We start from the raw sequence: 71628 nt of genomic DNA on the forward strand, positions 1-71628 counted from the left end.
ATAATACAGGCAGTATAGAGCCACAGGGCCTATAATACAGACAGTATAGAGCCACAGGGCCGAGCGGGGGGAGGAAGGGATGCCAGGGGCCACTCAAAGTAAAAGCTGTCATTTTCAAAGTAAAAACTGTCATTTTCAAAGTTAAAGCTGTCCTTTTCTACCAAGGCATATGGGATTGTTGACATTCTTCTAAAAAAAAGTATCAGAGAAAGAGTATGAGTTTTTGAATTATGCATAGTCTTTTAAAGTACTTGTACGCATATTTATCTATTTGTTATTTATTTATCACGTTTAAAAAACAATAATTTTTAATAACTTACTGTAAATAGCAATTTATTCAGTAACATCATAACACCCCCCATATCTAACTTGAAGAAGTTCCCTGCCAGGCAAACAGCCATCAGCTTTTGGTAGCCAAAATATGATAACTTGATGAAAATGTTTGATTCACTTTTTTCTTAGTTGAGTAGGTACTCTTCATCTTCAGTCAGTCATTTTCATTTGCGCTGTTTAGCTCAGCACTGAAAGAACCAACTAACCTATGAGTCAATGGGATTATGGTTACTGTTTGGCATTACATTGGCTGCACATGAGCATTAGACAATACTTAAACCCTTCCCCCCAAACAAAGTCGTTATAAAATGGCCTGTCTTTTGCAATTCAGTATGTTTATTAATGTGTCTAAATTAATTCTTTAGGGAGAGATCATGCCATTTCCCCCTAATTGTTCAAACACGATGTCATGCCTCAGTATTACTTTGTTTCAGTTTCATATGACCTACAGCTATGACTCGATGGCTAGCAGACTACTACTGCCAAAGAAATATAATACCGTTGCAACATCTCTGCCAGATCATAGGCACTTTGTTTGGTTGCTTATGATAATGAAGGTATGATCTAAAACAGCAACCACCAATGGAATGTCTTAGTTGTTGGTCCTTGAAGAATTTTAGCCAATTGTAATCACAAGATGAGGAAAGAGATCTTGTTATTACATTCAGAATTGTTTGTCAGTAGGATGGAACGCTACAAAAGAGACAGCGTTGCAGCGTTGGCTTCCCTTAAACCTATTAAGCATTGCAACTTAGCAGGCAGATGGGAGCAAAAAGACAACTGGAAAGGATCATGCTTTTAATGGTAGCATTGCCAGTGTAAACCCTGGCTACCCATGAGGTAATATCCCCCCTGTCACTATCATTCCATCACTAAACTAGGAACCTGATAGTGGTCACTTTTGAAGTATAATTTACTCATGGAGCAAGCTTTAAGGTGTAGTTGATTTATTGTTTTTCATACAAGAATACCCATCCCCAAGGCAAATAATGAAAAGGTAAAGGAATAGGGGAAAACCATTCAGGAAAAGTAAAATGCAGTGAGAGGAAATAATTTGATTGGAATAACCCAAAAGTACAGACCTTACAGTAAGCGTTGCATACACGCCATTCCCAAAGATTATCTCTTAAGGGGAATTTAACATTACTAAGGAGTTAAAAAACAGCAGTAAAAAAAAGTTCAGAAATATGGAATATGAACATCAAATAATACAGGTCATTAGCCAGAAGTCTGAAAGAATGACTGAAGGCGCTATGAAAGACAAGCCTTGAACGAAAAACACGAGAATTGGCAATTCATTATTTGATATTGTATTAAAAGAAAAAAAAAACTCATGACAAAATGGAAGCAACATAAAAACTATTTCTGTACACTAACTCATCTTCGCAGGAGTTCACAAAAGTTGCTGTCCGTATTTAAAAGTGATGATGCAAATGCAAGATGCAAATGCTGAAATGATTCAGCGGTGTTCAGATACATATCAAGAGCAGAGTGCCTGTCAAGGCTATTTAGAGGTATGTATGCAGTGCACCAAAACATTTACTAAATGAAGCCGATTTTAGATTGTACATTTGACCAAGAAAAACAATGACTGATTCAAGGAGAAAGCAGAAATAGAGATTTCATTTTAATACAATAGTTACATTATATCATTTAATTTGTACTGTTGTTTTTTTCTTTTAAATTACATATCAAAATGTCCACCTGAATAACTTATGGGTTCCTTGCTGTCTGTACATTAGATTCAGTATATATAAAAACAGCCAAATACTGCTCAGTCGGCTCTAAAAGGAGGGAGTTGGGGTCAGAATCTTTTCATCTGCCTGCGCTCCTGCCGTCTCTGCTTCTTCTCATTGACTTCCTCTGGGGCTGAGGGAGCGTCGGTCGAGAACCAGGGACCCAGGATGTTAACCCACAGTAGGTGTAGCGCCCGGGCTGGTGCCTGCAACAAACCAACCGTCAGACAAACACATATAAACACACACAAACAAACATTTTCACACACAAATATACACATATATATATATATTGAATGTTTCAAGTTGTTTGAAAATCTGCTTCAAAGGAATCCTAGCCTGTAAAATAACCTTACCAGCAGCCACAGATACCAGAAGTAGGACGAGATGGTGCTAAGAACTTGTACAATGGCCGTGAGGAGAACGACATCCTTCAAGTGCCTGAAACAAAACAAACAACTAAGTAACAAATGACAAAACGAGTGAACTGAAAGGAAACTTGTTGAGCAGAGGTCCTAACATCTATCTCCTCACGACCACATGCCACTCAAACATCTGTGAAAATGTGTCAGGGAGCACTCACTCAGCCATGCCCTGTTCCATATTTAAATCTATTCCTCCGTCCAACAGACTTCCATCCTCCCCAAATACTGGCTTGGCCATGGCCGACATGGATCGGTAGCTCCCGATATACACGGCCAGCGCAAATGCCAGCAGCAGCTAGAGGGAACGAGCCCCAATGTATTTGGAAGAACGTATAGTTAGTTTTGTAAAATGAAAAGAAAAAAAAACGTAATTAAAATACATTGACACTAGAGGGAAGGCATAAAATTTACTTGAGGGTTGCACTCACCCATGTCCAAAACGTGGATGAGCTGTAGAACACCACAATGTTTATAGCAGCATAAATTGCCTGAAAGAGAGAGCGAGTGTGAGAGAGAATAAACAGCAGTGTATTTTAAGATTTTTTCATAACACATAAATCATAAAGATAACCAAAGATCACTTAATTACAGAGGATTTCTAATTCATGTTTTTTTTCTCTAACTGGGCGAAGAAATGTTGGCCTACTATCTGAATAAAATCACTGACAAACTACATTATGTAATACATTTGAGATATTATCAAAACACAATGTGGGATGCTTACATTTGCTCCAAGAATGACTCTTGTATAAAACTTGAGAGTCGACTCGTTCTCCTCATAGATCTGCTTTTTGCCTTTCGTGCCAACTTTACCTTTGGGCTGAAGAATAAAAAGCGTTATTAAATATTGATGACTGATCTTTCAAGGTACAACTAATCCAATTTTGAGTCTATGCAGAACCAATTGATTTTATTCTCTCCAAATCAGCTGTGCTGTAGCATCAGCAGCTATACCGTATCTAGCAGATAGGAGTCAAATTCGAGACTCGATGCACTCGATTGTTTTTGGAAGAATACACGTTTTTGCAGAATACAGGTTTTAACTAGGGCAATTTCAATGTAAATCCAATATATAAAAAAGGTACAAGAACAACAAAGCATCCAAACAATCTTTACGTGAAGACATTTCCTCACGATTCCTTCCAGACAAATTACGTTTCTTCTGGAAGAGGGTTATTTAATAACTAACGTTACATATAAATATTATGGATCGGGATCAACAGCTAGTTGAACAGTAAGAGTTTCTCAATGAGATAACACATTTTTCAGCGACATTTAAATAATCAGTCAATCGCACACATGCATTATGGACACTATCAATGTAAAATTATAAGCCAAAAATCGGGGCTATTATTCACATAAAGTGGTGACTAGTCAATGTTGAGTTTACTTACTGCCATTTGGTCTACGCCAGAGTGCTGTCGCTTGCTTCAAGACAGCGTAGTAAGTACTTTTTAACATCGACCTATATCGGGTCAACCTTTTCTATCGTTTCATTTAGAATTCAAAAAAGTTTGTATCTGTTGTAAATTCTAGTAACACATCAGCATTAGCCTTCCATGCACTACATCCGGCGCAGGAATTTCTCGTCAGCAACACGTCATCCTCTTCATTCTCGTCATTCTAAACAAGACAGCAATATGATTGTATATAAAAATTTAAATACAATATAAAGAATGCCTGATGCACCCATTTTTTTATTCAATAGATAAATAAAACAGATAAACATTGATGGGCAGTGGCTCATAAACAAATACGCTTACAGACTCCTACGAAAACCTGCAGAAGTGTTTGTGTGTGTGTGTGTGTGTGTGTGTGTGTGTGTGTGTGTGTGTGTGTGTGTGTGTGTGTGCGTGCGTGTGTGTGTGTGTGTGTGTGCGTGTGTGTGCGCGCGCGCGCGCGCGCGCATGCCTACCTGCGGTCGTGCTCACCATGGAAGGTGCTTACAGGCAAAATGGAAACATGCACTTTTCAAAAGACAAGAGTGCAGGCTGCAGTCTTACTGACATCTAGTGGCTGGAAGTTGAGAAGCAACGTGCCCATGGATGAATACAATGATGAATGAGTTCACCTCTTTACTTTTCCCCTGCCTCCCTTCTTTTGTTGTTGTATCTTTAAATGAAACGTAGTTAAGCCAAAGTAACAGCATAGTGGTTATTGTTGAATCCAACCAATCTACTTTTCAATTTTATGATTGAGATCAGAGTAAATAGGCCTAATAAAGAAGTTGCAGCAGCTAACGTCCCTGTTTAATAATGATTACTGCAGGCACAATTTGGAATGTTTGCATCTGTAAATATCTTGCTCTCATATTGAAATCTCCGTCTTGAGTTTTAATAATAACCATTACAAGAAACTTTTGTCCTTAGAGATCGTAAATGCAATCTAGTAGGTATTTAAAGAGACAAACCTTGAAAATAACAACCTTGATCACTATATTGAAAAGCAATGGCCTAATTTTAACATAACTTCAGTTGCTCCGTTTCGGCCTTAATATTGGCTGGTGAAATGCAATTTTGTATTGGTGGATTTAATTAGTTTTGTATGTTTGTAATGTGTTATACAGTTGTTAAAGTTTACATTAATACAAAAGGGTATCGCTTCTACCCTGTTGTTTCCGTTTTATGTAATCATAACAACCTATTCTCGTTATATCCCCCCCCCCCCCCCCCCCCCCCCCGCACTTGCGTCTGGCACTGCTTTGGAACAGGAATTTGCAATTGTGGATACTAGCATGAGCTTCCTAGCTCTTTTTAGCTTCATATGATCTATAGAATAGCTAAATATTATCTGCAAAATTCCTCTGTCTTCAAAAACTAACTTGTGCTTAGCTCTTATTGAATGTTGACATGTACCACCATCTTTGTATTTCTCTATTGGGGAAAAAATGTTTCCCTTTGGTAGTCTTGTTATTGTAAACAGTTTCCATTTATTCCCTTTATACATTCAAGAGGGGAGATACATCTTGGAGTGTAAACTTAAATGAGTAAAATAGTGTTTTGAATAATTTCTATCTTTGAGGAATTAATTACCTCACATATAACGACTCTTTAATACAATTGAAGACAGCTGTACAAGCAAAATGTGAGCAATACAGTTAAATGTTTTCATACAGAGTACACCCTAAACAACTGAATTCAGTTTCAGCACAGACTTAACATTAAAATGAGATCCCATACCAAATTTCAATAGGAAATTATGCCTATTTGACCGAGATTATTGCAATGTTAAAATATATAATTCTGCAAATGTCAACATTTTTCAATTAATTATAGGTTATCGCACCATTTATTGAAAGAAGAAATTAATACCTTTGACATGAAAAAAATAATCGAAGTAAAAGCATAAGGCAGCAATGGATAAAAAAAAATACAGTCTTCTAAGGATCTTTTCAGCAACGTCATAGATTCAATGGGATGTTCTCATCATGTTTTAGAATTTTGAAAACCATTTATGAAAATATCCAATCAGTCAGTGTCTACATGAAGAATTGTCCCAGTAGGTTGGCTATACCAAGCAGGATCAGAAGACTATGAAAAATGGCTGAGGGCCATTTAAGCTCCCCTTGCCTCTTGAGCGATATCATGTGCACTAAAGCAGGCAAGACAAAGACCAAGGCCAGGCCACATGTTGCTCCAGAGTACCTGCACGTGGAAACAGAAAAAAAAACAATCAGAGGCAGCCGATTGACCATTTTCACAGAAGTGTCATTGTAGAACGAACATCTTGTTGCTCATGACACTAATCATGGGTCTGCTACTCTTATGTATCAGGGCACAGGTAATATACTTATAACTGGTGAAGATAATCCCTGGTCATTGACCACTGCTGGTGCTTTGAAACACATACTGGTAAATGTAACCCTGATCTGTGAAAAGGACCATGGTCATGGTGTGCCATCTTCACTTATAAAGTCTACATCCTTTGCCTGGTAAATAAAAGTAGCAAACCCATAATTAGTGTTATGAGCAACACCTGTTTGGTTTCCTCGATTAAAAACTTGGTGGAAAGGGTCTGTTACTACGTAATGCAAACTGCATAATGTCAGTGAACAAAGAGAAATAGAAAAGCAACCTTATGATGGATCCGATGTCAGGATAAAACTTGGCCATGAGGACACCCGCAGCAACAATGAAGATATTCAACGTGATGACGTGGAAGAAACTGAGGAGACAATCACAATAAAAAAAAAAAAAACAGCCCAGATCAAAGTCCATGCTGTGATTTTAAAGAGTTGAATTTTGTCTAATTTAATATAAATCAAAAACTAACTTTGGTCATGCAGTTACCTGGGGTAGGAGTTGTTAAATAGATATCCCATTATCTGGACCCGGGCTAGATAGCCGAGCAATGGATAAACTGAGGTCATCTGGAATAACAAGAATGCTCGAGCAATAAACACCAAGACGTCACTGCTAGGGAAGTTGTCCAGGAAGTTCTACAAAGAGTAAAAAAACAGAAAAATAAATAGGTTATTTATTACACATCCCACGACGATACGTTAAGGAAAGGTCAATAAAAACGTATCCTACTGACAATGATGATAATATATAATTAAAATGTACAGAAAACATTTCGCCCACAGTTGTGAGGGCAAACATGCCTTTTTTAATGAGAGGTCAGAGTGGCATGACGGTTCGAGCTGACAGGAAGGTGACAGTATGTCGCCCTACAGGGCTGTGGCGTGGCCCTTGAGACGCCTCACTTTGGTTTGGGTCAAGTGAATTATCACACTTAACACTCGACTATTGAATAAAAAATAATAATGGCAAATTATTTTCCACAGCTGTTAAATTGTTAGATGCATGTTTATTATATCTTTAATGAAGAGGCCTTAGGGAGTTCGGTGCAGGTGCTACTACGCAAGTGGAGGAAGAAAATTTGAAAGGGAAGAGTAGAATTCTTACTGGTTCAATGCAGTCTTTGGAGAACGGAGGTGATGGAAAAGATGCAAAGATCAACACTCCCACATAAAGATAGGTCAGTCCAACTAAGAGATAGGCCACAGACAGATCCCGGATCTGCAAGCACAATAAAAAGTACAGTTTAATTACCTTTAAATGTTTTTTAGACTAGCTAACTTTTCTACGTCTTTTCATATTTAATTTAACCGAATCTACAGTTCATATTTTTCAAATTTCAACAAGGGATACAGAGAGAGCTCTGTATAAAAGAAAATAACTCACATTGTTTTCTTGATGTCTATTGTTCTTCATCAGGGTAATGATACAATTGTGGATGAAAAAGGCCAACGTAAGAACACCGGTCAGCTGAGGGAACAGCGTCCTGAACTCTTGGAAATTAAAAATTGATACTATTAACGTTATACATAAAATGATGTGATGGAATCAAATGCATTAAACAATGTATTTAAGAAAAATGTAAAAAAGGTAGAAAATGTATGCCACTGCATTTAAAGGGATACACCAAGATATATGTAAATTGGAGTTTGACTTGAGAAATTTGGAATAAAACAACTCATCTGAATCTGGGTAAGATAGTAAAACGTAAATGTACACATTTCTCAGCGTATCCATCTAAATGTGGTGGTCATCACTTAATAACAGAAACCAAACGTGGGGCATTTTATGTTGGTCCAATTTTTCCGTTTTAGCTACATCACAAAGCAATAATTTCAAAAAACACAACTTTACCTGCAACAAAGAAGTCATTTGAGTGAAACCAGTGGAATTCCAAGTGGAAGCCCAGCTGAATGGCCTTAAGCGTGACCAGAAAGATCAGGTACATTACTGATATAGTACCTAAACAAATTAGATATTGCATTATGGTTCAGATTTGCATTTCATTTTTAAAATACATTGTATATCAAGCAAAATGTTAGATTTGTTACATCTCACCTTAAGGCCTTTTCTACTGTGAAATGCAAATCAAATCTATATGGAACATTAAATTTGTTTTCTCAATGATCTCGTAACATTGTCTTTGGCGGCACCTATGGGTAAAAAAAAACGGAACGCTACACCACAAGACAGTAGCCTTGCACTGCCCACCTACCTACTTCCGCTCAATTTTCATTTCACTTCACTACTAGGTCTGGGTCTGCTTAATGTAAATGCGTTCCATGTAAACCAGATTCCTGGCGGTCCAATCAGCGAACAGAGGGAGTGGCTGAGAACGATGACGTCTAGGTCGCGCGCCAGTTTCAGTTGTAGTCAGAGGAAGACAATGGAGAAGGATACGAGAGATGCTATTCGGTCTGTTATGGGATCGCTGCCGAAAATCGATCAATTAAAGCCGGAGCAAGAACAAGCTTTGCAGAGTTTTGTTGGTGGCAATGATGTTGTGGCGCTTCTCCCCACCGGGTTCGGGAAAAGTTAGATTTTCCAGCTGGCTCCGTTAGTGGTGAAGGAGCCGGTCCCGTCGCATGACATAAGTCACGAACAAACGCTATGCGATTGGTTATGGCAGATCCAGAGTGGCACTGGGCAGATCCAATCATTTTAAAACTTCTACAGACACCCGCCTCCAAGTGAGTGAACGTTTGTCAATTGAGCAGTTCCAGACCTTCTGTACAAATGAAATGAAGTACGATGGTCTGGTAGGACCAGGCTAACAAGACAGTGGGAGAGCACTAACTATGCCGCTTGAAGATTTGAATGCATGATGGAAAAGTTGCCACAGACACCCAGTTCTTAAAATTCAATATACTGCAAATGCAAGAGCTTTCATCAGTTGGCTCAATCAAAATTGTGTTACTTTCATTGATTTAATTAAAATCTTTGGAGATTTAGAAAATATTTCTAATAGTATGTTTATTAGACAAAATACATCCATTAACCAATTTTTCTTTCTTCTTTCTTTCTTTTTACATGTTTATCAGTTTATCTGTCAAATCAAGAAAAATATACTACCGTACTGATCGTATTCTTTTTTGTGTGCCGTACATTAGTCCTAACATAATGCAAGAGAAAAGGTGTGGTTTATAAAAACTTACCCAAAAATGTGAACCTTGCGAAGAAGGAGGCTGAGCGAAAGTTCAGCAGAGGCAGCAACAAGATGATGAGGTAAAAGGGTATTGTGTTGGTCTTGCTCCACCAAAAATGAAAAAGGGCATCTGAGGTATTGTTAGAAGTGATGCTAATATCCATGGAGCTATTGTGGAGTTGGTATGGACAGATCACTGTTGACATAAAGGGAAACAAATAAATAAATAAACTAAAACATTCTTTGTGAAAAAAATATTTTCAATAGCTCATCAAATTGAATACATTAGCCATCTCAATTATTTGATAAATTAAAAATAAATAGCTATGGTCAAGAACATCACGGAATAATAACCATCATATCTCTGCATGAAAGCAAAAAAATATGTCAAGTACCAATACCATAAGTGATCAAACATTTTGTCCGGAACATCTATAAAGTCTCATCATTAAATTGTTTTCTTGATGAAAGCAAAACATTTGGGACAGTCACAGTATGTGAGATATTTTTCTTTTGATTTGGATTCCATCTGTCCGTTTGGGGCTGCGTCGTTTTTGTTATCGTTTCCATGATGCCAACCAGAGGAGCTGGTATTCTTACAACGATGTGCTGTAGCACAACACTAGGCTAGGCGCTCGGGACCACTCTTCACACTGCCAGCAGACGTATTCTCTGACGGACCTTTGGATAGCCGGCCAATAGCTTCTTGCCACTAATCTCTGTAGGGTCTTCTCGTTTGCAAGGTGAGCCCCATCAGATGGGTGTGAGCCTTATTTAATACCTTGGGAACAGTTTCTGGGAATCAGCAGCTGGTTAACACATTCCCCTACTGTTAGCCAGAACAATATAAGACAGCAATTAGGTAGGTATCTCCCTTCAGAAACCACACCCAGGCTCCTCTGAGCTGTCACATCACAATGGGCACAGAATCACATGAGCTATGAGACAGATTTATCATCGATAAATTCTTTCTTTAGCACACTTGGTCCTCTATAGTTCATGTTCCCTTTGAAGGGAAATATTGAAAAAATAAAATAATGATTATAATAATAAATACAAATAATATATATATATATATATATATACATTTTAGTATAATTTGTATTGAAATATAACGACCACATTTTGACAGACAAAGCTCAAACTAACAGTACGACTGCAGAACACAAACAATTATTTTCCTGCATTGTTCGAACAGCTGGCCAAAGATTTGACTCACTATTTTTTTTTTTACAAATATACCACTCAACAGGTTTGAAACTGTAGTGTAGATATACTTAACTTCTGTAAAATATCAATTAACTAAAAAAGATTGTTATTTTTTTAATGTTATACTATTTTGAGTGAAAGGTTACTCAGTCCCATAACAATTTTTTTTTTTACAGAAACGGGATGATGCAACAATTGTTTAGCTGTAGTTACATTATTGTGTTGTGATTACAGAGTTGCATTTTGATCTCTTTCTTGGATATATGTGTGGCAAAAGCCCTACTCATACACATGTTTGGGTTTCAAACTGGATACCCTAGAAGTGGAAGTTGAACGCTCTGAGCCTATACTTCTATGGTATATGAAAGATGACTTTGTTCTTACCCGAGGTATTGCTTCCGAAGTCAGGATCAGATATGTTATGCTCATAGTCTGAAAGTCAATCGTCAACAAAAAGAAAAATATCAAGAGCTTTGTTGCAGCCCACATTATTTACGGCATCATTACAAATATGCACCATGGCATGAACTTACTGTATATGAATTTGCCAGTGTTGTAGAGGAAGTTGGACATAAGGACCCAGTAGACCACCATTGCCCCTAACAGTGACACCAGTGAGAAAACCAGGCTGGACAGCTGTCCACATTTACCAAAGTAATACCTGCACACGTCAGGGAATTCCCAATCAGATGTGTCAATGTAGGCTTGGAAAATCGACAAAAATAGAAAGACAAAAGAAAAGTTAGGTTTCAGTATATCCCTTGGACACAATTCAAATTTGATGCAGCATTCATTAAGTATCATTGAATACGTGTAGGAATTAAACATATTTCAACCCATGTTTTCGTCTTCCCCTTAAAGTCCCATATAAAATGTTTAGCTTTGTACAATCACGTGAAGGGTATTAATAAGAAGTAACGACTGTTTGATGAACGATTTTATCTATACGATATACTGTATATCTCTCTCTCTCACAACCTAACTCAACTTACGTATTGACTTGGGGGATTTCAGGACTCTGTAGCAGCAGTAGAGGGTCAGAAGCCCCATAGCGCTCAGAATAAGAACTCCTAGAGTGAAGCCAGCCTGAAAAACACTTAATTCTTTAATTTTTTATATTTTTTCTGCAGGATAAACAAAAAAACATACAGAGGTAAGCAACAGTGTAGTAATGTGTAGTTTTTACCTGTTTTATACCCCAAGGTATACTCAGTATAGACGTGCCCATCATTGTATTCCATATTGCAAATCTTTGAAGAAAAAAATCAAGCACCATGAATAATTAAACGATAAGGTCAATGAGTCTAAATGTCTCCCTTTCCATGATTTCTTACATTGTGACAATACTTGGGTTTTTAGAGGCGCCGTCCCCTCCTTTCACTTTGAATGCGGTCCCTAAAGGGCTGTAAATGTAAATCTCTTCCGGTTGAGGTATAACATGGTCAGGGGGGCTCTAATAGAAGGATCATAAAAGTACAGTTTTATTTTAATTTGATTAAAATCTGATTTCACATCACTTATCAATGAAAAAGGAAATAAAGAAGACAGTCCTTTGTGAGCATGGAGCTACCACACAGAACTGCTCACTTCAAGGAAGCCATACTTTTCATGTTCAAGTTCAAGCTTATTTTATAACCTTAAAAAAACAACTATGTATTACCAAAATACTGTACGGATGTGTCCAATACATGTTCAATCAGAAGCAAAGGGAAGGATCAATGAACAAATGATTATTTATCTTTAAAGACAGGTAAACTCACAAGATAACCTTAACTGATATCATCGTACCATCTAAAAATAGTAACATATAGGTTGTTTTAATGGAAAAATACCCATCAAAACAAAGTGACATTTAAAAAAATTATATAAAATGCATGAGTAAGCAGGGAAGGAGGGTTTTTGATTGGGAGATTTAAATACCAGTAGTCTATCTGACGACCCTGTCAATCGACTGTAGTAGTGCAGTCTGCTGTTCAGAATGGAGGCTTCAGATGAAACCCGCTCCCGTAGGTCATCTTTTACTATGTTCTTGGGCTCAACATGAAAAGGTCTTGAGGAAGAAAGAATACATTTTTAGATTATTATTTCTCCAATTAATTTTTTGTTAAAATATATACTAGATGCTGGTTATAGATGGTGATGTAACTTGTGTGGCGCGATACATATTATACACTTTTAAAACCATACTTATGAATATTCAATTTCTGCCAGTGGCCATTAAATTCTACACATTTCTCCTTTAACGCAACCCATTCCTCTCAATCTATTTAAAAACACATTTGTGGAAGCACTGGATGAGGATGACATTATGAGGATCAGCGATGTTGAGCAGGCTTTGGATAGCTCTGTTGTTTCTGTATTGCTGAGCTTCCCTTATTTAATAATCAAACCCATTTAGCAGCATCAGGTAACAAGAATTAGTGCACAGCGGAAAAACGCAATTACACGATCATCTTTTTCTGCTACTGCCACCACATCTTTATTATGACAAGAATATTAAGTGGTGCATGATGTAAACCTGCCTTTTAGCTTTGCAGTCCAAAAAGTCGGTGGAGTCCCTCCGGTCTGAGCTCTCAGAATTTTGATCTGAGCTTACAAGTGGTTTCCAGGCCTCGTCCATGATGCTTGGTTAGTGTCTTGAAATCATTACCCAAATGAGGCTTTGATCGTATAGGTCTAAGCAAATGAAACAGTAAAGAAAATATATTTGGAGGCTTAAAAGGTCAGTACACACATGAAACATGTTAGCTTTATCTTTTGTTAGCATTATTTTCATTAAATGTATTTACCATAGTTTAAAGGCACCCAGTGCAACTTTCGAGGCTTAAAAATAAACATTCAATTTCTAGTCTTTTTTTACACGTAGTAAGTTTCAATAACTCCATACCATTACATACCGACATTTAAGCAGCAAAGATGAGACGTCGTTGTGTGGTGAGAACTGATCGAAAATCGATAACAACAACAATGCCGCCATTTTCTTTATTTTTTGTAACCTACAATAAATAAAGCAGGCTTCCAGTCAATGGAAAAATGGCTTCTCCCCACCGGCGATTGTTGTTGTTTACGATTTTCTATCAGTTCTCACCACACAACGACGTCTCATCTTTGCTCCTTGAATGTCGATATGTAATGGTATGGAGTTATTGAAACTTACTACGTGTAAAAAAGACTAGAAATTGAATGTTTATTTTTCATTGAATGTTTACATAAAGTTGCACTGGGTGCCTTTAACAATATTGAGTACTGTTGGCCTTTCAAGTAAAATATATAGTCCCCTCCCCTGGATATGTTCTACTTGTAGAAGTGCAGCCTGTTGTCCTCTTTATGTGCAGGCATTGTTATTTTTGATTGCAAACGTTTGAAGTATGCATCAAGCGTTGTAGTGTTACAAGCAGTGAAAAACAAAATACAATGTTATGCGTTATAGACAACACAAGGATAGGCTATTCGCCAAATTTTTAGACTCCGATGCAAATCTATATACACATTTGAGGTGTAGATAAAGGCTGGTCTAAAATCAGACGTATTTATGAAAGATTGGAGTTTGACGTTAAAAGTTATTATGAATTGATATCCGATCAATTCGATAGGTAATACTAAATCGTGGTGTTGTTTAGGTTACTTACCTTTCAGTGTCACGTTTTCAAACTAACAGATACCTAACGTGACCCTAACAATATTTCCATAGACTTGATAGTATGGTAAACAACGTTTTCTATAGATCACAAACAACGCTCAGCGAAGTCTCACCACAATTGATTTCCGCTGTCTCATTCACGTGACTGTTTTTGTTGACACTGCAGTAAGCCCAGTCCTTGCGACACTGTAACGTGTGGACCTAGGGGTTGGCGGTACCAAAGAACTGGGCGGTGCAAAATAAATAGGCGGCATAACAGCTTCTCTCTGATTTGTTCGTGAATGTTGTCTGTCAGACGTTGGTGACTGACCGACCAATAGCCTCCATGTACAGGTACTTCCGCCCGGTTCTGTGCAAGGCAGCTTACGTGACGCATAGATGTGACGTTCCTCACTTCCGTACTACTCGTACGCCATTTAACCTAACCTATATTCTATAATATGTCCATGCATTTAACAGACTAAAGGTCAGATAACCGGTACAATTATTATCCATATAATTTAGATGAATTTATTCAAAGCGCATTTTCTAAAATGTCTTTGTGTCGACATTTTAGTATGTACTACACTCTGGATGTGTTCATACTTTTTCCATTTGAAAGATAACTTTGTATAGGCATAGTTATCCCTGGGGACCAGCCGGTTAATGTCAGAGGTTTTAAAAAATACCTTAAAAAAAACAGCTTCTACTCTGGTAACAACAATTACACATGTGCATCACTTGATTACTATTGATCCGTAGCAGCATCCTGCAGAAACGACCTATCAGGGTGCGGTCTGCTTTAATTTTTTTTGGATTCCCGCCTCTGATTGGTTGGAAGGGCTCTCCGACGAAGTTTACCGACTCTACGTGAAGACGCATGAGAGACGGGGTAAAGCAGAAGAAAAGAAAATACAATAGATAATAATGGATACGAATTCCAGAAAAATATTATTTGAATAGAAATTAATTAATTTATTGCTGATTATTAAACACACAAAATACACCGTAAGAAAATAAAATGCCGTCTTCGCATTTAAGAAAGACTACTGGGGACAGTTAATTTCAACATCAGCATAAGTTGAGCCTCTTTTTTTCACATGTGATTTGGGATTCAACTGGCCTAAAATATTCCCGTTGACCAAGTCCGACCTAAGTACGACAAGAACGCATCGATTGAGGGAGCGCTTGTTGTAGTCCAACTTAGGAAAACTGTAGTTCCACGCGAGAGACGCTAGAGGTACTGGCCGTCGCGTAATGAAGTTGGAGGGTAAAACGCCAGAGCTGAGTGAGGCGTTGATGATGGTTAACACCCCAGGGCAGAGGGTGGGGAGACAGGCCTTCAATAGGGTCGTTGGCAGTAGGTCAAGACTGCTGGATGTAGTCCTGGCTTTGGTCATGAGGTCAAAGACTCCAGCAGGGAAAAGGTAGAGAAGCAGCACTGTGGAGGGCAGGCATATGGGTGGTTTGTATCCTGCAGATTTTATGTAGCCGGCGGGCAGGGTCATCTGGAGCTGCTGATGGAGGGTTTCCATCCATCAGCAAATTGAAGAAATCCAGGAACCTGGAGCAGAGGTCAGCAGCATCAGAGGGTTGTGGGGCATCAGGAAGGTTGAGAAGGAGGGTGATGGTAGAGAAATATTGTTTGGGATGTTTTTGAGTAGTGTTTGGAGTAATAGAGTCTTTTTGTCAAGGAGAGAGACTCTTTGTAATCCTTGACGTGGTCTCTGTAGGCTTCGCGAAGGACAGTGAGGCCAGGTCTTTTGTATAGCCTCTCGAGCCGGCACCCAATGGACTTCAACCTCGGAAGCTCTGGGGTAAACCAGGGAGTGGGGCGGGCGAAAAAGACAGATCTTGTGATTAATGGGGCAACGGAGCCCAGGCTGAGGGCGAGAGCGATGTTGTAACGCTCCACCAGGCCGTCGACGGTGTGGTTTTGGGGCTGGATGGCGAGGTTGATCGCTAGAGTGTTGGCCAGCATGGATGTACACACACGTTTCCTGTTCCTGTATGTGATGGACCGCTTTGAGGGCTGCTTTGGGAGGGCACAGGGACAGAAAACAGGACGGAATGGTGATCAGAACCAGCCAGGGCCGTGCAATGGAGATGGGAGGGGGTTGTTTCAGCGCAGCACACCGGGTCCATGGTGTGCCCTTTGGCATGTGTTGGGCCCTGTCCATGTTGTTGGATGTCAGTCCAGCAGTGATAGGAAATCAGCAGCGAGGGGACAGCTGCTAGAGACCACATGGATGTTAAAATCCCCAAATATGATAGTGGCTGGGGACATAGGGCAGACAGAGGCCAGCAGAACAATTACCTCTAGTGTAGCTAATGCTACTGCTACTATCTCAATGTATGGTTGATCATGAAATAATGAATGAGCTTGAAGGAGATGCATGGCTGGAAAATACAGACAACCAACAGGGACTTACCTTCATGACGGCTTTGAGTAGGTGTACTTTTCGCAGGGCCCTGCTGTGTATCGATGGCAGGCTTCCGTTGCCGGCGCGGGGACTGCTGCTAGTGGAGGACCTACTTTGTATTAGTGTCACCGTAGAGAAAAGACTTGAGAAGGTGAATTGATCAATCAAGTTGAATCAACATAGGCCTACGTCACGTAGCACTTATACAAGTTAATTAGGTGAATTAGGTATTGAATTAATATTTTTGTGACGATTTATGGCGAAGATTAAATCTTAAGGGGAAAAACCCCGCCCAAGCCGCCTTGTGGGAGGCCTTCATATCATAGAGAAACTATGCATTCAATAAATAATTAAAAACATACGACAGGGCCTATAAATTCTGAAACAATGTAATCCTATTTATCTAGCAAATTCTGAGTAAATCATTTGATTTTTCTTCATCGGTGTGTGATGATTTTTCTTTTTACTTTAACTTCTCCAAAGAGTATCGGAAAGCCACGGAAACATACCTTTGTTTTGCACTGTGTTAAGTGTTATGTGATTGTGCCCTTACTCCATGTACTGTGTCAGTAGGCTACCAGTATTATGCTGTTGACAATGTGTTATATGTTATACTGTAACGCGATGATGTCACAGATGCAAGGAGAAAATACAGAGAAGAGTCTCTGAGGCAGGTTTGGAGGAGAGCTGACAGGACAGGGTACCTATATAGAAACCTTTATTGACTTGAAATTGACATTCAGAATACTAGTCAGCATTTTCAGGTTGAAATCATCAAAAAGTCGGTAAGGAGCAGTGCAGAGGACTGTTGAGCTGTTGCCGGCCAACCGTCACCCTGACCAATGGGAAAGAGACGCAGAAGAGGTACTGGGTCTCCTGGAAGATGGTGGAGAACTTAACAGGGCTGAAACTGAGAGCACACCAGTAGTCACCTAGTGAAGACTAGTCAACCAGGAGTCTCTGGAGCTGTTGTCGAGGTCAGGTATCCTAGGTTTTTATTAAAACAAAGCTTCCAATCAGCCACCTGGCTTTAACTCAACAATACCCCCTACTTTAAATGTATACAACAGCGCTTGGGCTCATGCAGACTGATAAAGAACAGCACCATGGAACCCAGACAATTTACTTTGATTCCATCCGTTGTAATTTCTCACACTACAAATGTCAAATACTAAGTATTTAGTGATAACATTTTATTTCCACAGTTAACAAACTAATGGTAGTTGATTCAATAATATCTTAAGAATTTGAAATTCCAATGAAATAAAACAGAAATGCATTCAAAACAGCTGTAAAGCTTATAATAAAACACAAGAAAACTGTTAAATAGGGCAAGTCCAAAATATTTTCACATACGTGATACATACTGGTGACAAAGGGAAAGAAAAGCTTTACTTGATTCAGTGTCGTCTGTCATCTAAGTGTATTAGATGGCTGTGATAAAATCTCTAAAAAAGTATTCAGCTTCAGCATTAATTACGGTCCTTGAGAAGCTGTCATCGGTCTCACAAATGAGACAACATACATTTGTGTATATCAATGCTATGTAACTAGTGTGATTGCACTATAAAAGGCCAAAGTACAGTAGTCCATTAGTAGAGAAAAGTGCCAAAGTCCCCCATGCCGTTGCGTTTGAACTGGTTGCCTTGAATCGAGACAAACATTTTCTGCTCCAGAAGCCCCATGTCTGTGTGCGTAGTGCCCGCGTCTTTGTTTCTGCTCAACTGGCGACAAAGCTGCCACTTTTTAGTTGAGGCTGTGGTGGCCGGCTCGGGTGTATCACCCAGAATATGATGCTGCACGCCGAGACCGTTCATGGAGGCCGCTCTAGGGGTCGCCAGGGCAGAGGCTGCTGGTGAGACAAGGCCATCAGTGGAGGGGGGTTCATGAACCCCTCCTGGTGGAGGATTTGCATGGGCTTTTGGATTCTCTTGTGGCTGCTGCAATGTCCCATGGGCCACCTCACTCCCATGGTCCTTTTCAGCAAGGTTGTCTAGAGTGAAAAGAAGCACAGAGGATAAACAAGCTTGTGAGACCGATTGTCGAGTTCCTGAAATGGCTTGCAGTTAATATATTGACCAATTAAGTATATAAAAATAGCAATATATTTGCAGGGGCAGTTCACCTATTGAACACATTCAGCCTACCATTGGGGACGTTGTAAAATGTTTTACAGTAATGTAGAACTTGTGCAATACAATAAAAGATCAGCATTCATTTTTCGTTGCAATGCTTTCAATCAAATTCATTTGAATACTAGCAGGTGTCCAATTACAGATTTTACTTGGAAATATGTCACACTACGGAAGTAAGATGTACTCTTAAAGCCATTACACTGATCCGTGTAATGTATAAGTATTATAAAAATGGTGAAGGTTACCCATTGCGGTCTCCAGTGGTACACTGCCATTACCGTCTTGCAGCCGATTGGTAGGTTTGACTAGGATTATTCCATAGCCCTCATTATTATGAATCACATTGTTTTCCATGATGATACGGGGCATCACATCTAGTTCGTCAGCAAAGTCCTAAGAAAGGAAGTGAAACATGGACGAGTGAGATTCAGGCAGTTTTATGTGGTTGTATGTTCATGTATCTGAAACCCCGTAATTTTTTTATAATGTTATCTGATCTCAATAAAAAAATGCAATTCCCTTCATTAATTTCCTATGGATGTCACTGTCAGTCATTGGAATCTAAATCATTGTATTAATTTAGATGATTTGTATTTTTACCTTAATGAGGACTCCTTCTTTGCAGTGATGGATTCCATTCCCAGTAATGCTGCATACACTGCCAGGATAGATCTCTATGCCAGCCCCCTGGAACCAAATCAAAAATAACTATCACCAACAACATAAACTAGGGCAAGGTTATTCTGACAAAACATGATTTTAAAACCTGCTAATAACAAATGATGGTTTAATCAGAAAAAAACACATTAGATTAACACAACAAAAACCAAATATTGTTTGAATAATGAATTGATAATAATAATAATAATAATAACAATAATGGTGTCACCTCCAGTACCATCAGCTGGAGACAGTACAGTCTTTTCTAAAATTCTAAATATAGCTTTATTATGTAAAACAAACACATTTTAAAGTCAATTTCCAAACCTTGGAGCCATAGAGGTCGCACAAATTCATGATGAGATGGGCAGAGGTTCGTACAATCACCCCCGTTGTTTCACACTGCAGCACACAGTTCTCCATCTCCAGCTTCCCCTGACGCACACCTGGGAATGGGAGTGGAGAAAAAGCAATAATAACATTATCAAAATAAGTAAAAATAAAGATGCATAGTCCAGTACAGGGCCCAATTAACATAAGTCTGTGTTGAATGCCCAGAAAAGATAAAAGTCACTCTACTACAGTAATGATTCTCATTACTTCTGTGTATTTCCTCCAAAGTTGAACGACTTCCATATGCATCATTTCTAAAAAATAATGCATATTATATACCTTACCACTGCTGAAATAGTAAACGGCAGCGAAATTTGAATGAGTCTAAAAATACCTTTATACAAACACGCAATTCAAGAAATCCTTCTTTCCAATCGCATTAAGAATAACCTCACTCATACAAAAATTCCTATCCTTAAAACACGATTTCAGATTGGTATGCTGCACAGGTGACATGCCTGAATTATCTTGATTTAGGCTATGGGGGTTTAGGCTATGGAATACGAAAGGCATCCAGAAAATAATAGATCGATATGTAGTTTGAGCTTTGCTTTCTTTTGATCAATTATGTCAGCCATACCAAATCCCAAAAAAACACTTTTTCAAGTATTTACTTGACAAAACTTGAGGAAGTAGCACTTGCAAACTTAGGAAAGGGCCATGTATCTAAATATTACAGTATCTTAGTTACACATAGTACTGAATCAACACTAGATAAACTAAACGCTTGACTGGAATTAAGCTGCTTTAAAGGCACAAAAACAAACCATAAATACTTGATTTAAATTACTTCACTATAAATGGCTGATGAGAACATACATAACTCCCGTCAAGCTTCATTAGATGTCTGCTAATATTCCAGATGAGTGTTCTAAATGTGTAGATGAAAAAGGAACTATATTCCATTGCTTATGGGAATGTTCAAGGATCCAGGATTTCTGGAAAGAAGTTATAAAATGTTTGTCAGAGATGTTTAAAATCTAGGTCCCTTTGGATCCTAAATTGTGTGTGCTTGGAGGGTACCCAAAAGACTTTCCACATGTGTCAAAGACCAGACTACTGGACTTTGGACTGCTTCAAGCAAGGAGAGCCATTGCACTCTGTTGGATAATTCTGATCCTTCAACACTGGCAATGTGGATTAAAGAGCTGTCCAACTGTATTGGACTAGAAAGATTAACGTATATTGCTAAGGGCAAGCGGAAAGACTTTATTAAGCTCTGGGAACCATACATGGCCTTCATGACGGATGAAAACATTAGATTCACATAAAATGTATATACAGTGGGGGATTATCATTATATATATATATATATATATCTTTCTGTATATAAATTTACTATTTATTCTTTTTTTTGTTTTGTTAATTTAAGTAATTACTTTATTGGTATCCTTATTATAATGGTGCAAGTGGCTGTCTGTGTATGTTGTTAAAAAAAATACAAAAACCACAATAAATATATTCTGAAAAAAAAAGAAGAAGAACCTCAGTTTCTCTCTAACTAGGAATTGTTTTTAGCGGAGGGAACTAATCTGTCAACCTCTAATTTTTATTTAATAATTTTAATTATTAATTCAGACAACTAAGGTTGTACTACTATTGTCAAAGTTATAATTTAAGACATTACTGACTTATTTTACACAGTTCATAATATATCAGTTTTCTGTCGTGAAATAATAAAATGCTGAAATGATTCTGTGTATAATTAGTTTTTCTTACCAAAAAGCCATCAACATTAATCTTTAAACAAGCAACGGTCAAAATCATTAGACGTGATCCTATTCCAACTCACAGAGAATGCCTTCGATTGCGTCGTGCTGGATGAATTTCACATTGGAAATTTTGATAGCAGCTCCAGTGGTTTCAACAAAAGTGTCACCCTTGTTCTTTTTCTCGATCACCACTTCATCAGGAAGGCCAAATCCTGGTCAAATTTAATATACATTTGAATTAACACAAAGACAAAATGGACACACATTCCAATTAACAATAAAAAGAGGAGGTAATGAGATTGAAAAGAAATGCATGTTGGGCGTTGGGGGAGGCAGAGGGATTCTTTAGATGTAAGCTAGTGGTCGATATCCAACTTCTACTTCACACAACTGAAAGGTTTTCCTGCATATACAATAAAGAAGTGTCCTCCTTGCTTAAATTCCGCCCTTATGCTTTTGTGCACGTATATAAAATGCCTGAAGAACACAGACGGCATTTTATGTATGCATCATTCTCATAGTGTGGAAACAATTTGTGTCGAGCAAATGTTTGCATCTTCCAGATTCTGCCCCAAACAGATAGTTTCAGGCCCTTTAAAGAATGTATAAAAATAAATAAATCAATAAAAAAATGTATTACAAACATATTGCTGAAGTTCCTGTTGAACTTATTGTTTAATGAGAATCATTAAACAATAAGCAATGTTTTGAGGTAAGCCATGCATACTTTGGACTGGAGGTTATCGTTTACATTTTAAATTTCACAATGTTCAATTGATGATAAATTATGATCAATGATAAATGGAATTATTTAGCCTTTAGATTGGATGTTATTTATAATATACACTGAACAAACACATGAGCTTAATAATGCTTTTTTTATTCCATGCAACAATATTTTATTGTTATTGTTGAAAAAAGAGTGACCTTATAAAGCCTAGTAAGCAATCGATATCTACGCCTTTTCTTTCACATCCCTACACTTCTGGGACATTTGTGTCATGCGTGTTATCGGCCTAAATCGTATTGAGCCAAGAAACCTTAAAGTTAATGGGATGATATTCCCTATTTTACCTTCTATGGTTATGGAATCAGGCAGTAACAGGGAACTGGTTACAGAGTAATGTCCCGGGAGTATCAAAACAGCATCGCCCTGGAAGCATGCATCTACTGCCAACACTGGGTCACTGTGGAACTGCACAGACATATTTGACACAACAGGAAAAACAGACAAATTAGTCAGATCTCAGTCGTGCACATTAAATGTGCTGATTCAAGGGCTATTCATTTGACTGAAATCAGTCTGAAGATCCATAGTAATCCCTTAGGAAAATGTCCTGTAAGATTATCCGTCTCAATTGGACTGCACCTGCCTCTGTAGGAGACAATTCCGATTTTAGATTGCTCCCATCTAATTTCCAACCAATCAGTGCTTCTCTCCTTTCATTGGTTCAGGGAATCCATCTTGCCTGGAAATCACATGTCTGCACACAGTGTTATATCAATGGAAGAGTAATGTAGGGATGTAGGTAGGGGACCTTTTTTGGAGACGTTTATCATCAAACTTTTGCGCTCTTCTGAGCTCTCTATAAATTCAAAACCTTACCTACACCATCTTTGGAGGCCATCAATAATGAACATTTGATTCTTCTCCATTCTTTGACCTTATTAAGATTTAAATAAAGCACTCCTACCTGTATTTCTGTGTCGTCGGCAGAGCACAGGTGCAGCAACTTGTCATTCAGGAGGGACTGGAGTTGACTGGCTGAAGTGGATGCTGTGACAACATGGATGACCCTTCCCCCGGATGCCCTGGAACCTTTTGCCTCGACACAATGCTGGCGTGCATTCCCCTTGTACCCAAGCACATACCTGGAGGTTTCAATTGTGAAAGATAGCATGTAAAGCATTTGTCTGGCTTGGGGTTGTAGGGTGTGAGATGACAGGTGATAAAGAGAAAAGCTATTTATACATTGACATTCACTTTGGTCTCAATGGTGTCGTATCCCAAGTCATCACATTGTGCCGGCAAAATGTATGGTCAAGACACAATGCAAAATGTCTATTATCTCTGGCAAATTGTTTTTTTGTTTAATCCATGCATTGTTATAATCTGGTTCCCTCACCAGTGACACTGCTCGGACCAGAATGGCAACTTAACAATTATACAAACAGCAGATATGGCTTCCTTACGGATGCAATCGTTTCTAAATGAGACCCAACCTGAAGTGACTTAAACAGGGGCCGTAGTATCAGACACTATTCATATTATGACTGGAAAAATACACGTATACCAGCGTCAAATCACACCTCACCGTAAAAGCGGGTTTTCAATGATGCCGAGCTTGCGCTTCAGTATCTCCAGCTGGTCATACAGCTTGACGCCCTCCACCATCGACACATTGTCCAGCTCACAATCTGAGTCGCAGGTGAGGTCGTTGCGGAGTGAGGAGAACTCCTGGAATAACTCTGAGCAGCGGGCCAACAGGGAGTGGTACTCTGCCACCAGTCCTGCTGGAACACGGTCCTCCAGGACGTCAAAGTAGCTATGGTTAGGGAAGAGAGGAACATTGTTAGGAGGAAGCGTTGCCTTTCAGACAGAAGGCTTGCGGTACACTCCGTGTCTTCCATGGATAGTAAAGTGTGGCGCACAATGCACTGCCGTCGTGTTCACAGGTAAGCTTCCAACATGGACAAGAAAAGGAACGGTGCTTTTAGGAGTGCTCTAACCCGGCCGTTTAGGAGTGATCTAACCCGGCTGTTTTTGGGGAGCAAGTGAGGACAGGACCCTGGGGTCTACATCTTGCATCACGTAGGTTTACCTGTTGTTACAACCATAGATTAGAGTGTGCACCACCCACTGTATTTTTGGGTGCTTAGCACCTGTCAAGGGGGGGGGGGGGTGGGTTATTATTTCCTTTTGTTTCCTTTGGTGCCACTGTTAGTCCTCCTTGACCCCTGGGTTGCTTGTTTTCTTTTGTAAATAAATATCATTGTGTGATACCTGGTTTCGCGGTTTTGTGCCACTGCACCCTCACCCTACGTCTGTTGCGCCCTTCAAATAAGTCACCACCAGGGGGCGCCCCCGTCAAATGAGTCCACCCCAGTCGAGCCCGTTCTCTGAACTCACCCCATGACTTATACAGCTCACCCTGGTCTTGCAGACCGATGTTGGGGGTCTAGCAACCAGCTTTGAAAATCACTTCAAGAAGCAACTCCTGAACACTGAAACCTATTCCAGTTATTTAGTGCAGCTGTTAAAAGGGGGAACTGTCCGTCTCGCTGCTCTACGCACCACAATACAATAGTTCTTATTCAAGAGTCCGGATGCAACGTTAGGTTATTCTTTTTCCCTTCTTGTCTTCACTATCACTTGAAATGCCTTTGGGGTCAGATTATTGACTACGGGCTTCAATCATATCTTGTCATTGTTTACCTACATTTTTGGTAGTTGTGAATCGATTTGATATGCGTGACTCTTACAGGATTTGTTTTATCGTTTCACTATTAATTCCTGCAATTTGAGTTGCAGGAATTAGTTGCAATGAGTTTCACTCACAGTCTGAGACGGGGCTCCACGCAGCGAACAAAGTAATCAAAATCATCATCTTCATCTTCATCGTCCCAGATTCTCCAAATATGCTGATAGAAAAATCTGTGGAAGGGTTTTGATTATATGATTTGATTTAAATATATAGAGTTAAACAAAAATAATAACGGAGAGCCAACTTCCCTAGAATTACTCTATACCTAAGGTGTTCAATGGCCAGGGCTGTCTGGTCCAAGTCCCCTGAATCTTCAAACACCAACTGGAGTTCCTGTAGAGGCACCTTGTGTTGTGTGGCTTCTAGCAGCACTCTCATGGACTCCTCATTCAGATCACATCCATGGGTCTCACACTGGATAGGTAGCGCGAGCTGAACACATGCTTTCAGCTCCTTGCAGTCTACAGCATGCACCTGTAATCACAGTAACAGCAATTAAGTGGCTTAAGAAAAAAATGCTAATGAGGAAACAAAAGTATATATAAAAAGGTATTGATAGCACAGACTTAAGGCCATTCATGGAAATATAACTACCAAATCGCTTAATATAAGAATTTAATCAAATATTAAAGTTGCCAGAGGCCAAAGGAATTTTACATTTGTTAAAATTTGTAAAATACACTAGAAATGACTAAATGTATGAATCTGTTCATAAAACGAATTAATTACCGAATTAGAAAATATAATTCATGATGACTGACTAGATGAACATCATCACTAGTTTAACATTTGTGTTGAATATAAAAACTTTTCATACTGTGTAGATCAACACATGAAACTCACCTCAACAAGAACATCAAAGACATCAGTGGACCATAGGGCCTGCCAGTCACATGGCTCTACTGCCTTTTCCAGATAGTCTGATATGAAGGCTCTGACCTCTGATGTCTTACAGTCACCTGGTGGCAAAGATTAAATACCCAAATTGAATTTTTGCAAAGAAGTAAACACCTATAAATATAAATGCAGAAAAAACATTGTAATAAACCATAGCTTTGGTGACTTTTGTACATGCTGGATGAAATAACTATAATATGGATAACTTTTTCAAAAATGTTATGCATTACCAAGCATATAGTCCTGGTAGGCCTTAAATCGCTCATAGTAGAGAAGCTGGTTTGTTTGGAATGTGTCAGGGAGAGTGACATCACCGCGACAACGTCTTTCAGCTCTCTGTAACCGGGTGCCAGATTTGTCTGTGCTGTTCAAGTGGTCTGAATCGCCATCATCTTCTTCATCGTGATCTTCTTGGCCACTATCTTTCTGACATATGCCTTCCAAAGAAAAGGACAACAGCAATTATAGTCGGGTGTTAACGTCCTAATCAGCATTGAAATGCCCCCCCTTATGTGCCTCCTGCGCGCCACGCCTAGCAATTGAATCACACCGCGGATTGTTGGGGGGGGGATTTACACTGGTCTTTTTCACTTTTTACCAATGTCGAATCGGTTATTTGCGAGTACTCGAGCATTTTTCCTCATGAAAAACGCCCATATACTTTGTTACACTTTTAAATCTACTTATTGTTTGGCATCTTCCGTTTTAATCAGTACCACCTCGGCCATGTTTGGAGCACTGCTCTCAAACAACAACCGATGATGTAATGGTTTCGAGTGTAGCCTCGGCCAAAACAGCAATGTGGTGTCATACGTGATCATACGGAGCGCAGCAAGCTTTATGCGGCTAAGCAGGGAAACATCAGCTGATCCAAGTCTGGAGTGCTACAGTAGCGTATAGATGCAGTCTCGTTGCGTTTTAACGACACATCGGTGAATATTCTAGGTAACCAAAAATATAATACAATACGTAAGAAAGTTGTGAATAACGACGAGCTAACGTTAATTGCATCAGACTGTGACCCTGCTGCGAAGTGATTACGGAGCGCAGAGGCACACATGGAGGTTGCTGAAGACAAGTCCTAATTAAGAGAAATAGAATCGATTGTAATATTAATGTATATTTCATTATCCAAATAATGTCTGTTACAGAGCTAGAAAAACACACACGCTGAATTAGATCTTCTGACAGTGTGAAACTACATAAACCAAGAGCTCCAACATTATCTGATGATAAGGAACCAAGTACGCATTCACCCTAAATAATTGTTCATTTATCCAGCCGGCATTGAAGAAAGTGGACGAACCTTGATTTAAACCGAAAGATTCATTTCCGATACGAATTTCGTTGCCATCTTCAGTTTCAAGTTCGACGTGGACGTAAGAATCGAGATTCAACTCAAACTCCTCTACTGGCGTGTCGTGACTTTCATTCGCATTTGGCCTCAATGTTGTCGGCATTTTAGCGAGGAGATAGAAAACTGTTCAAATACGTCTCTACCTTTAGCGGGTCTTTTCTTAAAACATAGTATGGCAAAACAGGAAATGCACTCCACCCAACGTCTTTCGAATTTCCCACACAGATGGCGTATTGACCAATCGAGAGAGGCACGACACCCTACGCCACGGAGTGGGCCGTTCCTTGCACTAGCAGACATGACCGGCTGGAATAACGTTTATATATAGGTCGTTTGAATCGATTTGTATAGGTTCAGTTATTCCCTTATTTCCCATTCCCTTAATAATGAAAACAATTACGTTTTATGAACTAGTAAACTTTAGAGAATAGGCACAGGGGAAATGTGTACCATAGTTATGCGCCGGAAATCCATACGTTTCCAGGGTATTCGTCGCATAAACAAAACGAAACGTGGTATGTGGTGACCAGAGGGGTATTCCACAAAGCCGGTTTTATCACATAACCGGGTAAGTTAACCCAGGGTTTGCGGTAACCCTAGGTTTTCCGTTCCAAAAGGATCACGGTATGTTAGTTGCTATAGAAACATATGCTCTGAATCAAACCTGGTCGGACCAGGTTTTGCGCAGGTTAAGTTTGAAACATAACCCGGTTTTGGGTATTTCAACCGGCGTTCACCGCAGATTTCATGTGTTCACAATGGTATGCCCTTTTGATGAGAGAACTGCTGATATCTGAGCGCAAATTATACGTGCCATCCACCGGGAGCGATTGATAAGACCACGGCTCGACATCTTGGCATATCGGATGACTTTTTGCTGGAGTGGAGAGATATAGATTCTCGCGCAAATCTTTAATATATTTAAATAGCCTAACATAGCCAACACTACCAATCGAGGACCTGGCCTCAGTTCACTCCAGACTATTTGCGTAGCCCTCCGTTTTTTTCAAATGGTAGTTTTATCTAGGCTATAATTTTGGAGATGCTGAGCACATCTCAGTCGTTTCAAATTACCCATCCAAGATTTGTATCGGCCTCCTATCATACAAAGAGCAATATTGTCTGAGTACAATGCCGAGAGGCATTAACATAAAGTATAAAATAGTCCTAACGGACTTGCGGAGAATGTTCGATCGTAGCCGGCGGCTTCATTACAAGCAATAATCCATCTTGATCTGTGAAGTTGATGAATGGTCACTTTTAGGTTTTCTACCCAGTTACCCAAAAAAGAAACCTTTGGAATAGTATGCGCTGTGGCAAGCACACGGTTTGCATGTGTTAGCCTACTTCGAAGGCAAAAAAAATCGGAAATACAAGAAAACACAAAAACCTACATTCAACCAGTGGGGTATGGGCCGGCCCCTGACTTTCTGAGGTGGTAGGTACCTCCAGGTACCCCCTCCATGCCAGGGCGCCCTGAATTTATGTTTATTAACAGCTTCTCCACCGGGGTCAAGACAATTTGAGGGCCAGATCCAGTCTGCCGACTGTCGGCCTTTTCACGATTGGCTTAAAAAAAATGGCTTATTTAAATTTATACCAATACGATGGTGGGAAAAGCTTACCAGTTTGTGTGTTTTTTATACTTCATTTTTATACTTGATCCTCTGACCGCTTGGAAGCAATCGGAGTACATATTTTTTTAGAAGAAAGGGGTTATGTGGTAGGATCTTTAAGAATGCTTAACTGGGATATTTATATATTCATGGCTCAAATATTAAGGATCATGCTTTTGACGTGTAACTAACGCATTTACGCGGTCAGCGATCCGCGGCCAGGCTTTGGTTCTCCGGGTTGCAGAGGCTTTAGCGTTCCCTTTTCTTGTGATAATGTCATTCTCCTCGTCATAGCTCTCCAGGAGAACCTGGAGTTCCATTTCATTGAAATAAGCGGCCCGTTTCGCCATATCGATCAGGGTTTCCATGATCCATACATCACGTCTTTTTAGGTTTGGCGTGGACGCGCACAACCCTGTGTTAACCAACCCCGAGTTGATTGAACTAATGCATAACCGCTGCTGTGGAACCCAAAACTCTGGGTTGGTCGGCACAGGGTCAATCAACCTAGAGTTCATTAAACCTCCGTTCGTGGAACACCCCTCAGATAGACATCTATAGTCGGAGCATCGAACGCTACCGCCTACGGCGCTGACGAGACGCGGGGCCGCCACCTTGGAGTGGTCATCCGCTGATCCACTCAGTGCATTTAATTAATCATACCTCACTGAATACCACAGATTTTCATGCGGTTTTTTGTCATACGTGTAGCGGACACATGGTTTGGCCTGTTTTATTATTCATAGTTGGCTTAACACTAATAGAATATTCTGATATGCTGTAAATGACCAGACATCCGAGATCAAAACTGGGAACATAATCCCCGCGAAGGGGGAAAAAAACGGTCAGCTTTAATACAACTTTAATATTAAAAAAACAAGATAATAAAATTAAATAATACATAATATTATACATAATACACAATACAATATATAAAAGGATAAGTTTGTTTGACAATAGAATATTTACATTTATGAATGCTAGCCTTATGATGATACACCTACTCTTTTGAGGTGAACCGGGGAGCTGAAGAGGGATGGAATAACACCATCAAATAGTCTGACAATCTGACCCGTCCTGTCAAAATCAGCCTGCTTAAAATGTTGACTGCAGACAAGCTTAGACCTCAATCCCAAGGTGCAAACTCCATAATAAATAACATGATCCCGAACATGAACCCACCATCATGGTTGAAGACTAAGTCTGCATTGGAACAGGACATTGGATGTGAATTACCTGATGACACATGGCATCACAGTGTACGATATATAGTGTACATGCTTTGTCTTTCAGTATAAGGCATGTTCGGGTGTGTTCGGGATGGTAGCAGAGGATGTCATCAGAGAAATGACCAGATATGTTCTGGTCATGTCCATCTTTGGTTGTATTTTGGACACCTGTTTTTGAGGGTTTCTCAAATATGTGTGACATCAACATTGATCCATTGATCTTTATTTGGCGTATTTCCTTTAGAAACTAGCGCTCCCACCAATCAAGAAAATTAAATTGCTTTTGCCTCACTCATAGCGTAGACTCATTATTTTGTTTAGAAGTCAGAACGGCCTCCATCTTCCCTACAGTGGGTGAAAAGAAGTGAGGTGAACCTGAAAAATGAAGATACACTATGCATGGATCCAGACAGAAATTTGATGAGTACAGCATCCCTTTTGTCATAGCCACAGCTGTTGTGCTGTGTGTTCTCCCCCTGCGTCAAATCTGGCCTTCTCATGATTTGTAAAACTAAATAAAAAAATCTGGGTCCATCATTGGGCCTATTTTTGCCCTCAATGACTATTAGCTATTGGTTGTAATTTGGCAATGTTTATTTTCAGCTACAATTGTGTTAAGAAAAATAAAGACACAAAACCAGAAGTGATGCCATTTTAAATGTAATTGGCGATAGGGGGTGCTAATGTCCCTTTACCATGGAAACGAACATTACATATACAAAGGCATTAAAGTAGTGATATTTAAGGGCATTAATTCATTACAGTGGTCTGGACAATCAAATTTTTTTATTCTCAACAATGTTAAGTAGGATCTTCCTCCCTCTCCTCACTGGAAAAGCCTCCACTGGTTTATGTCTCTTGGTTTCTCTTGCTAGGTGGTTGTGTCTGTTATAGAGTAGGTGTGTAGGGGTGGAAAAAGAGTTTCCTTGACGTACAATGTTGGTAAAAACATTTTTATTTAAAAACAATACCACAACGGTCGAGTCACTTGCACAACTCAAGCCTCCCTCCAGTCTAGAACTCTGGCCCTCTTAAGGAGCACCAGAATGGGTGTGGCCCAATTAACCTATGAGCCACAGCTGCAGACTATTACAGGGCTAACAGCCGGACAGGAACACGTGAATCTTTTAAAACATGTTAAACACAGTGAAGATGCCATTCACATCTTCACATTACCTTCCCCCTCTTTTAAGCTCGCAAACCGTTTCAAGCGCATTAGATAAAAAAGGTAAAATATTGTGCAAGTCATTTGTGCTAAATAAACAGTTCAAAAAGTATCTCTGGTGACCTCCAATCTTCATTCCACGATCACTCCTTTTTGGCGAAACACTGCACTCTTCACAGTACACAGCCCAGTTTCTGAGACTTCCTCCATCCAGACCTCCAGCCACCTGCAAAATCCGCTCAGGCCTCTGCAGTACCAGCAGATAACTTGGCCTCCGAGCACCGGCCCTTCCCCTGGTCCGCCACTGGATCTCATCAGGAAGTCCTCAGCCATTGCTGTCTTCCGCCACTACTGTTCTCTCAAGGCTTAGCAATAGCTCCCCACAAGGCTCACGTCAGCAACAAGGAGTTCCCGAGCTATTCCTCCTTCAGGCTCTGGCCAACCCCACAGGACAGCAGTTCCAACTCCACCAGTGATCTCTTCTCCTAGCAGGTCTCTTCGTCTACCTGCTCACCTTTCAGTGCGGTCCACCTTGAAGCTCCGTGAACAATGTTCCCCTCCACTCGGCTAGAGGAATCATCCCACCACTGCCACCAAATGTGAAAAAGAGTTTCCTCGACCCACATGTTGTTGGTAAAAACATATTTTTACTTAAAAACAATACCACAACAGTCGAGTCACTTGCACAACTCAAGCCTCCCTCCAGTCTAAAACTCTGGCCCTCTTAAGGAGCACCAGAATGGGTGTTTCTCAATTAACCTATCTAAATACTATACCAATACCAGGCAGTCAGTCTGAGTCCAGTCTGGCAATATTGAGCCATGTTCATTATTATCAGTTCTGTTGTTTCCTCTATTCCATATCTCATTAATAGGTTTGTTGTTAGTGTGTATTAAAGTTGAAAGGAGTATGTTTGTAGTTAAGTGTGTATTGGAGTTATTGGCATTAGTATTCAAGCTCCTTATCCTCCTGTCTTTGTCTTCATAGCTTCTTCCGCTCATCTCTCTTTTCCTATTCCTCAAGAATGCTGGCTTGGAGATCACTCCAATTAGTGTGGCGGTTTCTGGAATACCTTCTAATTTGAGAGCTTGGGACTCATGGGATTGGGTAAATGTCTTTTTGGGATATGAATCCCATAGTAGTCAGGGAGCTACCTATCCCTTTTAGGTCCACCCCTAAGCCAGGCTAATTGGCATGGCTACTGTTGGAGACAGTTCTCGGATGGCCACTGGCTGGGCGCATTACTTACTTTGACCAAAGGAGGGGCCAGACACACACACACACACACACACACACACACACACACACACACACACACACACACACACACACACACTATGCACTTGTAAACAAAGTTGTTATACAAGTTGTATAACAAAGTTGTTACACAAGTGCAAAATAGTGTGGGTGCGTGAATGTGACACAAACCACATTGAGCTGAAAACAAGATAAAAGTCCCACCCTGTGAGGATCTCAGGCAAAATGACAAGAAACTGGATCTGGGTGAGAACATCTTAAACGGTGGAGTAAATGTACGTGTGCGTATGTGCTGACCTCAGGCTGAAACCCTGATATTGGCGCCAAAGAAACACAATCCTTGAAATACAACACTAGAACACACACACACACACACACACACAGACACAGACACAGACTGAAACCAAACTTCAACACCAGGCCATCCATTGACACACCCTCTCTCACACACACACACCCTCTCTCACACACACACCGTGTCGACGCCTGCCAGCAGCATCTCCGTCACGTTGGCATAGATCTCCTCCAGGCTCATCTCCATGGTAACCAGCATGTGGGTGAGTAGACCCCCCTTCACCTCCTCCCCCCGCTCTGTCTGACCTCTGACCTCCTCCAACCTCTTACTGATATGGACTTGACCTGGAGAAGGGTGGTGGGGGGGGGGGGCAGAGAAGAAAGAGGGAAGAGAGTGAGAGATTGTGCAGAAGCGACAGAAAGCCGCACACACACACACACACACACACACACACTTCTTACTGAAGTTGAAAAGGCCGTCCCAGGAGCTGCAGAAGTCCTCCCAGGGCCCGGGTAGGACAGGCCGGAGCCACTTTGGGATGGCCCCGGCGTACATGGTGGTCTTGAAGGAGCTGAACATGAGGTGCAGAGCAGCGATGTAGTCCTGCGTATCTTTTGGCACCTCCTCCTCCAGACAGCCCAGATGAGTTTCATACCGGATGGTGGCCATTCCTGCAGAGGATGCATATGGAATAAACACATAATTATGACTTATTAACAATTCACTATTCACAATTTTATTATTATATTTTTTACTTATTTATCACTCTTGAAACAAAAAGATACACTATTGTTTTTTCTGAGACTTGGAGTTTGGACATCTTTTTGATGTGGAGGCGTCCTAGCAATCCGCAGGATCATCTACTGGATTGTCTGGTCATTGATTACCCAGCATGCTTGTTACAAGACAGAGGCTACTAACCAACCAAGCCACAAGCATATCCAGCGGGTTGCTAGGCTTGGAGGCTAATGACAAGCCTAGCCAGTAGCTAGGCTAGCTAGCTTCTCTGAAGTTTCGCATTTTTGCATGCCCTCAGTCGAGCTGGTAGACAAGACCAATGAATTCCCCCCCTTCCCTTCACCCCGCCTGCATGTTGAAATCATGTCATCAGCTTTTTTCGTTACGAAGACGATACTTTTGACATCAATCTGACTCCATAGAGTCAGTCTCTTCTTCCTTCTCCTTCCTTCCCCTCTCTGCCTCTTGAATAATTGAGGTGTACAGCTGTACTTTAAGCATAGAAATCAACACACAGCGCCGTTCCAATGAGTTATGGCTGTCATTTAAATGCTTGCCATTAAGCATTGAAACATATGGTAGTTATTAACCTTTCCCAGTACATCTCCTTGATATCAAACATTCAGCCAGTGGAACCAAACTTCCTTGGTGCCAGAGAGAAGAGAGGAGGATAGGAAGGAGAAGGTGGGTGAGAGAGGAAGAGGGAGTAGAGAGGAGAAGGAAGTAATGAACGAGGGAGGAGAGGAGAGTAGGAAGGATAAGGGGAAGACTATCCTATTCTCATACAGGTTAGGATTCTTTCTGCACTGAGGAAGCGTCCTATTTGGCAAGACACCTACCCTCCATGGCGTACTGGAAGAACAGGTCATTGATGTTGACCACAGACTCCCCGTCAGATGATCGGCTGCGTAGGGAGCCGACCCTCTTAACCAGGTCGTCCACCACAAGGTTCACATCCTCTGAGAATGATCAGCTGCCGCAACACACTACGCATCTTCAGCCATTCCTCACCCTCCCTGCAGGACACAAAGAGGAACACAACTTTTGATATATGCATTACACTCAAAACCTTCAAACATTACACTGTGCTATGTACCTCAACACTAGAGAGACCCCAACATGTTATGTATCCCACATTCTAATGACTTCAACAAGATATTTAACTAAGCATTCTAAGGATCGCAGGACTTTAACGACCCCAACATGTTATGTACTGCAACATTCTAGCAAACGGGGGGAAGGTGATGACAATTCAGGGGTCCTTAATCTTAATTTTATGATTTATCAGTAAGTGCAAAAGAAAATGTATGCAGATTGCTGCTCATAAATTATGTTTTCAAGCACCGTTAACATGGCTGGATAGTTTGTCTGATCATTTCAATTTGTGGTACTCCTGTTTGTAAACATATTCAAATGTAAAGATCCAATATATAATAATAGAAGTGTCGTGTCGACGGTGAGTGTCGCGTAAAATCTGCCTAAAACAGTTTCATAAAAGTACATTGTTTAAAGTTCAGTAAATTAACTCTTACAATAAGATGAAAAAAAATACTTTTGGATTAGAGTTATTGGAAGGATGAGGGCATGTTATCCCATGTTTACGACCCATAATAACTTTTTCATTATTTTTAAGTGCAGCTGTAGTGTATGGGCGTTATAATGAGCGATGTTGTTGCATGATGATACAATATTAGTACTATACATAGTAGTTGCATGATAAGTGTTAGTATTTGCGTAATTAATCCTGAAATGATTTGTCCTTACTAAAATGCAACACTTATAAAACAAGTACATCAATGATCAGCCCCCATGTACTTCAACAATCCAAAGGCCCCAATTAGCCATGCAACGATTATAGACTACAATTTAAACACACTGTTCAACGGTTGGTCATAAAAAAATAATACACCATAATGTCCTTTTTTTTTTATAGAGAGGACAGTCACACTAGGTGTGGCTGTGCCTTTCAAACCGAGACGTTTAAACCATGGTTAATAGGGAAATTGGTAAATGGTGCATCCCTAGCCCCAACATGTTATGCACCCCAGACCCTAAAGACTCTGACACTCTCATTAGCATATTAGGTCAGTCAGTGCGTTTACATGACACTCAGGAAAGTCAAATTATTGGCTTAGTCCAACTATGATTGGATTATAGATACTATGATTGGATTATTAAGTGTTGGCCCTGACACCACATATTATGCCAGTATTGGATCATGTATACCTATCCCCTGCCCTCTCCAAACATCACTAGACCTTTACTTGATATTTTAGCGGGTTTACAGCTAGCCTACCATAGCTTCATGTGGTCCGAAAAAAGACAGGTCAAAAGGTTACTCACGCAGAGATGAGTGTGGTGGAGCGTCCCCTTATGTCACGGCTCTCCTTCCAGTACTCCATGTTTGCCCTCTGGGGGGTGGCTCCCTCGGCCCGCAGCACCTGGGCCACCAAGTCGCGGGCAGCGATGGACACCACCAGCTGGGGGCCGAAGCGGGACTTGAAAATCTTCCCGTACTGCTGACGGTGCTCCATCTAGAGACGGAGGGACGATGCACTCTTTATCATCCTCAAAAATAATACACAGATTTACATGTGACTGTGGCTGAGCACAATGTTAATCACTTGATTCCCATCACAATCCTATCACAGGAAGCAAGATTCAATCATTTCTGGGGCTGTTCAAAATATTGTGTTCATGTTACATGTTCATGTATTAAATACATACAGAACATATTACATTTGTGGCGCTCTGTGTTGATTCTGTGGCGCTGTGCCACACATTGGGCTATGTATGGGAAACACTCTCCCTGTTCCTTAGAGGCTGTTGCAATGCAATGGAAGATGTCACCTATATGAAAATCAATTGGAGTAGGCCTAGTGGATGTCCGTTTCTAAAATGAAGACCATCCTTCTGAAATTGCAACAAATTCAGAGTCAAGTGGATGAATAGGGCATGTCAGCTACAGGAGCAGCATGGACAGATTTTCAGTAGACTTCATAGAGAGACTGTGAAGATACTGTCAGAACTACTTTTTGGGGAAATCTAGGATATTACAAAATATCCCCTTTTGCTAAAAAATTAGCAAAAGGCTAATTTTTTGCGAGGGCAAAAGAAAAGTCTAGACCAAGAGGAAGCAGTTTTGCAACAATACAGTGAACAGGGACAGATTAAAATGAGAAATGAGTCTCCTCTTGCCTCACCAGCCCCTGCCCTTGGTATAGGCGAATATAGAGGCGCGGTCCATCCTACAATTTTAAGTTGCACCAAAAATATTGTCATTTTATTACAATAGTAATATTGGAAATATTACAAAGAAGCCCACAACATAACTACTTACATAAGCTATGTTAAATAGGGCTTGGAACGTCCTAGATATCGATCTGTGCTTTTGTGCAATGCCTTACTCATATTTAATTATAATTAATTTAACGTCACTTGTTTCTTTAATACCGTTTTTTGTTTTTCTATATTACAGAAAACCTTAAAGGCGTAAAGGAAGGCTATACTCAGTATAGTATATCTGTGTGAGTGGATGAACACAATGATTGGTGGTCAAATTGGCTGTGACATGGCGTTTCCCTTTACATCAAAAAATACATTTTCACCATCAATTGATGCAGAAAAGGCAATATTTGGCTGCAGAAAAATTCACCAGAATTCAGGAAATGAAGTGCCCAACATTTTGGCTATGAAGCTGTGATTGATATTGGCACGCACAAAAATGTTTTCTTCATTTCAACAATAGCCCACTTTTAAGTGCGAGAAAGTTGGAAAAGATTAATAAAACAATGTCTTACCTGGATCTCGTGGATTCTGCTAAAACCGTCGCGATAGCATCTCCTTGAGAGTCTTCACCCGGGACACATAGGGTCTCCGGTCGGATCAGACCCGGGCGAAGGGTCTCCTCCCTCGCCGCGGTGATCGGAGGCGCATCGCTGGATGCAGACTTGTGCAACGCGCGTAAAGAAAAGTAATGCCTTATAGGCCTACTAACCAAATGTCTCGTGCTTAATTTCATCATTTAGCCAATTCGTTAGGTAGGCCTACCTAATTAAAATCTGTGTTTGGGTAGAAAGTCCGCTAAGTCTGAAAAGCAAAGCTAGACCCAATCCAAAAGCAAGTGTCAGCAAAATCTTAAACGTTTCCAAGGCAACATGTGCTCTCGTGAAGTGCTGTCCCCAATCCTATATACCTGGTCCTTGTCCCTAATCCTATATATCTGAGCCCACGTGGCCTCACACACTCGCTCAAGTAAAGGTCCCATGACCACCATTGTGATTAGCCGTTACAAGCCGTATTAATGCGTTGAGCCTGCCATTTCCCCCCCTTCCATATTACAAAAATAGCTTGTGTGACAACTAGGTGCTGATTTCTGAAACATGCTTTGCGCAGCAAAGAGAGACGACTTTATCTGATTCCGCAAAAGGTTTCATTGATTGGCGCGCACTCTCTCGTCTAGAATATTTGTAGACATTAAAAATACAACGTTCCATTCCTTCATTAACAGTCAAACGCAGAGGCTAGGAAATGACACACGGCTATTGCTGACCCGATTAGGAGAGCATGGTCTAGACTCTAGATCCTGCCCACATAGTTGGGCAGGATACGCCGCCAAGCCGGATCGGTCGCAGTTTGTCAATCCCGGCGATTTCACCTTCTTATCTCAAGTTTCCTCGAAAACCGAGGGGATCAACCCCCGGTCGTCAGGGCGCGGGGTTTCTTGGTTCACTGGAGTAGGCGGGGCTGCGCACGGAGTCTAACCTGCAATAATGAGTTCACGTCTGAGTGTAGACTACAAACGCGATTAATATGGTCAGGGATGTTCGTTACTGTCTAGACACGGTCCAATAAATAGTGAACTTCATAACAGCCTCACCGAAGCGCCTACAGTGCTTAATGCAAAAAATCGCAACAAAAAAAACGCCTGCAGAAATGATCCGACACCCGCTGGTCTCAGGTTGATTCATATCTATTGTAGCGGCCGAATCATGCCTCCGGATCAAATTAACGGCATCGACAATCGCAAACATGACATCTGTAGAGATGATTTTGCTTTGTGTCATCCGAAATCGGCAAAAAAAAAGTGCAAAAAGTGTAGGCCTAGGCGGCGGTGGCATGTGACACCCCTGACCAACCCGCAGATTATCTCCTCCAAATGTTGTTAAATGACCAGTTAGGCTACAACTCATTACCAAAGCAGGGGAACAATAAAATAAAAATGTCAGGTATATAGTATAATATAAGTACAAAACGTTAAATATATATATATATATATATATATATATATATATATATATATATATATATATTTAAGCAATAGATCACGACAGGCTGTGGTATGTGCTCATTAAACCACTGTTAAGGGGCGTTGTCCGGTCCCGACGCGCAGCGGAGGGCCGGCGACCCCCTTCACAAGCAAAGAAGCACAAAGAGGTCCCTGCTGGCATCCATTATTGTAGCCTACTAGGCCTACTTGTTATGAAGTCTAGTCTCGCGAACGATCTGTTTTCCCGGTTTTATGTCATAGCCGACGCAATTCTGAAAGCTCATATTTCGGAAGAAGGGAAGGTTTACGTAAAGACACGTAGGGCCTAATAGCTTCCGAACCGAGCTGTTTTGAAGGCGGCAGTTCTACCTGATTATCTCGCGTGTTACCCGAAACGTTTTTTGCAACGACTCTCTTTCGTTCGTTGGTAAGGTTGGTCTGAAGATCTCGACCTACTTAGCTCTACCGTAGTTATGTTTCAGCTCCTGACGCTTGTCGCCGCCACTGTATAGCCTAGGCTAAACTTTAGAAATCCACGTTGAGCATGGAACTGCCATATTGTCAGTTTTGTGTTTCACCAATATAGGCTACAGCAGCCTACAGCCTACATATACGGTACAGCAGGCGAGGGCAGCTCGACTCACTTCCAATCATTTAAAAAACTCGCAATTTCAAAAAAATATTGTATTTATTTTACAATTAAAAAATGAACAAAACTGTCTTCTTAATTAGGGAAATTATACTGGGTAACGAATAAACCATTATAAGCAACGAATGAACTTAATAAGTGATCGAATGATTTTTTTTTTTAACCACCGGCCCTTTCCCTTGACGTTGCGCAAAGCCTGCACACAGACAGGTAGCATAAAGGAAAGCATTCTCAGCATAAACGGTAGCCTATTATATAATAACCTAAATAAACTATTTAAAATTTTGCTTTGATTTCAAAATGTCTATTTTCATGAATAATCATCAGGTCAGACACCTTTGTAAACAGAAAGTCAATTGAACGGCTGCCTCATTCTCCTCCGCTACATTTTCTAGGCCTATATTTTTTAAATCAGTGTAGGCTATGCTTGTTCGTCCATGGTTAAATAAATGTTTAGGCCTACTATAAGCATTTCTAGTAATGTTTTATTCGCAATGACTGCAATATTTTTTAGAACGTTGTCATTCACCTGCGCATGAAATGGAAAATCGATCTAAATTAAATATTAGGCTGAATTATGACACAGCGACCAAAAACATTTCCAGAAGACCTGGAATTGTATTATTTCCATATAGTCCACATCCATGCATCAACATTTTAAATTATTTTTGTTGTTGTTACATGGGCGTACAAATGTCCCATCTTAAAACACCACTTTCAGAAACTCATTCAAAAACATATTTGCACTGTGTGAAATGTAAAAAACAAGAATAGATGAGAATGTTGGAACCATCCACATCAATATCTTTAAGACATCTACAGCTTTGCAAAACCATGTGAAGGCGATGCATACAGGCCACTTGCAACAATAATTTAAATATTTTCTTCTCAATTGATCCCATTTCAGTAGGCCTACACTGTTTTTAGTAACTCGTTTAATCATATATTTGCACTGGGAGTAAAAGCCCGAAACAGAATAAAGTGAAAAAAAATCGGTAGGAATAATTATGCTGCCGTATTGTCCGGTGAAATAATTTAATAATAATAATAAAAAAAAATAAGATATATCTCATCTCTCATCTCATCGTCATCCGCTTATCCGGGGTCGGGTCGCGGGGGGAGCAGCTCAAGCAGGGGGCCCCAGACTTCCCTTTCCCGGGCCACATTGACCAGCTCTGACGGGGGGACCCCGAGGCGTTCCCAGGCCAGTGTTGAGACATCCCGTTTCTTTGCTCACTGTCTCAACCCTACATCTCAACCCTAACCCTCATTGCTCATTGCTACCCCTCATTGCTACCCCTAACTGATCCCCTACCAAATGGGACAACCCTACCCTGTGACGTCATCATGGCCTCCCCGTGCAGATAACCAGACCCCTGGTAATGTTACAAGTGACAGACTGGCTGCCATTGTCTCGGGCAACGAGCAAGACCCATTGTAAAGATGTTTAACCTGAAATGGTATTTATATTTTGTAATTGGCATGTTTAAATAAAGTGTTATAATTAATTAATTAAAAAAATAATACTATTTGTCCCTCGTAATATACCTTTATTTTGAATGTCACTTAGCTACATGTTAAAGGTGGTATTAGGGTGCACTCACACTAGGCCATCTGGCCGTAGCCGTTGGCCGTTTTCACACCTAACCGTGCTCAAATGGCCCCATTGTTCTCTGGCCTGCACTCACACTAGGCCGTCTGGCCGTGGCCGTTGCAGCTGTGGCCTGGCCACGGAAGGCTCTTGTACATACGTCATCACGTCGTAACACGTCATCACCAAGCATCCGCTGCATGGACCATAATAAAGTCTGCCGCCAGTCAGAGTTTTAACAACAATGGACAACAACACAGAGAACACACCAACAGTTGAACCGCTTGACGCGATGTTTACCGTTTAATGGGAAAGAAGGCTCGTCGCCTTTATTATGTCCGTGGTCGTCGCATTGACTATACGTCATCCAGCTCAGGTTGCGTAGCGCGTGTCGGCTCATTAGCATCTGTACCGTAGCGGCCCGTAGCAGCACACCTCTCCCAAGTGGCCAAATTGGCCCGGCCTGGCCAGACTGGCCACACTCACACTGGCAGATTTGAGCACGGTTAGGTGCTAAAACGGCCACGGCCACGGCCAGATGGCCTAGTGTGAGTGCACCCTTAGATAATAATCGGTTATGAACAAGAACACTTTAGAAGAAACACTTTATTTAAATAAGAAACACTGAACCACACATCTAAAAATACACACACATGCATCTAAAAATACACACACACGCACACCTAAAAATACAAACACACACACACACTCTCTCAGCTTTTGAGAGAATGGTGGAGAATCACATCTTCTCCACCATTCCGCCAACTTTGCCTCGCTCTCCTCATGCCTCGCCTGCCCCCTGGCACTCTCCTCTTGGAAGGGGGTCTGGGGTGGTGGAAGAGGTGCCTGGGGTGGAGGAGCATGAGGGAGAGGTGGGGGGGGCTGGTGGCAGTGGACTCAACGAAGTCCTGAAAGAAAACGAATAAGAAGGAAATAGGAATTATATGCCAGAACTGGTTGATATGGCCATATGTTATGTACAATATATAATAGCTATGTACACAATATAGTCCTGCCAAAAAATACATTGATTAACCATGTAATATTAATAATATAATATAATATATTAGTATAATAATACTTATAGAATATTACTAATATAATATAATATATTAGTATATATACTATTACTTAGAGAATATTACTAATATAATATAATATATAGTATAAAGCTTATTTTTGCAGCCCGGCCGAATACCGGGGTCGGGCGGCCCTTGAAAGTCGGCCGCAGACTTTCGCGATCTTCCGCGAAAGTCGGCCACAGACTTCCGCGATCTTCCGAGAGTCCGCGGCCAGGCTTCGCAGAGTATGCAGAGTATAATTAATAAAATAATTACTAGTTAATTACAGAGAAAACACTTACATTTGTGTTTTTCCAATCCTGTCACATCTTTTCGCCCTCCATCTTGTCTAGGATATTTCTTGATTTTCCGTTTTCTCGCAAGGTATTGTAGGAGCAAGTCAGAACTGAAGCGCTTTGAGGGTGCCCATCAAAAATCTCAATTTTGAGGGGATGTTAGCCCTCCCCCTACCCCTTAAACTACCTTTAAAATGGTAATGGGACATGGCTCCACGGTGCGTGAACGCGCAACAGCGAGGGTTAGGGCTGAGATTTTGAAGCAAGCAAAGGAATGAGATTCAACCATAATCTCTCCACCTAGTCCTGGGTCTTCCCCGAGGTCTCCTCCCCACTGGACGTGCCTGAAACACCTCCCAAAGGAAGTGGCGCCCAGTGGGCATCCTTACCAGATGCCCGAACCACCTCAGGCCTCAGCTGACTCCTTTCTAACGTAAAGGAGCAGCGGCTCTAATCCGAGTTCCTCAAGGATGGCTGAGCTTCTCACCCTAAGCGGCACTTTCTTATAAATCTGTTACAGCATGGTTCCCCGTGAAGTCTGTCCCCCCTGTACATGTTTTTGTTTCAACAGAAAGTTGAAATAGTTCAACTCTAGCGAATTTGTCACAAATCCTCGTGAACGCGCTCGCCTGTGCACGGCGAAAGTGTGGGGCGACAAATCAAAACTTGTCGCCGGTTTTCTCTCGCGAAAAATTCGCCCGATACGCGTCTCTACGTTCACTTTGTATGGGATCTTGTCGCGTTTGGTGTGAACGCACAGTTACGCGCAAGAGGTTGTCTTGCGCGCGCAGAGATCATTTGCTCGCGCGCAGAGATAGTTTGCGCGCTCGCAGTTAATACGCGTGGAATCTAGATGGAAAAGTCAGGTGTGTAGTTCAAAACGTGAGCAGCTTCATTTCTTTGTCACCTACAGATTGTGTTTGTTAGGTACGATAATTAAAAAAAACATGTTATTTCCTATAGACATCTGACCGATGGAACCGGAGCCTCCGAGGCAGGACTTATTTTTCAGAGGTCTATTGATTGTACAATTCAGAATGAATGAGAGGAGGGCTGAGGAGGGCTGTCAATCAAACATCGCGCTTCAAAAATGGCCAATCACAGGAGAGCCCGCCCTGCCTTGGTTCCCTCCCCCATAGTGCCAAAATTAAATTGAGCGAGAGCAGTGCAGAACATCATTTGCGATAGGCGTGACAGGCTGTTTTGTGCGACCGAAGTTATTCCCCCCTCTCGCTTGCAACGAGGTAATGCCCTCTAGGAGCTGTTTTCCTCGCTCGGTGAGCAGCGCTCTGAGTGCGAGCGCTCGCAGAGATGATTTGCGCGCTCGCAGTCAATAGCTTGTGAAATAATATAACACGCCCAAATGCGACAGGATCGTATGGAGCCAGTTTCCTGCCATAATTCAAACCTGAAAAAAAAAGTTTCTAAGGCTTGTAAGTCTGGGTTTGAAAACTCAACACCTTGTAAAAAAGGTTTTGCAACACTGAAAAAAGAGATTATAACCTGAAAAAAAATTCAAATATCTGTAAACATGATTTTGTGTTCCATTTTATCTTCTTCATCATTTTCACCAACACATTTTAAAAGTACAAACAATTTCACCAGCGCATTTGCAGAGTTTCAAATCTGGCACTGTTCTAACAGTGTATTTCATTGTTTCCCGGTTTTGAAACTTTGTAAATGGGATTCTGCAAACAGGTGTTCATGCATTGAGAAATACGTTTTGAAAGGTTGAATATTTAGTTTTAAAAACTTGTAAAGGTGTACGTTTACGCCATTGCAACGTATTTTTTCAGAACTGACTTTTCAGCACTGACTTTTCAGAGATTTGACCACACAGGCGCAAGCTTTGAGTCACGTGAATATTGGCAGTGTTCTGTCGCGCACTCGTTTTGAAACTCCTGACAGTCAAATCTGAAGAAAAAAAAAACGTTCCTGGGGGCGGGACCATTTAGCTCTAAACCTATTGGTTGCTCTTGGCTATCACGGCCAAAAGCTCTGTGCGCCTCCGGATGGCCGTAGCGCGGGGAGCTCTCATATAGGGATTGGGCTTCTCTGGGTTTGTTTACCGGCGTTGCTATGTTTCCGGTCTTGTGTGTTCCAACGGTTTATTAGGTAGGCCCATCTAATAAATCTCTGTCTATTCAATACTTAATTTACTGCCTCTTCCGTGGTCATTACAATATTATGAATATACTGCGTCGGGTCCTCCGACATCTTTCCCTCTTTCACAAAAGGTAAAGACATGCAATGGTGGTTATCTTGTTGTGGCGCGACAAATTCGACAAAACTTGGACAGCGACAGATTATGTGTGGCGCGACAAAACTTCGGCGACAACGCGAACAGGCGACAAATTTCGCGTTTGGTGTGAACGCACAATAAGCGTGTAGTGTGGCCGTACCTATAGCACAGACATGATGATAAAGGATCAATGCGCTTATTTTGATGTAACTGATGGACATTGTTTTGCATACTTAACCCACTTTAATGGTGATTGAATTCATTTCGTTGTCTGTAGTGCACTAGTTAAATAAGTTTAAGAACAATTTAATTCATTTTAATGGTTAAAACATAAATATGTATAAAAATAGTTTAAATTACAAACGTTAGGTTAGAAACATGGTTTGGAAAGATAAATAATTAATTGTTTGACTAATTACTGTGCATATTGTAATTCAAGATTAGTATTTCATTCTTTGTGGTTTAAATACTAATTGTTCTGATAGGTGAAAATTCATTTCATTATATTTATAAATATAACCTTGTTTTTTTGGTTATACATTGTAGTATAGATGAGTAAAATCCCATGTTTGATACAGAATAGTACCAGATAACTTACAATTCTGCACTATTTGTGCAGGTTGTTTTTTTTGTTTGATCCCAGGAAGATTGACTCTACGATGCCGAGCTTTGCCCAATAGAACTGTGGAAGTGTTGGATACGGCGTGGCCAGCCGTGAACACCGCCACAGACGATTGTGAAGATTAATTCATTACAGGCACGGCGCCAGGATTCCAATTGTGGATGGGCCAGACCAATCGTGGGTGGTCCTTAAATTAAAAACGTTATCAAATCCCTGTTTAACCTAATACAAATGACTGACTAATATAGCCTACTGTTATAGGCCTATTATCTGTGCATATAGATATTTTAATAGCTTGATGTTCTTTAAATATTTTGCAGCATTGTAAAAAGTTTCGGTGCATAGGACGGACCTATCCGCGATCTCTCATTTTTACATTGGCAAGCCGGTTCGGTTGCGGCTTGGCACGCAAGGAATGTTCTTCTGCGTCTTTCTCGTAGATCGCACCATCTTTTAACGTCTTTGTTAAATGCGACTGCATCACCTTCTCTCCCATGATAGTCAGCAGCTCGCGGATTTCACCGTCTCTCCATAGAACTGCTCATCGCTGCGTTATTGTCTCTTGGGACAACGCAGCAACACCTCTACCAAGACCCCCCCCCCCCCCCCCACCACCAAAGAAGAGCGCTTTGGAATCTCCATTACGCTCCATATCTGGCTGTGCTTTAGCGCGTCGCTCTATAGATTAAAGGCCTAGAGACTGTAAAAGTGGTCAGGAATCGAATATATTCCAAATAGTTTAGTATGCTTATATAACATGAGGCCGACAATTTCATAATTCTGTTTAATTGTTTTAAGTTTTCAACAATATTTCGATATCATTAGCAACAGACTGAGCTTGGCTTATCATACAAAGAATATGCATTCAAATGTAGCAGGCTACTACGAGATAATAACTAATACAATAGCCTATACCGGCAATTCACGGTCATCCACGAAGATTAACAGCACTTCAACTCAAATTGGATCAAGCATCAACAAAGTTTGCTGCATTGCAATAAAGCATTTCAGAAGCCTTTTTTAAAAAAGTAATAATAATAATGATTATAATATATTAACCTTTATTTTAATTTTTTTGAAGAAAAGTTTTGGGTGGGCCTGTTGAACAGTGGTTGGTCCTAGGTCCGACAGACACAGCCATAACGCCGTGCCTGTTACAGATAAGACACAGATAGATTCACACTAACCTACCCGGTAGTAAGAGAAACTGAAACACACGTATCCGGATATCCCCCCCTGAAGTAGACATTCCTTGACCGAACAACTCCTTTCCCAAGGAGTATTGTACCTGGGGAATCCAGCCACAAAGGACTTATTCTTTTGATTTTGTTAGTTATTTTCATTAGCTTTATTTTGTATCAATGTCAATGTTTTATGGTAAAATGGCATTAAAATTGCTCATCTAGCAAGCAACCAACACCAACTCCCTTCGTGGGTCATTAGTGTTTAACTTCTTAAGGACCTGGACTGATGCTAGCATGCTATCTGCCCATTCCGGCTAAGACCACGGGGGCTATACATGGATCCAGAGCCCAGACATACATTTGAGGAGTACGGCACCCCTTTCTGTCATAGCCGCAGCTGTTGTGCAGTGTGTTCTCCCCCTGCGTCAAATCAGGCCTAGGCCTACTCATGATTTGTAAAACTAAATAAAAAAATCTGGGCCTATCATTGGGCCTATTTTTGCCCTCAATGACTGAAGCTATTGGTTGTAATTTGGCAATGTTTATTGTCAGCTACAATTGTTTAAGAAAAATGAAAGTGATGCCAATTAAAATGCATCATGCTCTGAATCATTCACTAACATCCTTTCCGCAATATCAAACAGAACGGTCAGAGTAACAAACAATTAAAAGAACAAGAACATTATTTCACATCGTTGTTTGTTTCAGAATGTTGGTCACGGTGTTAAGCCAATTAAGATTGAGGGACTTCATTAATAGATCAAGTCAATCCTCCTAGCGGGCTCCGCAGCTCGGCCGCGGGCAGCCCGGTCGCAGGCTCCGCAGCCGAGCCGCGGGCTACGGATACGCCAATATAAGCAAACAGAGCTGCACTGTACAGCAAGGAACAAAAGTGCACCGGTCGGTGGAAAGGAGGCATACCACTGGGCGGGTTAGTTGGTTGTCGTAGCCTAGACGTGAGGGGATAACCCCTCCCTCCGGGCTGCTCCACAGGGGGTGCTAATGTCCCTTTTCCCATGGAAACGAACATTACATATACAAAAGGCATTAAAGTAGTGATATTTAAGGGCATTAATTCATTACAGTAGTCTGGACAATTTACATTTTTTATTCTCAACAATGTTAAGGAGGATCTTCCTCCCTCTCCTTACTGGAGGAGCCTCCACTGGTTTATGTCTCTTGGTTTCTCCCGCTAGGTGGTTTTGTCTGTTAGAGAATAGGTGTGTAGGGGGTTTATTTGGTCTGTCTAGAAGGGGTTTATGTCTGTAAGGTGGTACTGGGTCTAGTTGCACTATGTCTAAAGGGGTCTATGTCTTTAGGTGGTCTAAGTCTATGGTGTCTGTCTTTAGGTATCTATCTCTGTCTCCAGCCTGTCTAGGGGTCTCTGTCTCTGAACCGGATGTGTACGGGCGCCGCGGGACACAGCAGACCATGGGTCTTGGCTTTGACCTCCGAGGAGAGAAGTGGGGACACGTCGATGTTGAACTTCTGGATCAGCTGACAGGAGGAGATAAAACACTTTTAACATTTACATTCAACCAGTTGATGAGTGTTGATTTTCTGTGTGTGTGTGCGCGTGCGTGTGCGTGTGCGTGTGTGTGTGTGGCTCCTACCCTTGCAAGGGCTAAGTGCATCTCAAGCTCCGCTACCCTGCGGCCGATGCAGCTGCGGAGGCCGTAGCCGAACGGGATGGAGCCAAAGTTGTCCACGCGGTCCGTGTTGTCCTTTCGGACCCAGCGTGCCGGACGGAAGTCTCCGGCGTCCGGGAAGTTCTCCTCCTCCATAGATGTGGAGTAGTGACAAAGAGCCAGCTGGGTCTGGCACCATGAAGCACATAGGGTCATTTAGGACACTTTAATCCAGAGAGACTCAACATTTAGTCATCTAGGCCAGTGTTTCCCAAACTTTCTTTTCTGGGGACCCATTTTTTTAAATTACAAACCATCGCGACCCAATTCACAGTAGACCTTATCTATAAAATCGTGAGCTGAACAAGTTTGTGCATAAATGAACATTCCTGAACGTTTTTACTGCCAATTCCCCATCCCCTTATGTATGAACCTAAACCAGCCTAAACCAACCTTTGTTTTATGCACTTGTTATTGAAAACATAATACAACTATCAAATACTCTGCCCTAAATGAGACCAAATAAATGCATTTAGGCGGGGTTCACACCTCCTTGTTTTGGCTATCTCATTGTTGTTATTCATGTACATTAGCCTTTCAACTAGATTCAATGTTATAAGCAAAATTATCAGAACAATACAAACATTCAGTACTATCAAAAACATGCTTCTGGCTGAAAGTTTGTTAAATGCTAATGTGTAAAAAAGAAAAAAAAAAGCATTTCTTTTTTAATTTCTTTCCAACTAATTTGGCGACCCAGTCTTTGAGAAAGACAGATCTAGGCAGTGTGTGCATGATTACGTGTGTCCTACTCACCCCTTTAGGTAGGAAGTATCCTCCCACCACCAAGTCATCCTGGGTAACCCGCCCGTTGCCGGGGAGAACTGGAAACAGCCTGCACCGGACACACAAAGACCCTCTTTCTCTCTCTCTCTCTACACACAGCTTTTAAACCGTTCCCTCTGGAAGACGAGCGGGAGGGGCAGACATAGAGAGCGAGGGGCCGCAGGGAGCAGGTCCTTCACGAGGAGAGGAACTCTTCCAGAACTCTTTAAACCATGTTTACATCCGCTACAGCCCTTCACATAGCCTGGAGATATTCACATGTTCACAAACTCCACCGCTGAAACTACCAGGTATTGAACACGGAAAAGGCAGGTGACATCTAAGAAGATACAAAATTATGTCTGTGCAAGGTTAGTCCAAGCAACATAAAAAAGTTGAAATTCCATTCTATAATAGAGTTGCTCCACCAAAATAACCACCTATATATAAAATGGAGTAACTAATGGAGTAACATAAAAAGTTATGCAACAACCGGTATTTATTTAAACTCCCGTTTTCTACCCGCCTCTCGTATCATTCTTTACTCGCATCCTCTGCCTCAACCTCTCCTTCCCAACATCTAATCCTCCACCTCCCCCGCCCTCTAACCCTCCACCTGTCAACCATCAAACCCTCCACCTCCCCACCATCTAACCCTCTACCTTCCAAACATCTAACCCTCCATCTGCCCACCATCTAACCCTCCAGCTTCCGAGCATCTAACCCTACAACTGCCCACCGGCCCCCCACCACCCTACTCTCTTTTCCTCCACCTCCGTACCATTTAACACGCTATTCCCGACCATCTAACCCTCCACCTCCAAGCAAAAAGTTCAGACTTCTTCTCCAGGCAACAGAAGTATGCAGTAAAGGCGTAGTCAGTATTTCCGACTTCTTTACCACACAACAGACGTCTTCAGTTAAGCCATAGTCCGTACTCGCGAAATGGTTTTCAGTAATGAAATAAGTTATGAAACATGGATAGTGAGTCAGGGTATTTGTGTGTACCTGAGCGTCTCCTTAACGAGGCCTCGGACGAGGGGGAGGCGAGTAACGTGGTCGGCGGTGGGGGTCTCCTCCGGCCCCAGGACCCCCAGCACCTCCTCGTAGATCTCCTGCTGCACCTCCTTGTTCAGAGCCAGCATGTAGACCGCCCAGGTCAGGGTGAACGATGTCTGGAGAGAGAGCCAGAGCGAGAGGGTCATTTTAAGAGAGACACAGAGCTGAATATAGAACAAAGGATCTTCATTTGGCAGCGACCGATTCACCCGACAAAAGACTGTACCACAGGGCTTTGCTAAATACTACACCAATACCAGGCAGTCAGTCTGAGTCCAGTCTGGGTATATTGAGCCATGTTCATTATTATCAGTACTGTTGTTTCCTCTATTCCATATCTCATTAATAGGTTTGTTGTTAGTGTGTATTAGTGTTGGAAGGAGTATGTTTGTAGTTAAGTGTGTATTGGAGTTATTGGCATTAGTATTCAAGCTCCTTATCCTCCTGTCTTTGTCTTCATAGCTTCTTCCGCTCATCTCTCCTTTCCTATTCCTCAAGAATGCTGGCTTGGAGATCACTCCAATTAGTGTGGCGGTTTCTGGAATACCTTCTAATTTGAGAGCTTGGGACTCATGGGATTGGGTAAATGTCTTTTTGGGATATGAATCCCATAGTAGTCAGGGAGCTACCTATCCCTTTTTAGGTCCACCCCCTAAGCCAGGCTAATTGGCATGGCTACTGTTGGAGACAGTTCTCGGATGGCCACGGGCTGGGCGCATTGCTTACTTTGACCAAAGGAGGGGCCAGACACACACACACACACACACACACACACACACACACACACACACACACACACACACACACACACACACACACACACACACACACACACACACACACACACACACACACACACACACAGTTGTTATACAAGTGCAAAATAGTGTGGGTGCGTGAATGTGACACGAATTGAGCTGAAAACAAGATAAAAGTCCCACCCTGTGAGGATCTCAGGCAAAATGACAAGAAACTGGATCTGGGTGAGAACATCTTAAACGGTGGAGTAAATGTACGTGTGCGTATGTGCTGACCTCAGGCTGAAACCCTGATATTGGCGCCAAAGAAACACAATCCTTGAAATACAACACTAGAACACACACACACACACACACACACACACAGATTGAAACCAAACTTCAACACCAGGCCATCCACTGTCCCACCCTCTCACACACACACACACACACACACACACACACACACACACACACACACACACACCGTGTCGACGCCTGCCAGCAGCATCTCCGTCGCGTTGGCATAGATCTCCTCCAGGCTCATCTCCATGGTAACCAGCATGTGGGTAAGGAGACCCCCCTTCACCTCCTCCCCCCGCTCTGTCTGACCTCTGACCTCCTCCAACCTCTTACTGACATGGACTTGACCTGGAGAAGGGTGGTGGGGGCAGAGAAGAAAGAGGGAAGAGAGTGAGAGATTCTGCAGAAGCAACAGAAAGCCACACACACACACACACACACACACACACACACACACACACACACACACACACACACACACACACACACACACACACACACACACACACACACACACACACACACACACACACTTCTTACTGAAGTTGAAAAGGCCGTCCCAGGAGCTGCAGAAGTCCTCCCAGGGCCCGGGTAGGACAGGCCGGAGCCACTTTGGGATGGCCCCGGCGTACATGGTGGTCTTGAAGGAGCTGAACATGAGGTGCAGAGCAGCGATGTAGTCCTGCGTATCTTTTGGCACCTCCTCCTCCAGACAGCCCAGACGAGTTTCATACAGGATGGAGGCCATTCCTGCAGAGGATGCATATGGAATAAACACATAATTATGACTTATTAACCAAAAGTTAAGTTCACAATTCAATTTTTGGGATTGCAATTTGATTTATCACTCTTTAAAAAGGGGACATATTATGGAAACAAAACTTTTCCTGGGATTTGGGGTGTTGTTTTGGGTCTCTGGTGCTCCCACACGCATACAAACTTTGAACAAGTCTGTGCATGATTTCTTGAGTGAGATATGCATTTCTGAAAGGACCCCGCCTAACAGTTACCAATCGAGCGAGTCAGTGTCGGCGCCCCCTCCTACGTAAGAAGGGGGGCACAGTTGAATATTACCTCCCTTACTTCCCCACCCCCCTCCAATCAGAGCAGAGCTACGATTTTGTGGACCAGCGGACGAGCTCAGGGCGGAGATGTTCTCGCATTTCAGAAGCAGGGATATTCCATACAAAAATAGATGTCTAATTTGTCAGTGTGCCATATGTGACTGCCTGGCAGGGAGTCTGGCGGAGCTGACGGACTGCCGCCGAAGCTCTGGCGGCAGTCCGGCAGCTCCGCTCCGGCAGTACCATCCCTTTCTTCTCGATGTCCATGTGGACTTCAGAGAGTCAAGGCCAAAGTTCCTTTCCCCCATTCTTCTCAACCATGGCCGAGATAACCCCTACTATGAGTCTTTACTTGTTGTGGAAGTGCCAGGGACGTCAGACGCAGTCTTTACGATTCATAATATCATCCGCGGCTTACATAGCTTTTGGCCGTGATATTAGATATAATATATAATACCTATTATTATTATATTATATCATATTATAATATATTATATAGATATAGAGCTCAAGGAGTCCTTAAACGGCAACAATCACTTCTCCTCCATGCTGTGGTTCACTCTTACAGCTCATTGGTCAATCGTCAGCAGCTTATTTGCATTAAAGCTACAGACACCAGAAACGGCGCATTCTGAAGGGACTGAAAAAGAGGGGTTGTAGTGGTAGGCAAGATTTTTTTTCCTATAAGCAACTTCCAACAAACAGCTTCAATAACATGTCTTCTGGAACTCATATACTATGTTTACTTGTTGGGAAAACCCCATAATATGTGTTCTTTAAACAAAAAAATACAATATTGTTTTTCTGACACTATGGGTTTGGACATCTTTTTGATGTGGAGGCGTCCTAGCAATCCGCAGGATCAGCTACTGGATTGTCTGGTCATTGATTACCCAGCATGCTTGTTACAAGACAGAGGCTACTAACCAACCAAGCCACAAGCATATCCAGCGGGTTGCTAGGCTTGGAGGCTAATGACAAGCCTAGCCAGTAGCTAGGCTAGCCAGCTTCTCTGAAGTTTCACATTTTTGCATGCCCTCAGTCGAGCTGGTAGACAAGACCAATGAATTCCCCCCCTTCCCTCATCCAGCCTGCATGTTGAAATCATGTCATCAGCTTTATTTTGATACGAAGACGATACTTTTGACATCAATCTGACTCCATAGAGTCAGTCTCTTCCTCCTTCTCCGTCCTTCCCCTCTCTGCCTCTTGAATAATTGAGGCAGGGCCAGCTGTACTTTAAGCATAGAAATCCACACACAGCGCCGTTCCAATGAGTTATGGCTGGAATTTGAATGCTTGCCAGCAAGCATTGAAACATATGGTAGTTATTAACCTTTCCTACCCTGCAGTGCATCTCCTTGAAATCCAACATTCCTTCGTCAGCCAAGTGGAACCAAACTTCCTCCCCCGTTACTGCAATGTCTCCGACATCCAGTTTTACAATAACTGTTACCTCTTTCCACAAACAGAGGAGAGGAGAAAGAAAGAAGAGAGACGAGAGGAGGATGGGAAGGAGAAGGTGGGTGAGAGAGGAAGAGGGAGTAGAGAGGAGAAGGAAGAAATGAACGAGGGAGGAGAGGAGAGTAAGAAGGATAAGACTCTCCTATTCTCATACAGGTTAGGATTCTTTCTGCACTGAGGAAGCGTCCTATTTGGCAAGACACCTACCCTCCATGGCGTACTGGAAGAACAGGTCATTGATGTTGACCACAGACTCCCCGTCAGATGATCGGCTGCGTAGGGAGCCGACCCTCTTAACCAGGTCGTCCACCACAAGGTTCACATCCTCTGAGAACACGGCCACGTCCTGCGGTCGCATGATCAGCTGCCGCAACACACTACGCATCTTCAGCCATTCCTCACCCTCCCTGCAGGACACAAAGAGCAACACAACTTTTGATATATGCATTACAATCACAACCTTCAAACATTACACTGTGCTATGTACCTCAACACTAGAGAGACCCCAACATGTTATGTATCCCACATTCTAATGACTTCAACAAGATATTAAACGAAGCATTCTAAGGATTGCAAGACTTTAACGACCCCAACATGTTATGTACTGCAACATTCTAAAGATTCCAACATGTTATCTAACCAGCGGTGCAGCAAACAGGAGGAAGGTGATGACAATTCAGGGGGTCCCTTATCTTATAGGATTTATCAATAAATGCAAAAGAAAATGTGTGTAGATTGCCTGCTCATAATTTATGTTTTCAAGCTAATTTGTCTTACACCGTTAATATGGCTGGTTAGTTTGTCTGATCATTTAAATTGTTGGTCCTCTTGTTTGTAAACATATTCAATTATGAAGATCCAATATATTAAAATAGAATTTTGAGTGTCGTGTAAAATATGCAGTAAATTAACCCCCTCTTTCAGCATGAATTCTTACCCTAAGATGAAAATAAATTGCTTTCGGCTTAGAGTTAGTGGAAGGATGAGGGCATGTTATCCCATGGTTACCACCCATATCAACATTTTAATACTTTTTAAGTGCAGTCGTAGTGTATGGCCGTTATAATGGGCGATGTTGTTGTAGGATGATACAAAATTAGTACTACTACTATACATAGTAGTGGTATGATTAGTATTAGTATTTGCTGAGTAATTAATCCTGAAATTATTTGTCCGTACAAAAATGCAACACTTGTAAAATACAGGCGATTCCACTTTAAGTACATCAATGATCAGCCCCTCCACTTCTCGCCCTTAACTTACGTTTTTTTGGCGCAGTTTAGTAGTTTAGTTTGCAGTTTATAGAGTAATGCTCTACCAATACACCTCAGAAAAGGGGCTATACACTAGCTCCGCTAGCTGTGTGCTGCAAGGCTCAGCACGGCTCAGCACTGGTCAGGACTGGTCAGGACTGGTTAGGACTGGTTAGGACTGGTGTGATTAAAAACGATTGAGGACAAGGCGGAAAACAGCTTCAGGCTATTATTTAATATGACCGTTAACATTAGTGATAGTTATTTGGCAGTAAACATACAAAACTATATTTACATATTTAATGTTTAAATCCTGGCTCTGCCCCGATGTACTTTAACATTCTAAAGGCCCCAATTAGCCATGCAACGATTATAGATTACAATTTAAACTCAATGTTCAACGGTTGGTCATAAAAAATGAATGCACCATAATGTCCTTTTTTTTTTTAGAGTGAGGACAGAAACACTAGGTGTGGCTGTGCCATTAGTTACCAAACCGAGACATTTAAACCATGGTTAATAGTTGAATTGGTAAATGGTGCAACATGTTATGCACCCCAGACTCGAAAGACTCCAACACTCTCATTAGCATATTAGGCCAATGTTGGCCCCAACACCACATATTATGCCAGTATAGGATCATGCATACCTATCTCCTGCCCTCTCCAAACATCACTAGACATTTTACTACAATATTTTTAAAAGGCATTGCCTACCAGTTTCATGGGGTCCAAAAAAGACAGGTCAAAGGTTACTCACGCAGAGATGAGAGCGGTTGAGCGGCCCCTTAGGTCACGGTACTCCTTCCAGGACTCCATGTTTGCCCTCTGGGGGGTGGCTCCCTCGGCCCGCAGCACCTGGGCCACCAAGTCGCGGTCAGCGATGGACACCACCAGCTGGGGGCCGAAGCGGGACTTGAAAATCTTTCCGTACTTCTGACGGTGCTCCATCTAGAGACGGAGGGACGATGCACTCTTTATCATCCTCAAAAATAATACACAGAAGATTTACATGTGACTGTGGCTGAGCACAATGTTAATACTTGATCCTCAACATGGAGTCACGATCCTATCACAGGAAACAAGAATCAATCATTTAGGGGGCTATTCAGAAAATTGTGGTAATTTTACACATTCATGTATTAAATACGTGAACATGTAGCATATAATATTATAATGCTTGCATGGTACAGTAGAGGCACTTATGACCACAGGTCGTAAATAAGCACAAATGGTAACACGCAAATTGGGGGGGTTACACGTGTAGGGTAATAAATCTAATTTTGGTTATTTTATATAAACAGAATATACCCCAACCACATTATATTCCCATTAAACCACAAAATCAGCATGAAAAGCATGACCAGTTGAAATTACTTAACATTATTTATCACAAAACTAGCATAATCTTTCGTAAGACATCCTACAAACATTGTATAAGGCCAGCCTGTTGTGGAATACATTCATAAAGCAGCAAATGTTTGACTTCGACAGTACCTTTAACTAGTTAACCTTAACATAAAGGTCAGTAGGCATACAAGTAAAGTGAGAGAAAGAATGCATGGGGTTTCTTTCTTCTTTGGTGGGGTACACAGCTTCAGCAGATAACTTGGAGTAAGCTCAGCAAAAAAAGATTCATCCCCGGGCAGCAGAAGGCATGAATGGGTGACGTCTAACGTATACAGTTGGTGTCATAAAGCCCTCCCCGTCTTTTCCTGTCAAGATGGGGTGACCCAGAAATATACAGAATTACAGTTCTAGGGATTCCCTTAAGGGCAGCAAAGTAAACAAAGTTCATCTCGGTGGCAACAGAAGGTTTAAACAAGTCCCACGTTTGGATGTCACTGAGAATCCAGTGCTTCGTTGTGCTTTTTCCACACTTGTTTCATTCGTATTTGCAAGATAATGATTATACTTCCTCCAAACCTATGGTAAAATTCTCGCATACTTGTTGTCAGGCAATGTGACTATCGATTTTAAAGTGTCTTCTGCTTGGCTCCCTCTCTCTCTCTCATAACGTATCTACACACAATACCACAAGGCAGTTTAAAAAGTATGCATAGGATCAAAAACTTTTGAAATAAACAAAACAGTGATGTCCGTCCCTTCCAGTCTCTTGCCTTGATGTGGGGGATGTAAAATCAGCACTGCTTATTGGCTTGGGTTGGTTTATAGGGAGGTGTCTTAAAGGGATAGTGAAAAAATATGTCTGACATTCAGTCACAAGATGGCACTGTTGGAAAGTATTCTGTTAAGGAAAAAAGGGTAGATAAGATTGCCTCTTATCTACCCAAATGCGTTTTCTATAAGGAGAAAGCATTTGCCTGGTCAGTGATCAAATCAGAGGATGTGAAAGCATTGCAAGCATTCTCCCTGTTCCTTAGAGGCTGTTGGTATGCAATTGAGGTGCACATCATCTCACCAATATGGATGTTTCTAATAATGTTTCTAATATGAAGACCATCCTTCTGAAACTGCCTAACAAATTCAGAGACAAGTGGAGGAATGGGGCATGTCAGCTACAGGAGCAGCATGGACAGATTTTTAGACCTAGTAGACTTCATAGAGAGACTGTGAAGATACTGTCAGAACCACTTTTTTGGGAAATCCAGGATAACTGACAAAAAAAAAGTCAAGACCAAGAGGAAGCAGTTTTGCAACAATACAGTGAGCAGGGACAGATTCCAAAAAGTAGAACTCGACCGATTTTTCGTACTTCCAATATAATCACAATGAGAAATGAGTCTCCTCTTGCCTCTTGCCCTGCTCGTGGTACTATGGATGAAAGCCCCTGACCCCCCCCCCCGCCCCTTTTCTTCTTTTTTTACTTTTACTAATTTGTACTTATACGATTTCAATACAGTTACCAATACAGATACCAAAAATATTGTAATTTTATCACAATAGTAATAATATTAATATTACAAAGAAGCCCTCAACAGGACTACTTACATAGCCTATGTTAAATAGGGCTTATTTAAGGGATACCGAACGTCCTAGTAGCCTATCGTAAATAGCGTTTTTTGCTTTTGTGCAATGCCTTATTTGTTGGTTTCTTGTTTCTAAATTACAGAAAACCTTAAAAGGTATAAAGCCAGGATACGCAGTAGGCCTACGCCTATCTGTGTTAGTGTGTGAACACAATGATTGGTGATCAAAATGGCTGTGACATGGCGTTTTCCTTTTACGTAAAACAATATATTTTCACCATAAATTGATGCAGAAAAGGCAATATTTGGCTGCAGAAAAATTCACCAGAATGCAGGAAATGAATAGCCCAACATTTGGGATATGAAGCAGTGATTGATACTGCCACGCACAAAAATGTCTTCATCATTTAAAAAATAGAGCACTTTTAAGTGCCAGAAAGTTAGAAAAGATTAAGAAAACAATGTCTTACCTGGATCTCGTGGATTCTGCTAAAACCGTCGCGAAAGAAGAACTCCACCAGATTTCCAAACGTGCTGGGTCCGGGCATCTCCTTGAGAGTCTTCACACGGGACACATCTTCCAGGGTCTCCGGTCGGATCAGACCCGGGCGAAGGGTCTCCTCCCTGGCCACGGTGAGCGGGGGCGCATCGCTGGATGCAGACTTGTGCAACGCGCGTAAAGAAAAGTAATGCCTTTCACTAACCAAACGTCTCGTGCGTAAATGCATCATCGTTTGGTAAAATGTGTCTTTTGGGAGACAGTCCGCTTAGTCTCAAAAGCAAAACTAGTGAGCCAACTGAAGGTTCCACTGTGAATAATGGCCTGTTTTATAATAAGTATTTCATAGGAGTAGTGATCTTTATCTCCTCTCATACTAGCGCACCGTCTATTTACTACCGCCCTGCTGCTCTTGGGAGAGTATCGCGAGAACTGAATGGCGGCGCAGCCCCGTCATCTTACAAAACTTTGGTTATGAAATTAATAATAAAAAAAACATGGGATATTTGAGATATAATTTTCACATTATAGATTGAATATGAAGCTGAAAACACCACGTAATGGTTACAAATTAGCAGCAGGAGACATACATATTAACATACATATATATATATATATATATGATGACTATATGCTCTGTAAGGTGACCTTGGGTGTCTTGAAAGGCGCCTCTAAATGAAATGTATTATTATTATTATATATATATATATATATATATATATATATATATATATATATATAGATGTACATATACACACATGTCTTGTTTTTTGTGTTTTCGCAAAACTAAAAATTTGGGACAATGTTTACGGCAGGTTATAGAATCAATAGTAAGGGTGCTATTAATTCATTGATTCTCCCTACTGGCCTACCCTTCTCGTAAAGAATCTCTACCTGCATATTATATTAACATTTTTACTCCAAGTTTATATACTTTATATTTGACAAAAAAAAAGTAGCCCCCTCATACTACTTTTACTACTAAATGACTGATAAAACAACGAAAGTAAATGTTTTATTAGATATCATAACCACAGCCTAACAGTAGTAACAGGTGGTTCTAGGTAGCATTTACCTTGAGAAACTTTGACATGGATATCTTCAGCAAACAAGGATGAATGTTTTTGTTGTATAAAATAGCTGTGTTTCGGTTAGTCAGCTGTAGCCCTCTGCTAACTCTCTAGCTCCGGTTATTGTGCTGTTATGGTTGGGTTCAACAGCTGTAATGTTTTTCCCTCAGCTAACTTGCTACCTTAAGTTGTTGTGTTGAGTTGGATTGATTGATTATGCAGACATAGACATTAGACATTATACATTGTCACGGCACATATTTAATGCGAGAGAATTCCTAACCATGAACAAAAAGCTTTTTCCAAAGTTGTAGGTTATACTTGGCAATCATGCATTAGCCTACCATGAAAAGTCAGACCGCAAGCTACGACATCTGCGTGACGAGGGGGAAATGCCCAACAAAGCCAGTCAAAGCACACCCTATATACAGTAAGTTTTAAGAATAGTATTATTATAAATATATATAATTTCTGAATGATCAGACGGGTGGCCAGGTTTAAAGCAGTTCGCAACTCTCGTGCCCCATACACCGCACAAACCCGAGAGCTGCCTTCATTTACACACAGCACACAGACACTAAACACACAACAAATACCCAACACGTACGACTGCCTCGGTGGTGGCGCCGCTTCATGCCTGTGTCGTGTGGCACGGGTGTTGGCCGGGTCTTCCGGACCACGTCCTTCCCCTGCCCGGACTGGAGTGCCACGGTCTACACGCTTAGGGTGATGGCCGCCCCGACACATCGCTCCCCAACGGGTCAGCAGGTGCAGGCAAATGATAAAAGAGGATGTCCGCAAGCCAGAACTCATGCTCCACCTCCCAGTCTCCCACCCGGAGGACTAGCCGCTTCCTCCCCTTTATCCCGTCCTCTACTCCAGTCATCAACGCCAACCAACATCAGCCGGACATTGGTTGGCATCCACGCCCCTGGGAGGTCGCCAGGATGTACCAGGGATGGTCGACCCCGTATCTACCAGGCCCTGGCAGGGTCAACCATCGAGGCTGCCGCCACGAACAGGCTCCCGGTGCGGCCCGGTCCGCCAACCACGGGCCTGATAATGCATTCTCAATGGAGAGCCGAGCGGGCAGAGAGGATCGAGGCTCAGCGTCCTGTCAAGCGTCATGACAAGCGGGCGCACTCCCGTGAAACTGTCGCTTCCGTACTTGTCGAACGCATGCATGCTCAAACCTGGAAACCGCTGGGATAGATCACAATCACAATTAAATTTGACACTGAATTTGACACAGCACATTGTCATTTCTGCATCTGTTATCAAAATAGTTATTAGTAATATAGTGAAAATTAGTAGAAATGTGAATATTTGGTTGGCATGTTGATTAACGGTGTGTGCCCCTAAAATTTCTGATCGCGCCCCTAAAATTTTCAGTTACTTTACTTTACTTTATTATGGATCCCCATTAGCACCTGCCTCAACAGCATGGCTATTCTTCCTGGGGTCCTTCACACCCAAAAACACATAACATCATACACAACAACACTACAGATACACACATACATAGACAATATTTCACTTACAAAAATTCAGAGTAATTTCAGAAATTACCAGTTTACAGTATTATGAATTGCATAATCAAGAGGGAGAAAAGGGTTTAAAACATACCCATTACAATGACTTTTCATTTGTGTACATAAATGTACTAATAGTACCAAAAACACAATACAACCACCACTGCTGTTATTCTATCATAGTTAAACACAGATCAGTCAAGTTCATGAAATATGAACGCAGTGCTCCTAGTGAAAAAAACAAGTCTGGAGCCCTTAGATGGCCAGGCCCACCACGCCGATTAAATCAGCGGTCGGTCAACCCTCCTACGCTCCTGCGCTCCACCTTCATCACAGTCCGCCATGGATGGCTGGGGGCTGGGTCAGATGGTGAACTCCATCTCTGCCCGTTCTTCCTCCTTGAGAGCCCCAAAGAGGGACTGGAGCCCGGTGAGGCAGACATGCTCCTTCTGCCGCTCCGGCGCAAGCCCCGGTCAAAAGGGAATGGAGGCTAGATTTTACCGGGAAGCTTGGGAGAAGTCTGGGTAGCTGCAGGAGGCATAGAGCGGCAGCGTAAGACCCCAGGCTCTATTCCACAAAGCAGCGGCGACCAGCTAGTTGCTCCCGGTTCTGGTCACTGAAGGTCTGCTGCCCGAAACGCCTCTCCAGTGCCTCTCTCCAGTGCCTCTCTTCAGTGCCTCTCTTCAGTGCCTCTCTTCAGTGCCTCTCTTCAGTGCCTCTTAAGGCCCTGGTCAGGGCGTTGAGGTCTCGCTGCTCTGCTGGGGCCAGGTCAAGCAGGACCTGCACAACCGTCCCCTCCATCTCAAGGTGGACGACTGACTGCCTCCCTTGCACCCCATCCGTTGTGCCTTTCAGCAAGCCAGAACTGGGCCAGGTTTAGCTCCAGCAGCATCGCCCCAGAGAATCTGGGCAGCTTCGCCGGTGTCCTTGCCACCAGGGGGGGGTTGACGGTATGGAAGAAATGAACCCTACATTTTATGGTAAGCTATGATTAGGCCTATATATCATATAAATACTTTAATGGTGGAAAGTAGCTGATCACCTCTCCCCTATAAGTTAGGTTTGATATGGCGCCAGGAAGTAGGTTCACTCTGTTCCTATCTTGTGTGCTGCCAAATGCAGAGTCCAAGGGTCAGGATGCACAGATGTAGAAATTTGGACTGCTTTTTGAAAAATATGCTGACATGTCCACATGTACACCATCATGGTATGCATAGGGATAAATGTATGTTCATGGTAAAGCTGTGACCTGGAAAAACATGTTATGTAAATCAACATTTTATGTAAGTCTGACTTTATACTATTTAAGGATTGGGTATATAAGGAGGAGGACGAGAATCATTCTGGAGTGTCTTTGCAAACCTCACTCGGCTTTGTCGTTTCTCGTTTGCGGGTAACAATAAAGTCTCTGTCAATACTTGATCCGGACTCCCCGATTCCTCCTGCTCTCTTAGTTAGATGAAGTGATAGAACTCGGTTATTTTCTACCACAACGGCTACCAGTTCGGCGATCCCCCAAGAATTGCCTTCATTTATACGCAGCACACAGACACCAAATAATAATAATAATCGTATTCCTTTTATTGTCTTGCCACCCTGCCTTTCCTCAGTGTCGTCTAAATGTTAACCTTTGTGCTTTTGTCAGCCACCCTACCATTGCAGATGTGTCGTCTAATGTTAACCTTTTTGCTTGGGCATTCTTCTGCTTGATTAGAAAACAGGCACATGTGAAACTGTTTTAAAAGCTCTGTCTAACTGTGTTCTGGACTCACTCTACTAGAGAGGAGTCTAGTGTATGCATGCATTATAATAGGTTAATTGTCTACAACTATTGCGTGCTTTTTGCATTTAGATATCTCATCTGTCCTAGATGCAATATCTCTAGAGAAATTGCCACAACAACCACTGGTCTAATGGACACCTGAAAAGAAAGAAAATCCAGAAAAAAAAGCTCCTTATTCAGATTTAAACACACTTCACTGCCTGATTTAGAGCCTGTATTCACTTTGGGGCACCAAAAAACGCATGCTATATATATGCTAAACAGGATATTGACTATTTGATTATGCATGATTACGTATCTATTATCCAATTCTTACAATAAATACATCTTCCTTACTATCAGCACCCATGAAACGCTGGCCTGTAATAGGTTGTACAGACATCTTTGAGTCAATCAATCAATCAATTCGGACAGTCAACAATCTATTGGTTAACCACGATGAAAAGTGCCGGTGGAGCGATTCATAGTTTCAATTACAGAACATGTCGAGATCTACGACATGTCTAATGGGCTCTAGCCTGGATACGTAGTAGGCGAGTAACGTCGGGTCTAGAATGGGTTCGTTGCTAGGCGATAGAAAAAACGCTCTCGGCGCTTATAGGACAAATAACAATGCCAGCTTTTTTATTTGTTGAAAAAACGGTCGGCTCAACTTTTCCCTATTACAAAAAACGCTAGATGTGAACACAGCCTTCCTCTACATATTGTGGTAGACGCCAGGGAGGAGTGAGGGGATTGGGGATTGAAATTAGACATTTGGCATCCTGCTGGCTCCACCCCCAAGCCATACATGGACGTTAGGGTGCATCAAATTTGAATGGGAAATTTAAATTTCAAAATATCAATTTGGCAATTAACATAAAAAAATATTCAGTTTTGAGGAATTGCATTGAGATTTAGAGGTGGCACCTAACACATGAACTTTGGCGCAATTTTTAGTCTAATTGCCTAAAGTTTGACCTGGAAATGTTGAGTAAAGTGAACTTTTATACAATAACATGTTCTATAGGGTTATAAAAGTAAAAGTTGTTTGTATGCCCCTTGGGCAACTTGGGCATTTCTCAGAATTTAACTTTCAAGATTCTCCATTAATTTGTTTTATAGACTAAATGAATGGAGGTCAATGGGACATGTTCACGCAGCCTTACCCTGAAGTTTGTGCGGCAGTGATGGATGTCGGACAAACATATAAAGTTTAATTGACTTTATAGTATACTGACACACTTAAAAGAACAAACCCTCTCTAGTGGCTAACTCACTGGCAACTAACAGGGCCTAATGGTAAGAGCTGACACTAACTAAACTTCAAACTGTATTGCTCAGTCTGTGCCAGAGTCTGCTCCATTGAGCAACGTCACCAGGTAGAAAGAGAGAGGAAATGGAACCTGAACTCTGAACCTAGCCAGTGCGTCTCCCCCCAGATATGTCTCCCGACCTGCCACCCAAGAGTAACCGTCCTATTCAGGGATTAGCTTGCGTTTGCAGCGGCGGAGTTTCGGCTGTTGGTTGCGGTCATGTTCAACTGCCTGCAGCACATTCTGCAGGTGCTGCTCCTTCCTTGCCACTACGACGAAGTCGGATGTGAGCTTGACGCCATGCTCGGCAGTCATTGACCACGTTCGTCGCACGTACATTGACCTCACTTTTTTTGAATGCATCAATGGTCGCCCATTCCTTCACATCGAGAGACATAAATTCTGGATCAATGTGCAGTTGGTGCATCCGAAAGCAGCAATCCTTATTGGCGAGGTCAGCCAAGCTGGTGGTTGGCAAGAGGTTGGGGAACTTTGGCTTGACAAAGCCAGAGCCAAAGCACTGCTCAGGGATGTGCATGGGGAGATCAGCGGGCTTGTGCTCCAAGATCGCTCAGGCAGGTGCACGCTTGTCATCATACTTCACCTTGCTGCTGAAGAGAGCCAGGAGTAGCATCTCAACTGTCAGGTACCAGCGATGCCTCTCTATCGCCTTGATCACTGATGCTGCAATGCCCTCATCTACAGCCTTGTATGCCTGCAGGTGGTGGTAGAGTGTCAGGTCATTCCAGGCAGCATCTACAGCTTTCTTGCTTCAACCACCACTTTGCATATGTGTGTAATGAAAATGGCAAATAACCAAATCTTCGGCACCTGCTGCCGCGTGTGGTGATTGTGCCCTGGCGAAGCAACTCGATGTGCTGCTCCATCAAAGCCAGCTTGAGAGTATAGAGCAGCGTGGCCATCCATCGTGCCTTGTGGACCGCCCCCGGTCGTTGGAAGGTCAATGCAGTCTGCTCTTCACCATCTGCATCCAGAAACACAAGACACAGCTGCACAAACTCATGGTAGTCACCTCGCTTGTGGTCAGCACGTAAATTGCCCAGGAGTGGTTGCTCTGTGTTGCCAGGAATATAGCGGGACCATTGGCTGCTGGATTCTTGTGGTACCAGGTTCCATTTCTCTCACAGACGTGTGAACAAGGTTACCTCTGGCGAGCGTGATGTCTCCACCTTCAGGTCTATGAAAACCTGGTTCAGGAGGACCTCACCAATGTGGTGCCGGCCCCCAGACCAAAGCTGTGGTTGGCCCAGTGAGAGCTGTATGGCAATTCAGGCTGCTGTGGGATGGCCGGTGTTTGCTTAGTGGTGTCAAATTCTATATTGACAACTTGCATGTCAACCGGTAAATGATCACTCCACATGCCTCATTGGTCTGCTTCTTATATGCCGGGATACCAAGCAGTTTCAGCCGCTCTGCATCTCCAACCACTGTAAGACGCTCCTCCAATTGGCGCACATTGCTGAGCATCGGTGTTAACTCACTGTCCCAGTGTAGGGTGCACAATGGAGGTGGTGTCCACTGCTTGTGCTGTTCCTCACTGATTGTCTCCAAGCACTTTGCGTCTTGCTCGGTCAGCTGTTTCGTAAGATGCAGACAGAGTACATTCACCGCCTGACTCTGCAACAAGGCCACACGTGAATGCAGCCTGTTGCATTGGTGACATCTTCAACCTTGTAGCCAGTGACATGACACTTGGTCGGCTAAGGATGTCATGTGGAATGAAGTCGCTTGTTCCAGTCTTCTTAAGCTTGTGGGATGGTTCGCCCTCAGATGGTGGATAGACTGTTAGTATCCTCCTCTGACTCCTCATCACTCTCTGACTCCAAGCTGGACATTGCCGTCATCTCCTCCAGCTCCTTTTCACAGCGGGACTGCCTGGCTGCTGTGGCAGCTTGACGCTCCTCTCAACGCTTCACCTTGAGCTGCAGCTTTTTGTCCAATACAACAAATGTGGCCACTCTGTCAGTAGCTCATGCTGGCCAAGAAAGCTAGGTCTTCTGGGTTATCCATCAGCTTTTCAAAATTTGGAGGCCGCAGCGGAAAGGTGGCATCAAGTCTGCACTCCAGACTTGATGCGCTTGGCCTGGGAGATTTTCCGCCGCTTGTTGTTAGCATTGACTATAAGTCTACCATCTTGTGGCATGCTTGTGTGTGCCAATACCTATTAATAAAACTTAAATGACACAACTACAGATATGATAGTAATGTGTAATAATACATACCCAACACAGAATGCTCACCTCAAACAGAACGATCACCTCAGTTTTCTTGAGCTGTAGTATTGTTTACCTCAGATCTCCATGGCGACCATTGAGCACTGTTAACCACTTTATCCAACAAAAACAGATGTGCGGTGGCCATGGGCGTCAGTTTGGTTTAAAATTTGCTGGGGACAGAGACGCATTCGGAAATGCATTTTCAGATGTGCTGGGTACAATGAGGATGCACTCTTTATTTTCTCTTTAGTGCCGGTAATGAAAGGTTCTGAAAGACGGCATACCCATGTAGCTATAGGCTGTAGGAATAAAATGTATAAAATCTGTATGGCACGTTTTATGAAGAAAACGTTTCGAAAAAGCATCGGACACATGACTCACTATGTTCTGCTCCATGTATCCAATGTTGACAATGTGACATGACATGGCTAAGCTAACAACATAAACAAGAGGAGCTAGGAAAGGAAATTAACTTCTTGTTTCATTTCAGAAGGGCCAAACGTGTGGCTACACACAGCACAACAAAAGTCGTCAAGATTGAAAAAGAAAATAATATTTGTTTCACACCTTAACGCTGTATCACATCTTAAGCTGGCTGTTCTCAATTCACAACACACATTCCATCAAAGCTAGCCTACATCAGGCATTCTGACCAAAACTCATGCACTCCTCCTCACAATTATTCCAGAATTCAAGCAAAGTGTCAACAAGAGACCGACTCCACCGACTATCAATTGCAAGTTAAAACAGCCGACCACTTAAGTGCAAAAACACAAAAGACCTTGCCACAGCACCAGCACATTTTAAGCAATAAATATCGCGTCTTACCTTTATTTATGTAGCAGTGGTCAGCAGATGCATCCCGTGGTGAAGCCTACCACATCCATTTAGTTCAACAGGTTATCGTTCTGATACTGTCCATGGTACTAGTAACCTGCTCTGGTGTTTTTTACCTATGTATTCAGGCTAAAATGACTTGATTGTCTGATGCCTCAACATCCCAGCCAAAGTGTATTGGTATTATTAGTAATGGCTACTTGCCAAATCGAAAAAATAACTTCACACTTTTTCCAATGTATTTGTTATCATTCGTAGCGTTGATCAGCAGAGCAATAGTTCGCCAAAGTCGTTGACGTCGCTTAGCAACCGAATACGCTGGGGTTGATAAGTTACCAGACTGCGGAGTGATACAGATGCCGTGAATCAGAGGCAAAAAAAACCTCTTTCCTTGACAGCGGTCAAATATGCTGGACGTGAGCATTCCACTGCATTGAGAAGAGGCTTTATATTTATTTATTTTTACCAAAAAATGATATTCAGGGCTAATTAAATAATAACCGGAGCGTCAGCCCCGAATAAATCAGAGTAGTGACGCCACTGCCGAGCGCAGTGATGACGCTATCAACAAAATGGCTGCGCCCGTGAAGAGATTTCTTTTTTTGTATTTTTACCATGTAGGTCATTTTTAATGTCGATTTTCAATGCTCTTACACACTTGATTACATTGCTACTTTATTCTGGTCACAAATTTATCCACCGCATGGTCTTGCTGTGCGTGCAATACAATGTAAAGCTGTGTTGTTTGTTTTTTGGCTGGTTTGCGAGAAAGTGACGTCAAACGTGCAACTCGGAAGGCTGGCGTCCGAGGATTAAGGAGCACACCATTAGCTGTTAGCTGAGACGCTAGAGGGGTTAGAAAGCAATAAATGAAAATAGGCTATTTATTTCAGGGAGCCTATTTTTGCCCCAAAAAGATTTGAAAACCATGAAAGTTTAAAAGCCCCCCACAAAAAATTTAAAAAATAATCCCGTCCCCAGCGCCTCCCCTAGGTTGTGCGAACGCCCCCCAGGGCGGTACCGCCCCCGTTGAGAAACCATGATTCAGGGGCATGTTATCCTCCTCACCCCTTTAGGTAGGAAGTATCCTCCCACCACCAAGTCATCCTGGGTAACCCGCCCGTTGCCGGGGAGAACTGGAAACAGCCTGCACCGGACACACAAAGACCCTCTTTCTCTCTCTCTCTCTCTACACACAGCTTTTAAACCGTTCCCTCTGGAAGACGAGCGGGAGGGGCAGACATAGAGAGCGAGGGGCCGCAGGGAGCAGGTCCTTCACGAGGAGAGGAACTCTTCCAGAACTCTTTAAACCATGTTTACATCCGCTACAGCCCTTCACATAGCCTGGAGATATTCACATGTTCACAAACTCCACCGCTGAAACTACCAGGAATGGAACATGGAAATAGGAACTGACACATTAAACAAGTAGATAAAATATGTCTGTGAAATGCGATTTCAAGAATAAAAAAAATAGATAATAATTCCGTTCAATAATGGAGTTATTCCACCTAAATACCCACCTGCATTTAGAGTTACTCACTTGCGTAACAAAAACAAGCTGTATTTATTTAAACTCCTGTTTTAACCTGCCTCCCGCATTCTTCATTCGCAACCTCAGCCTCCACGTCTTCTGCCCACCATCTAACCCTCCACCTCCCTATCCTCCTCCTGCCCACCATCTAACCCTCCACCTCCCTATCCTCCTCCTGCCCACCATCTAACCCTCCACCTCCCTATCCTCCTCCTGCCCACCATCTAACCCTCCACCTCCCTATCCTCCTCCTGCCCACCATCTAACCCTCCACCTCCCTATCCTCCTCCTGCCCACCATCTAACCCTCCACCTCCCTATCCTCCTCCTGCCCACCATCTAACCCTCCACCTCCCTATCCTCCACCTGCCCACCATCTGTTGGAGACAGTTCTCTGGGGGCCTCGGCCTCTGGGGGCCCTCATCAATAGGCTGAATACCATCAGTCATTGAATAAGCCATTTAGATCACTGTGTGCAGCATGGCTAAGGTTACGGCTCAAACAACCATTTGGTGTGGATTAAAGTTTCTAACTGGAGCCACGAAACACATACCGGCCCAATGAAAAGTGGAACTGGAACTGGGCTGGCTTACTGGAGGTGTGTGTGTGTGTGTCTGTGTGTGTGTGTGTGGGGGGGAGTGTCCCTATCCAGGCCTCTATTTAAAAAGTGGGAGGTACTACCAGAAGTGCACTGAACATCCACTTGGTATCAGCTTGTGCAGAGTAGGGCAAATAAACATGCAGATTCTAAGAATGTGTGGTGTGGATTGAGGGGGAAGGTGTGTGTTTGTGGTTGGTGTGTAATGTAGTGGGACAGCAGCTGGGAGCCTACTTTAGCACCATCGGTTGGGCAGCTGGTTCCCCATCCGGACCCCCAGGGCCTGCTCCTCCTCCCAGCTATAAAGGGGGGGCTGGGGCTCCGTTTTTCTCAATCGGAGAGGGTCAGGGGTACTGCAGGGGGGTGCAAGGAGATGGGATGGAACGGATAATTCAATGTGTTTAGGGAAGGGAAAAGCTTAAAAGCACACTGAATAAAAACACTGCATAGGCAGAAAGGAAGATTTTCACATAGCTTTACATAAATGACTGCCTGCGCGACCTGGCGTAAACCAATAATAATGTAATCGTGGATGTCAGGTACTGTGTGCGAACTGAGTGCAAACTTTGTGTCCACAATGGAAAAACAGTGGCTGGGCAAGGTCGCTCACAGAATGTATGCGCAGGTACTGCACACCGGCTACTGTTGATTCTATGGAAAGAAGTGAACCAATAACAACTTTCCTCTACAAGTTGATGAGGCAACCGACAGCAACGAGGAAGGTCTTTCGACATGTTATGTGAGATACATTCAGGAAATGATTTGCCCAGGATTTGGTATTCTGTAAGTTGGGACTCCTTGCTATTTTCTTCAGTTCAATATTTGATGAGGTACGGGTTGTTCATTTAGTTTGAAAGGAGTAATGCTTATTTGTTTTCTCGCTCACAAAGACATTGGGAACGGGTGAAGGAGGGGGTGGGGGGAGGGATAGCATTTATTATTTTGACCAAAGAAGGGGCCTGACAAAAAGCCTTGGAGAACGACTGGGCTAACATGGCATGACAGATCCCTTCGCCCCCCTCCCAACTATTGTCGTGGTAACAAGCTCAACAGAAACATACTTCCTTTCGTAACCAGCACCAGCATCACCACATAAATCCTGTTAAGCTGACAGCACTCTCACACACACACACACACACACGCACACACACACACACACAGTGTCTCTATGCACGTATAAAAAGTTGTGTAACAGAGTGTGTGTGCGGCACAGCCACACTGAGCTGGCAATAACATTAAAGTCCCTCACTGTGAGGATCTCAAGCAAACGACAAGAAACCAGATCTGGGTGAGTATATCTTTTTAACGGTGGAGAAAGTGTGTGTGTGTGTATGTGTTCACCTCGGAATGACACCCTGACGATGGCGCCATGGAACGCCATCCTTGAAATGCAACACTCAAACAAAAAGACTCACTATCTCACACATTGAAACCAAAATTCAACACCAGGCCATCCATTTACACACCTTCTCTCTTTCTCACACACACACACACACACACACACACTTTGATGCCTGCCAGCAGCTTCTCGGTCGCATTATCATAGATCTCCTCAAGGCTCATCTCCATGGCAACCAGTTTTTTGGGTGAGGAGACCCCCTGTCATCTCCCGACTCCCACTCTTTCTGACCTTTGACCTCCTACAAACTCTTGCTAACATGGACTTGACCAGGAGAAGGGTGGAGAAGAGAGTAAGGGGTTGTGCAGAAGCAGCAGACTGCTGAGTATCTAGTCCATATCCTACCCAAGTGCATTCTATATATCATATATACCGAGGTGGTTTCCTTATTATCAGTCCTCAACAATTAATTGATCCAATTGTCACTGTGTATGTTTCTGTTTATTTTGTTGTTGTTCATGTAACTTTGTGTAGAGTGCAGTCGGAAAAAGACACAACACCACAACACAACACACACCACCACTCAACCTACACACCACAACACATCCACCATTTAACATATTACACACACACCATTCAACACACACAGCCAATGTTGGACATCTCTTTGACGTTGGAGGTGGCCTAGCAGCACATGGGATCAGCTACTGGCCTGGCTGCTCAGGCCTAAAAAAAAAAAAAGTTTGGTTCCTGTTGGTTGTCAGTTGAGGTCATGGGTAGGTAGGGAATTTATTTTATTTTTTTATTTTATTTTTTCCAGCGGCAGCGAATGATAGGTAGGTTGTTTTCATTTAAAAACGAGAAAATTCGCTCATCCTTGTACAGAATGAAGAGGTGCTGTACCAAAACGTAATTATAGTTTGCATCAAAAAAAAAAAATTTTTTTTTTTTATAAAGCTCATAAAATAATTTGGGTCGCACATAAATTGACAGGGTCGGTCGGAAACCGGAACCAAACAAATTTTTTTTTTAGGCCTCATTAGCTCCTGAGGCTGCAGCACACCGAGCCTAGCAGCCAAGTCGGACAAGCGGAGCCAGTA

General features: G+C 42.1%; 5 protein-coding genes across 7 annotated transcripts; all 5 read right to left on the reverse strand.

Moving 5' to 3' along the window:
• Nucleotides 1-1263: 1263 nt before the first annotated feature.
• Nucleotides 1264-4112, reverse strand: tmem208 (transmembrane protein 208). The gene is made up of 6 exons (XM_060070625.1): nt 3889-4112; nt 3219-3314; nt 2923-2982; nt 2653-2789; nt 2426-2510; nt 1264-2275 (listed from the first exon to the last, which is right to left on the reverse strand). Exons 1-6 carry the CDS (start codon nt 3892-3894, stop codon nt 2138-2140), a joined length of 522 nt encoding a protein of 173 aa, XP_059926608.1. The 5' UTR covers nt 3895-4112; the 3' UTR covers nt 1264-2137.
• A 1288-nt stretch (nt 4113-5400) lies between these two features.
• On the reverse strand, nt 5401-14660 carry slc38a9 (solute carrier family 38 member 9). Of its 2 annotated transcripts, none has more exons than XM_060070624.1 (15): nt 14402-14660; nt 13171-13324; nt 12569-12698; nt 11983-12101; nt 11835-11898; nt 11641-11734; nt 11182-11352; nt 11033-11080; nt 9450-9635; nt 8149-8256; nt 7681-7787; nt 7402-7515; nt 6784-6932; nt 6569-6658; nt 5401-6138 (listed from the first exon to the last, which is right to left on the reverse strand). In XM_060070624.1, exons 2-15 carry the CDS (start codon nt 13266-13268, stop codon nt 5973-5975), a joined length of 1644 nt encoding a protein of 547 aa, XP_059926607.1. In that variant the 5' UTR covers nt 13269-13324; nt 14402-14660; the 3' UTR covers nt 5401-5972. The 2 variants fall into 2 exon arrangements, with proteins under 2 accessions (XP_059926607.1, XP_059926606.1); XM_060070623.1 differs by having other exon boundaries at nt 14278-14660.
• A 3142-nt stretch (nt 14661-17802) lies between these two features.
• On the reverse strand, nt 17803-27749 carry shcbp1 (SHC SH2-domain binding protein 1). 2 transcript variants are annotated; one of them, XM_060070627.1, is made up of 13 exons: nt 27279-27749; nt 26203-26409; nt 25919-26034; nt 25341-25549; nt 25150-25245; nt 23906-24136; nt 23285-23462; nt 22665-22785; nt 21671-21802; nt 19813-19931; nt 19426-19512; nt 19104-19218; nt 17803-18683 (listed from the first exon to the last, which is right to left on the reverse strand). In XM_060070627.1, the coding sequence occupies exons 1-13, from the start codon at nt 27430-27432 to the stop codon at nt 18283-18285; spliced, it is 2166 nt and encodes a 721-aa protein (XP_059926610.1). In that variant the 5' UTR covers nt 27433-27749; the 3' UTR covers nt 17803-18282. The 2 variants fall into 2 exon arrangements, with proteins under 2 accessions (XP_059926610.1, XP_059926609.1); XM_060070626.1 differs by having other exon boundaries at nt 19071-19218.
• A 4924-nt stretch (nt 27750-32673) lies between these two features.
• Nucleotides 32674-37727, reverse strand: LOC132472481 (cytochrome P450 27C1-like). Its single transcript, XM_060072091.1, is given in 7 exon segments — nt 32674-33235; nt 33353-33562; nt 34469-34596; nt 34598-34645; nt 35973-36163; nt 37430-37467; nt 37470-37727. Coding segments are annotated over 7 exon segments (975 nt in total). The 5' UTR covers nt 37654-37727; the 3' UTR covers nt 32674-33059.
• Nucleotides 37728-47068: 9341 nt separating this feature from the next.
• On the reverse strand, nt 47069-58723 carry LOC132471856 (cytochrome P450 27C1-like). Its single transcript, XM_060071179.1, has 9 exons — nt 58276-58723; nt 55636-55826; nt 53831-54030; nt 51636-51845; nt 51280-51443; nt 50005-50171; nt 48988-49066; nt 48157-48360; nt 47069-48040 (listed from the first exon to the last, which is right to left on the reverse strand). Exons 1-9 carry the CDS (start codon nt 58534-58536, stop codon nt 47918-47920), a joined length of 1599 nt encoding a protein of 532 aa, XP_059927162.1. The 5' UTR covers nt 58537-58723; the 3' UTR covers nt 47069-47917.
• Nucleotides 58724-71628: the final 12905 nt, after the last annotated feature.

Source organism: Gadus macrocephalus, chromosome 14 (genome assembly GCF_031168955.1).
Source record: "Gadus macrocephalus chromosome 14, ASM3116895v1".
Classification (NCBI taxonomy): domain Eukaryota; kingdom Metazoa; phylum Chordata; class Actinopteri; order Gadiformes; family Gadidae; genus Gadus; species Gadus macrocephalus.

Coding starts and splice junctions, on each gene's coding strand:
- tmem208 (XM_060070625.1), bottom strand. Junction 2,790..2,922: donor CATCCACGTTTTGGACATGG/GTGAGTGCAACC, acceptor CGTTCCCTCTAG/CTGCTGCTGGCATTTGCGCT. Junction 2,276..2,425: donor TCTGGTATCTGTGGCTGCTG/GTAAGGTTATTT, acceptor GGTTTGTTGCAG/GCACCAGCCCGGGCGCTACA.
- slc38a9 (XM_060070624.1), bottom strand. CDS start 13,268: ATGGACGAGGCCTGGAAACCACTTGTAAGCTCAGATCAAAATTCTGAG. Junction 6,659..6,783: donor TTTAACAACTCCTACCCCAG/GTAACTGCATGA, acceptor TTGTCTCCTCAG/TTTCTTCCACGTCATCACGT. Junction 6,139..6,568: donor GACATCGGATCCATCATAAG/GTTGCTTTTCTA, acceptor TTCCACGTGCAG/GTACTCTGGAGCAACATGTG.
- shcbp1 (XM_060070626.1), bottom strand. CDS start 27,432: ATGCCGACAACATTGAGGCCAAATGCGAATGAAAGTCACGACACGCCA. Junction 26,410..27,278: donor ATCTTTCGGTTTAAATCAAG/GTTCGTCCACTT, acceptor TTTCTTTGGAAG/GCATATGTCAGAAAGATAGT. Junction 22,786..23,284: donor CCGACGACACAGAAATACAG/GTAGGAGTGCTT, acceptor ATGTCTGTGCAG/TTCCACAGTGACCCAGTGTT.
- LOC132471856 (XM_060071179.1), bottom strand. CDS start 58,536: ATGATGCATTTACGCACGAGACGTTTGGTTAGTGAAAGGCATTACTTT. Junction 50,172..51,279: donor TGCTGGCAGGCGTCGACACG/GTGTGTGTGTGT, acceptor CTCTCTCTCCAG/ACATCGTTCACCCTGACCTG. Junction 49,067..50,004: donor CTCGTTAAGGAGACGCTCAG/GTACACACAAAT, acceptor TGTCCGGTGCAG/GCTGTTTCCAGTTCTCCCCG.